The sequence below is a fragment of the Uloborus diversus genome, chromosome 8, assembly GCF_026930045.1.
Source record: "Uloborus diversus isolate 005 chromosome 8, Udiv.v.3.1, whole genome shotgun sequence".
Taxonomy (NCBI): domain Eukaryota; kingdom Metazoa; phylum Arthropoda; class Arachnida; order Araneae; family Uloboridae; genus Uloborus; species Uloborus diversus.
Genome location: NC_072738.1, coordinates 151112529 through 151184617, shown reverse-complemented (window position 1 = coordinate 151184617; position 72089 = coordinate 151112529). Strand labels below are relative to the sequence as shown.

General features: G+C 35.0%; 1 protein-coding gene across 1 annotated transcript; it reads right to left on the bottom strand.

The window, feature by feature from the left end:
• Nucleotides 1-19910: 19910 nt before the first annotated feature.
• On the bottom strand, nt 19911-40832 carry LOC129228686 (chromobox protein homolog 8-like). The gene is made up of 5 exons (XM_054863370.1): nt 40761-40832; nt 40597-40640; nt 40421-40486; nt 27145-27199; nt 19911-21058 (listed from the first exon to the last, which is right to left on the bottom strand). The coding sequence occupies exons 1-5, from the start codon at nt 40830-40832 to the stop codon at nt 20228-20230; spliced, it is 1068 nt and encodes a 355-aa protein (XP_054719345.1). The 3' UTR covers nt 19911-20227.
• Between the last annotated feature and the right edge of the window lie 31257 nt (nt 40833-72089).

The following is a 72089-nucleotide window of genomic DNA, read 5'->3' as shown; positions in this document are numbered from 1 at the left end:
CATGACGGGTTTTCCACCGCCACCCCCTTGAATAGACTGTAAATCCGCCCCTGTCATTCAGTTAATTTAACTCGTATTTAAGGGAGAGCCAAAAGGGACTAGACTCCTCCCGAAATAGATTTAAAGCTACTTTTTGTGTGACTACAGGTGCTAATATTTTCAAACTTAAATGGAATAGATAAAATACACCGTCAATGGAATCCTCACATAGGTAATAGCCGATGATCGAGTAACGCGCGTGTTTCAACAATGAAACTCGCGCCACGGCACGATAATTTGACAATATGTTTTGGTAATGTTTAACATGCAGGGGAAGGCTTTATCGTGACAAGGCTGAACTCGATCCGGTAACTTAACTGTTTTACTGGTAAGACAGTCATTTTAGGGGAATGAAGAATCAAAAAAGTGATTGAAAATTAACGCTATCCACTGGGTTTAGGGTTCATTCACTGGAGTTAAGGTTAAAATTTCAAATGTTAAAATATCACCAAACAGGCAATGGCAGCTCAAATGTAGAAGCAATTTTCACCCATCATACCCTGACGGCAAAGGCGCCCACAAGAGGAGGCTCAAGCACCCCCCCTCCCCCCCTTGAAATTAGAACTTCCTTGCTTTTAGTACTTTTTTCTTTGCAAAAATGTAAAAACATTTCTTCAACAATTAATGAATAAGTTATTAAAAATGTCAAATATTAATAACTCTAACCTGTATTGATATCAGTTTCTAAGGGGAAAATATCCTGCTAAACCATGGGGAAAATATCTGAGCCTTCCCTCCTTAAAATTTTGCATGTGGGCGCCCTTGCCTGACGGGCGACTTTTTAGTGTTCTCATATTATTCAGCTTTGGCCCCTCCAGAAATAAATCCCTAAATATGCTCCTTGTTTAGTCACTTGATGGATACTGAATCCAGGAGTACTCACAAGGGGGCATGACGCAGGCTGCACCAGACATTGAAATTTGTTGGTGGGAGAGGAGGGAAAATTTTAGAGGGGCTTTGATATCATTGTTTAAAAGGCCGCGTTCTTGATGGGGAGGCTTATTCATTCCTTGATTTCTCACTTACCCTAACGTATAAAGCGCGTACATACGGATGCATACTTCTAATAGCAAAAAAGATGGCAGAGTTTATTTAAGTTTGTAGAAAAAAGGAAGCAAATCTAACTTATTTTTTTCACTGCTATTGAAAAATAAATGCAAGTGTATGTATGCTATGATACGTAAAAAAAAAAAATAAATAAATAAAAAATAATAATAATTTGAATTTTGACATCTGGAATTCAAATTATGTTTTTCGCAATCACGAGTGTGTGTGTGGGGGGGGGGGGGGTATGTGTATGCGTTTGTAGGCATGTGTGTTTGTGTCTGTGTGCAGGCAGTGTGTGGGTAGTTGTGTGTATGCGTGTGTGTAGGTGTATGTGTGTGTGTGTGCGTGTGTGTGTGTAGGTGTATGTGTGTGTGTGCGTGTGTGTGTGTAGTTGTGTATGTATGCGCGTGTGTGTAGGACATGGAGACGGCTTTCGCTATGAGAGCAGCATCGTGAGGAGCCGGTCGACGGTGATGGTTCGGAGGGTGGCGGTGGGAAAATAAAATGATAGGACGCCAAAAACAGTCAAATGAAAGCAATAAGCAATCGTGATTGCTCAAAAAAAAAAAAAAAATACAATAACGGGGACTTGGGGATCACACAAAAAGTTACATTTCGTATTTTTTCACTTTTTCTCTCTTCTACCTTTCAACATCTTAAACTTGGCCTCTTATTTTGACTATTTTTGCAATTGGAAGTATGTATCTATCTAGGACGAGCTGTTGCGAAACATAGTTCTTGCAGGTCGAACGGAGATTCGCTGTACTACATACACTGGTGTGCAAAAATTAAGGACGAAGTCGAAAAATTAGCATATCAGCTGAACGAAGAGGTAGAGCGGACAGAAAGACCAATCAGGAGATTAAGTAAGGTGATGTACGGTAGCACATGCGCAGATATGCTGGCAGACGTAATGGGGGAGTGTCTGAGTAGTATAAAGCATGTTGTCGGTGTAAGATCAGTATTTCTGGCAAAGAGATTGCACGCCGTATAGCAGTTAAAATCACACCGAGTTGCTGCCTCAGCGAGAAATGGCGAATAATCAATCTGTCAGACGACATCTGGATGCTTTTACCCGAGGTCGAATCATTGGGAAGTTGGAGGAAGGCCGCAGTGTGACAAGTGTGGCTGCAGAGTTCAGAATTGCTCACAGCATCGTTTCACGACTTTGGAGACAATTTCAAACTACAGGAACAGCTATCCGGGGGTTCAGTAGTGGTCGTTCACGAGGAACCACACCCGCAGATGACCGGTATATTGTCTTACAGGCCAGAAGAAACAGGCGGCAGACAGCGGGAGAAATCGCTAGACACACGACACAGGCGACTGGACGACCGATATCGCGTTTTACCGTGGCCAGAAGACTGCACGGTGGTGGTTTGTTTGCACGACGTCCTGTACGGTGTGTACCTCTAACGCCTGCCCATCGGAGAAGGCGTTCTCTGTGGTGCCGGGAACACCGGAATTGGAGAGACAATGAATGGGGACGAGTACTCTTTTCAGATGAGAGCAGATTCAGTCTGAGTAGCGATTCTCATCGCATACTCATCTGGAGAGAGCGGGGATGCCGCAATCATCACTCGAACATCATTGAAAGGGACAGGTATGGAGGTCGCGGTGTTCTCGTTTGGGGAGGCATCATGCTTGGTAGTCGTACAGACCTTCACATCTTCGACGCAGGTTCAGTCAACGGGACCCGTTATTGTAACGAGATTCTTCTTCCATATGTGAGTCTTTTTAGAGGCGCTATGGGTCCGCAGTTCCTTTTCATGGACGACAATGCACCATGTCATCGCACAGTAGCTGCCGAACAGCTCTCAGAGAGTGAGGATATTGAACGTATGGATTGGCCGGCACGATCTCCGGATTTCAATCCCATCGAGCATGTATGGGATTTTCTAGGCAGACGCTTGGCAGCTCGTACCTTACCACCAGTAACGATTCGGGAGCTTCGATTGGCGCTGCAAGACGAATGGGCAGCAATGCCTCAACAACTCATTGACACCCTCATTCTCAGCATGGGCAGACGCTGTGAAACCTGCCTAGCAGTCGGGGGAGATCATATCCCCTACTAAAGACCGGATGTTTCTTGCTGGACACCCAGCACAGGGATGTTTCGGCCTTCAGTCGCATTGCGCTCCATGCTACTTTTTCAATAAAGCTTCTTTTTATCCCTCTGATTTCTCTTTTAGTAAGTGTTGCTTACATTACACATGTCCTTACGTATTGGGGATCTTACGGTATTGTAACGGATTCGGTGCGACTTCCACTTTCTTGAACTTCAAACTTTTGCTTGCTCTCCGTCAGCTTATGCAAAGGTCGTGCAATGTTGGAAAAACCCTTTACAAACTTCCTGTAGTAGGTGCAGAGCCCCAGGAAACTTCGCAGCTGATGGATGTTTTCGGGACGACTCCAACTCCTGACCGCAGATACCTTCTCTGGATCGGTTTGTACACCCTCAGAAGAGATGATGTGACCAAGGTAGTTCACTTCCCGGCGGAACAAATTACATTTGGACGGGCTTAACTTCAGATTGGCTTCCTTAAGCTTTTGCAGCACCTTCCTAAGATTTGCCAGATGTTCTTCGAAGCTGCGTCCCACGATGATGATATCGTCTAAGTAGACCAGACAGGATTCGTAGGAAAGTCCTCTTAACACTGTCTCCATAAGACGTTCGAACGTAGCTGGTGCATTGCAGAGGCCGAAGGGCATCACTTTAAACTGCCATAAGCCTTGTCCAGTTGTAAACGCTGTCTTCTCTCGGTCATCAGGGTGTATCTCAACCTGCCAGTAGCCGCTCTTCAAGTCCAGGGTCGAAAATCACTTGTGTCCGGAAAGAGTGTCTAAGGTGTCGTCTATCCGTGGAAGAGGGTAACTGTCTTTCTTGGTGATTTCATTCAGTCGTCGGTAATCGACACAAAATCTGGTGGAGCCATCTTTCTTTCGGACCAAGACGATGGGAGAGGCCCAAGGACTGGATGAGGGTTCGATTACATCATTCTCCTTCATCTCTTTCAGGAGGGTCTCAACCTCTTCCTTCTTGGCGAACGGTAGTCGTCTTGGATGCTGTTTAATAGGGGGGTGTTCTCCAGTGTAGATCCTATGCTGCGTTAAATTCGTCCGGCCCACATCCTCCGATGTAGATGAAAACAGATGCTTGAAGTCGTCCACCAATTGTTCCGCAGCAGTTCTTTGATCCTTCGATAAGGGTGCACTCCCAATTAACTTCGATGTCAAGGACTCAGAAGACACAGTCTCGGGGGAATTGATTCTTCTAATGATGCAGTTTACGGGAGTACAAGTTGCTAACACTTCGCCTTTCCGGATATTCCTTGGCCTTTCACTCATGTTGGCGACTCTCACAGGAATTACATCCTTGGAAAGGTCCACAAGCGTAGATGCCACCAGCACTCCTTTTGGGTTATTGCTTAAGTTGGGGTATTCAATGAGTCCAAATCTAAAACTATTGCTTTCTTCAATGGAGCCGGGTATTAATGATTCTGACCTTGAGGGAATTGATAAATCTGTTTGGGCAATTATTTGATGAGCGGATTTTACATCACTTTCTGCGGGAAAGACTGCTATGTCTTCTCTCGTCGAGTGCAGCTCGTTAGTCTTGAAGTCGAGGTTGAAGTCATACTTCTTTAAAAAGTCCAATCCGAGAATGAAGGGGTCTATGATAGCAGCAACGAATGCGGTATGATGGTAAATGGCATTTCCAAACACAATTTCTAAGTTCACTTTACCTTCAATCTCGATCTTGTCACCTGTCACAGTTTGGAGGGTAACGCAGGGCGGCGTCCACAGAATGTTGAGTCCAAATTGACGAGCCACATCTGTTCTAATGATCGTAACATTGGCTCCAGTGTCAATAATCAGTTCGCAGGGAAACCCGTTTACATATGCGTAAACAAACAGTCCATTACTGCCGCCACTCGTCGATGAAATCTGGAAAACTTTAAGATGGGGCTCATTCCAATTTGGCGACCTCCGCCCCGCGAGATTGCCATGGCTTAGTTTTCCTGGACCTGCGAGGGAGAGGTGCTCTTCCCTCCGGTTTCTTGACGAGCTTCACAGTTTCTTCGTAAGTGACCCTCGCCACCACATTTCCAGCACTTAAGTGATTGTCCATTATGGTCCTTGGGAGCCGAATTCCTTTTGAGGATTCCTGCAATTTCTTTTATTTGCTTTTCCAGATCAGCAAAACGTGACGAAACCGGATCAGGCTCATCAGTTTTCACGCCGCGGATCGAATGGCGATCCTTGCGGGTTGCTTGCTGGGCGGCCTCCAACTTCATTGCATACACAACAGCAGAACTCAGGTCTTTGACATCCGCCATCCGTAGAGCTTTCTGGATTTCCGGATCTCGAACCCCGTCGATGTAGTAGTTGAGTGCCAGGTTGTCTCGAACATCCGCAGGACAGTCACAAAAAGCAAGATGAGACAATCTCTCGACGTCCGCCGCTAGCTCTTGCAGGGTTTCCCCGGTTTTCTGGAAACGGGATTTCAACTGGAGTCGGCTGAAATCTTTCTGGCACTTCTCACCGAAGCGAAGCTCCAACGCAGATGTGAGGGCGGCGAAATCCAGGCGCTGGCTGTCCGGAAGGGTCTGGAGAATGTCCGCTGCGTCACCTCTCAGGGATGCTGCAAGATGACAGGCCTTGGTAGCAGAGTCCCATCCGTTCGCTTCCGCCACTATCATGAATTGAGTTTTGTAAACCTGCCACGAAGTTTTCCCATCAAATGTGGCAAGTTTAATGGACGGTCGAGCAACCGATGTGGGAGCGCCAAACTGTACAGAGCTGCTTTCCGCGGTCGCCAATCTCCTTTCCACGTCCTTAAAGATCTCTTCTTTAAATAGATGAAATCTTCTATCTTCATCTTCAAATTTATTTTCTACAGCATTGAATCGGCTTTCAACGGTATCAAATTTTTCTTCAATTGCATCAACTCGATGCTCTATGTCATTAAATTTATTTTCCATCACAGTCTTTACCGAAATAAGGTCGTTTTTAATTTTTTCTTGGTTAGACGTTAAGTCCTTTTTCAGCACCGTTAAATCGCTTTTTAACTGGTCTTGATTTGCCAACATACTTGCAGTCAGATCACTTTTTAATTGTTCTTGATTAGCCGCCATATCATTTTTTAATTGTTCTTGATTTGCAGTAAAACTTGCAGTCAAATCACTTTTTAATTGGTCTTGATTAGCCGCCAATTCTTTTTTTAATTGTTCTTGATTAGCTGCCATATCATTTTTTAATTGTTCTTGATTAGCTGTAAAACTTGCAGTCAAGTCACTTTTTAATTGTTCTTGATTAGCCGCCATATCACTCTTCACAGAGTTGATTGCATCAAGCAGTTGTTTTAATTGTTCATCCATTGCGCGAGTAATCACCATAAAAATAAAGTCCAAATTTAAAAAGTCTTTATGAAAAAATGTCCAAAGTCACACTTACTGCAAGAAAGTCCTGAAGTAGCCCCACGTTGGGCGCCAAATTGTAACGGATTCGGTGCGACTTCCACTTTCTTGAAATGAAAACACAGTTCTTGATAAAAACACAGGAAATTTATTTACACTATGTACAGGAAAGATCTTCAACAACTGCTAAATTATTCATCAGCAATAAAGCAATTATCACACAACACCGTAAACTCAACGTTTACACACGTATTTACTTCCAAATACGAAAACAACACAGCGAAATGCCTCGCTATAAACAGAGCTAATACAAACTCACAGTTCGAAATCTGAATCGAAACTCACTGTTTATCCATCGCTAACGGCTTAAATACACCGAAAAGAATTTTCTCAAGTATTCCACACGCTTCTCGAAATGCGTTGACCGTTATCAAATTTTATCAATGAACAAAAAGGGAATAGGGGTCGTATATTTTAGCCATATGAAAAAGGGGTTGTATATTCATTACGGGAAACTATTTACAGGTTACGTTACTACAATAATTACTATTTACAGGATTTGTAACAGTATTAAATGTGTTGATTTGGAAAGCTTTTGTACAAAGTTATATTGAAAAAACCGTCTCGTCCTTAATTTTTGCACACCAGTGTAGTCTGGATAAAAGTTCAAGCCACCTCTGTGGCTGTGGTCTGTGGTAGGCACGTGAGCCCCGGGATGTGATGCGAAAAAAAAAACTAAACAGGCTGTAGCAAAATCTATGTTCTGCATACTGAAAATCATAAAAAATGAAAAATAAAAAAACAATTAAAAATATATTTATTGAGTGCATATGCAAGGGCAGGATTTTAGTAGGCAATTTATGTAGTGTCATTTATTGAGTAACTAGCCTGGAAATTTCCTGCCTAAAAACGCAGTTTTTGGCTATCTTAATTCTTTCGCTATATAGCGGTTTTTAACACGCTTTTATTAGCTTCACCTGTATGTATGTATGTATGTATGTATGTATGTATGTATGTATGTATGTATCTATCTTGTAACGGAATCTTGCAGCTCAAATTTCGCCCATTTCCTGCGATCGGATTCTTTTGAAATTTGGTACGCGACCTCAGACCCGATGACAATGCAATATTCTATAATCAAATTAATTAATTAACTCTTTTAATTGTTAGTTTCCTCCAATTTTAATCAATATTTAGGCATAAATCCAACAATGTGAAAAAGGAAAAATTAAAAAAAATACATTAAAAATGCTCGCAAAAATTATTTTAAAATATCTACAAAAACCTTTAATTTTTCTGTATCAGACAAAATTTGTTTCAATGTTCCAAGGTAATTAGAACATGAAATATAATTGTTTTTGACTCATTTCATGCCAAAATTTAGGTGAGCCTTCAATGGGAAATTCATTGCTGATGATCAGACCATTTGTTGAACAAAACTTTTGTTCAAATGCATCTGAAATTTTAGAAGTAACTAGAGGACCCGACAGACGTTGTTCTGTTCAAACTTTGTAAATTGAAAAGTTAAAAAAATTTCAATAAACTATCAAGTGTTTAAACCGTTTTGTTGAAAAAAATAAGTAAAGAGAAAACGTTTTAAGCTGCTTGGTGTTAGAAAGTGTATAGTATTTATTACAACTTGATTTATCTAATGCCCACTGAGCAGTTGTTTTTTTGACTATTTTTTCTCCCGGACTTGATGGTTTTTTCCTTCAGCCATCCTCAAAGTATAAAAAGCGTCCTCAGATATTAAGTGTAAAAAACTAACGACCCATCTAGAACAAACGGGAAATCCCGCTGCAACGGCCGCCATATGCAAAAGAACAAAACAATCGAAAGGATATCTTTCAAAAAATTATAAATGGTAAAAACAGTTCTCTGAATAAGCGAAATCCCCCTTCCGATGTAAAATAAACACATTCTTCAACTAAAATGACTAAACACTCTTTAAAAACGAAAAACAATTCTTTGCAATTTGAAATATTTCGCCAAATAAGCAAAAAAATACAATAAATTACATTAACAGTTGCTTTAAAATGTAAACAAATAATCACGCAACTCTATTGTTTATAGACAAAGTCGCCAAGCCACCACGTTACTGTAATCCAGCGGATCAATGAGCGAAGCCAACTCTGACCGATTAGCAGTCCGATCTTTTAAACGAAAACGTTTAAAACTTCATATATTGCCTAATTTGTTCTTTCCACCAAAAATAAAGATCTTCCACTGCACTGATCTTTTGTGTACAGAACTAACCTGTTGTAATTTATCTGGACGAAAATAAAATTTGTTTCGGCTCTAAATTCCATCATCTTTTCCTTCAATAATGTACTGATTAGTTAGCTAATCCTTAAAGTATTCTTGACATTGGTGCCAAAACTCAGATGGATTTCAGACGAGAAACAAATGTTGCTAGGTACCGTACTTTTTGATCATTTAGTTAGGAAAACCTAAAGCACCGATCCGGTCACATGGTTCAACTACGACGACAGAAAACACGTTTTCGTTTTATCTATTCTCAATTGACATATCACAGTAGGAAATTTCATTACAAAAAGCAGAGCTGGCTTTCTTATTGTCCTTTGGCAACGGGTTAAATATTTATTTCAGTTTTCGCTCAACAATAGGTTAAAAGAAATATTAATCATTTCGAAGATATAACCAATGTTTGAATTAATTAATTAACAGAAACGCTTCCGATTCTATCCATCGCACTTCAAAACCATGCTTGCCGCAACTTAATTACACACAAAAAAATTGATCAAAATCGGTCCAGCCGTTTAAAAGCCTTATGGTGACAAACGTCCGCACAGATTTTTATATATTAAGATGTAGATATGATTTCCGCACACATACATCGATGACTGATATGGATTAGCTGGATTAGACAATTACTCCACAGGCAATTTATCAGCGAAGTTGAATGTTTTTAGAGCTCGGCTATTACACTTTAAGGGGTACAGTTGCTCTTTTTGGAGTTTGAGAGCCCACGTTTCGAATGCCACCCGAGATCTTTAGTCGCTTTTTTTTGGACAAATTTCATGAACATAAAAGATTTTGAACAATGTTGAAATGAATAATTTTTCGTAAAACAAGTTAAACTAATAAGAAAATAAAATAATAGTTTTAAAAACTAAAAAAACGCGCTTTCGTAGCAGAATGAACTAAAAAGTGAAAAATAATCTTTGGATGATAGTAGTTGACCAATCACTTAGTTTTAATGTAAGGGTCATTCCACAGTGACTAACGTAACATTCGCAACTGATTTTCAAACTCTTTTTACTTACACCGGGAGTAAAAATAAATGTGTTTTGTTTTAATATGCAGATTTAAAATGTACAAGGTGACTATTTTTTATTTCTACCGAGAATTTGAAGCAAAATAAGCGCTGGCAGGTGTTTTTTCACCAAAAAAGCCATCGTGACTAACGTAACATTTTTGCAACCCTGAGAAACAATGCTTATGTTAGGAGGAAATTTTTTCTGAAACTTACGCAGGCATTTAAAATTGGTCGATATATTTGCAAGAGGTAAACAATCTATTTTTAAAAATGTACTACAGATTTATTATAGATGAATCTTTTTTGGCCCTTAATGGTACTTTTACGAAAAACTGTGTGTGACTAACGTAACGTGACTAACGTAACCATCGAATAACAAGCGATGAATGCATATAAAAAAAATTTGTAATTAATCTCTTGCTCTTATATTACTTTTACACTTTTTAGGCACTTCTTTGTGTTGCATTATGGTTCTTTCTTTACTTTTTTTCTATATTAGTGTAAGAAATTGAATGGAAGGATTCAGTTCAATTAACTCAATTTGAATGTGCGAAAAAAAATAAATAAACAAATAAAAAAACTGCTTTTACAAACTGAATAACATCATTTTGGGCTAATTAAATCTAAATATCTCTTTTAAAAAATTAACTTTACGCAAGTTGATAGTTTCACCGAATTCTAGTTATTTTGCCGATATACTAGTTATCGTCATAAGAAACTCCGTAGTACTTTTCATGGCATATTATTTTTTAAGGTTTACTGATTCATCGAACGAATAGTGTTGTGCATCCTTTTGAATTAAAATGTAATATTGAAAAAAAAAAAAAAATCGAACGTTTTTTCAGAATGCATTTTAATTCCAGATATCACCGCAAATGTTTGAATTTCTAAATGATCATTCTTGCATTTTTTGAAATATATGGCAGCAGCGCTTATTGTCACTGTATCATGTAACATCTTCAAATGTTTTCCAACGAGCAGCCATTACTTCATTTTAATAATAGGTGGAGATGTATTTTCTAAAAAATAGAGACATTCTCCTTTGTTAAGACTGTATTTCGATTATCTTAATTCTTAAAATTGGATTCTTGTGTTGAATGCACATTCAGCAGAGTACTCATTTTGCTTTACTCCCCTTTTTTCTTTTTTAATAATTCTTTAAATTGGAAGTATTTTTTTAAAGACCTGTAAAAAAAAGTATTTTTCTAAGTTAACAGAAGGTCTACAATGTAATATTACTTGTATTTTTCACCCTTTATATTTTTAATCAATATAGAATGCCTACATATTCAAAATTGTTCATGAAAATGTACATTAAATTAAATAAGTTTTAAGTATTAGCAGTCATTTTTAGAATGTTACGTTAGTCACATGCAAACTGTTACGTTAGTCACACTAATTATTTTATATCTACTGATACTAAAATAAATATTTTGCACTTTTTAAGTAGATATGACACAGATGTAAGAAAATACCAGGTGCTGTTTGGTTCAATCATCTGGTTTAGTTTTTAAGCAGAAAATAGTACATTTTCGTGACTAACGTAACTTAAGAGCCATTGTCTGTAAGGATCAGGCAGGTTGTGATTGTTGGGATTTTTAATTTTCTTTATTTTCTCATAGGTTGTTTCTTATCATGAATGTAATGTAAATCCGAAATTTGAGCTTTGTCTGACTCACCGTTTTTGAGAAAACAATTTTTTTTGTTTAGGGGGCGTGGCACATTTTTGCCGGTTTTTCAAATTTGCGGATTTTAATGTTGTTCAATTGTTGCTTGAAGCGCCTTTATAATGACATGGATTTTTTAATTCCATATTACTATATGGTCTTGTTAGATACTGTTACAGCTGTCAAATCGGTGACACTACGAGGGCGACGCCCACAAACTCCGTTTAAAAATGACCGAAAATGAATTTTTTTCTATATTCAAGGCCAATTTTCTCAAAGCACCTTCATGATGACACCAACATTTTTAGATCATTTTCTAGCCACACTTACATACATCAAAAATATGTATCAAAATCGGTGTCACTATAAGGCGCCAGAAGATATTGGAACTTTTATTCGATAAATTTCACAAAAACACAAATATTTAAAATCTAACTACAACTGTCGCCCTCATAGCAGAGATCTGATACTAAATTTGGTTGATAACCAACATGTTTGTCTAACATTTGCACAAAAAAAAATCGGTGTCACTCCTATTATTTTTGGAAATATAATCGTTCGAAGTTAGTACGTTATGGCGTTTTTACTTTCTTCTATATCTAATATATAGAAGAAAGTATTGGATTCGTGCAAATTTTCGAATTTCGAATTTTGACGGATTCGAACGTTTTGAGGTGTGCTGAGTCCATTTCGACCATTTTTGGAAAATGTCTGTCTGTCTGTGTGTGTGTGTGTGTGTATGTGTGTGTATGTGTGTCACGTCTGTGTGTGACCAGTTTTTTGTGGCCGCTCTACAGCAAAAACTACCGCATGAAATCGAACGAAATTTGGTACACATATGTGCCCGTATGTGAACTTGTGCCCATTGGTTTTTGGCGCGAATTCCTCCAAGGGGGGTGGAGCAATGGGACGTTTTTTGAGTTACGCGTGCTTGCTACTCCTCAGGAAGTAACTGGCGGAATCAAACAAAATTTGGTCCATATGTTGCCATTAACAGGAGCAGGTGCTGATTCAATTTTGGTGTCAACAACTCAAAGGGAGGTTGAGCTATAGAACGTTTTTTGTCGTCAATTGTGACTGCTGTATCTCAAGAAATAACGAACGGAATCAAACAAAATTTTTTTGACAAGTAGCCCATAGTGGGTATAAGATCTGATTTTATTTTGGTGTCAACAGCTAAAAGGGGGGTAGCGCAATCGCCCGTTCTTTTTTTCCATTGTGAGTGCCCTATCTCAAGAAGTAATGCTACGTTCTGGTTGAAATTTGGAATATATGTGAATCCATACGTAAACAGGCTTTGGTTCAATTTTGACTCCAATCGCTCCAAGAGGTGTTGATTTTTTTTTTTTTTTTTTTTTTTTTTTTGCGAATAAAAATATTTTATTAATGCAACAATAAGAAAGATAAATCGTAATAGATTGTCGTCTGCGTATTTCTCGTGATTTTAATTGTATGGAAATGATCGGAAATATTATCTCAATGATTTAAAATTTTTAACTGTTGCCATCTTATGTTTGTTAATAAATAAAATATTTGTAATTAATTCAAGTAAGGCTTTTAAAATAACTTTCAATTTTCGCTCTTTGTTTTGTTTTTACAATAATTCAGACATTGGGATGGTCGTCAAGTTTTTGCATGTGTAATTTTGTTTCTGTTAGGAATATTGCTTCCTCGTCAAGCATGGGGAGGGATCAGAAAAAGGAAAAATATAGAAGAAAGTTTCGTGATGGCCACAACATACTAGTTATATATATATAGAAGATATTAATACAGCATGTTTGGGACATGTTGAGAAGACAACTTCCGCCGCGCCACCTCAGAATCGTACAGCGGCGTACGCAGACAAATCAGTTCGGGGGGGGGGGGGGGGGCTGAGCTCGAAAGTCTTTGAGCTGGGGAGGGATACTTATGAACTGTAGCTAAGAAAAGTTCATGTATCGCTTTTCTGATATCAATACGAATGTAAGATTTCAAAAATACATCATAAAAAAAAAACTTGTTCTTTATTATAATTTTTATAATTAATTTTGAAAATTTCGGGGGGGGGGGGGGGGCTGTAGCCCTATCAGCCCACCCCCTGGGTACGCCACTGGAATCGTACCAAACTAGTTGAAGTTTATGGTAAAACTTATAGCAGGAAAACATCAATAAATTAATAGACTGTATGTACATGGTGTTCCAAATATGACTGACACATTTGAAAAATCAATAAAAGCTAAACGAGCAGCGTAAGAAATGTACCGTTTGTTGCATTATGCTTGGGACAACAGTCAATTTTCAGACAGACAAACTTTCAAAATTAGTTACAATGTTCCTCAACAGATGGCACTGCAGGTATTTAGAGGAGGCTTCAGGTGTGTGTCTGTCTGAAATTTTACTGTTTTTTCAAGCGCATTGAACTAAACAGTGTATTTTTGTCGCTGCCCGTTTAGTCTTTATCGATTTTTCAAATATACCGGTCATTTTGGCGATCTTACAGATTGCGTTTTCTGTTATACCTTTTAAACTACCTGTAGCGCCATCTGTTGAGAAAAGTTTGTCTATAAAAGTTTACTGTTGTCCCAAGCATAACGCAAAAAAAAAACGGAATATTTCTACCGCTGCCCGTTTATTTTTTATTGATTTTTTCAAATGTGTCAGACATTTTTGGAACACCGTGCATCAACTTGTATGATTCAGGGTTGGCTCTATAACTTGCTGAAAACAAACTTTTCTCATTGCTGCTGCTCAACAGAATCGGTAAAAGTTGGTGAGTGTTTTTAATAAACAAAATGACAGCACCTATTACTGACACAAAATACTTTATTTACAATAAAGGGTAAATTTATAATTTTTACAATAGAAAATGGAATAAATAAATGTTGAATGCTACGTAAGTATAACAAAATAAGAACAGCTTCAAATGACCAACAGTAACTGTACATAGATTATCATGGTTTAATAGTTTAGATGAAAGCATCGTATTAAGCCATCCTTACAAGATGTTTCAACTCTTTTTTGAAGGCACGTATTTACTTAAGCCTCTTCACACTCGGAGCAACAACAACAACCAAATTTACATCAGTAGGAATTTTGAAGAAAATGTATGTACAAAAATAGTTCCATATATTTCGCGTCAAGTTTAAAAAACAGTATACATATAATACATCATTCAGAAAAAGTCAAAAATATTTCTTTCGAATACTCCAATAGAAAATAAAATAAGCATTCGTGAAAACTTTGAGCTTCTCTTCCGACATTTCAAATACAAAATTTTCAATCGCTTCCAATAATTGGAAAACGAATTTGATTTTTGACATTCTAAAATAATTATGTTACCAATATCGCAGAACAAGAACCTCTAGTAACAACATTTAAATTTTTCTTTTATTCAGAATTTTAACTTTTAACTAATTTGTGCATAGGATTTTTGGAGAGGGGTACGATGATTTACGAGACGGGGGATAAAATATTCATTTTTTAACAGGAGAGGGAAGTCACCGCCTCCAACTTTTATGAGTGGAGGGAATACCGAAAATATGCAAAAGAGAAAATATTGCAAATTTCACTCTTTTCTGTATTCTCACATTGTTAAAGTTTGTGCCGGATGTGTGTTTCCAACGATTAAATTCGAAATTTGAAAAATCGTTTGCTACCTCTCCCGCCCAACTCCCTTTTTAACAAATTTCAAAACACTTCCAAAATTAAAAAAACTTTGAAATTTTTTAAACATTTAATTTTTTTTTTTAGTGGAATTTAGAGATTAGTATTTGGCACTTCTTTTTACTCAAATAATACTTCAAAAAATAAAAGTAAAATAATGGAAAAACGGGGTTGGGGGAGTATTTCTATGAAAAATATGTTTTTCCAATCCATAGTTTTTCGATAACAATATTTGAATGCACTAAGCACCTTGACAAATACATAAGAAAAACATATTTTTAATTTTCACGGAGAACTTAAGAATCTTCATGGGCGCCGTTGTGATTACTTTCAAAGCAATCTGAAAAATTGTGGCTGGAATTCCAATATTCTGTTTCAAATATTAATCCGTGATTGCTCGTTCTTTTCTTTTGTGACCCCCACTCCCCCTTTCAAAAAAAGTTTTTGTTTAAACGAACCATTTTTAAAAAGTTGGATAGAATGTGGGAAAATGAACTTTAGTACTTATTGCCTAAGTGAATTCAAGCAATTCGCTTATTACGTTTCTTACACATACTACAGCGGCTATATAGATTAAGGCCCCTATATATACGAGCCGACGCATCAGCTTAAGATTAGCCTTTTTGGATCGGAGCGCGTGTTTGATTGGTTGTCTTTTCTGGCAAGTTATCGCGTTTGGTGATTGTTCACTGTGAGCAATTATTAGCGGCACGTGAATTGTTTATTAAATAAAATTTTATTTTCGGCAAATTTGGCGAAATCCGAAACTTTGCTGTGGTAACCCTAGCAGTGCAACAATGAGAAATTCGATCCAAAATGGCTTAACTTAAGCTGATGCGTCGGCCTGTCTATATAGCGGCTCTAATATAGATAGGCCAACAAATCAGCTTAAGTCATTTTGGATCGGATTTTCATTGTTGCGGAGCTAGGGTTATCACAGCAAATTTCCGTGTTTCGCCAAATTTGCCGTAAATAATATTTTATTTAATAAAGAATTCATGTGCAGCTAATAATCGCTCGCAGTGAACAATTACCAAACGCGATAACTCGCCAGAAAAGACCACTCAAACACGCGCTCCGATCCAAAATAACTGATCTTAAGCTGATGCTGCAGCTCGTATATATGGGGGCCTTAGCACATACTACCCTGGATTTTATTTTCGCTACGCCTCCAATAAAAAAATTAATTAAAAAAACCCCTATCATCTTGATAAACTGCGTTTTTGTGTCTCTTGTACTGTTCAACCACGGATTGCATGGAATTTTCAAACGTCCAGATAAGACGAATCTATGTGAATAAGGGGGAAATGTAAAAATTTGATGCGCGTATTCCGCTCATTTGAATGAGACTCTGCTTCAAAAAAGCTGGCATCGCCAAATAATAATAGATTCGTCCATTTCCGGCTGTAAAACGGATGTTAGTCTTTCCATACAATCCGTGGTCAGACAGTAATGTGTAAAATTTCAGGGGAAAAAATGCAAAGGCAATTATTTGAAAGGGGGGGGGGGATTAATTAAACTAAACCGAACGTTAGCAAAGCTTTACACTAATTATTCATTAATGCTTAAATTTTAGTACAAAAATATATTTACCACGCGCAAAACTATTTCACAAAACTCCATTTGCATATATATTTATATATTTGGCATTTAAAGCTGCGACACACCAGAGCTGTTTCAGAGAAGTTTTACTTCGTGTAAAGTTACATACAAAAAAAGTACCGAACTTTGTCTTTGTTTATTTTCAAAACAAACGAACCGAGCAAATTCAGAGTTTTTCCTGAAATTAGAAAACCGAAATATTTAAGAACGATGCGCACAGAGAAATCTGATGCCATAAAAATTATTTGCGGTTGTAAGAAATCTGCAGCCATTGCACTAAAGTTGGGGTTCGTGGAGATTTGTTAGCCGGAACAATGTTTAGTGCAAATGTGTTCTTACAGCGATAGACATAACAAAATGAACAGAGACGGGACATTAGTTTACACATTTCTATTACGTATTCTCAGCACCTCATGACTTAAAATATTTATAAAAAAAAAACTGGATGTGTTGTTTGCTGATACTGTCTTATTTGCTCAAATGCTTATGAAAATGACTTTTATTGTGCGTCAAAAACAAGTGGTACACAAAGTTAATTCATTTATAGCAACAACGATTTAAGTGTTCTAAAAATTGAAATTGAGAAACTGATATAATGTTCTCAATAAAAAAGATTCTTACATTTGATTCCATAGCCATAATCAAACAGGTCATCTTATTCACGCATCAAATTTGACGACATTTTAAATGCAGAATTGGGTTAACTGAAACCCACTTGAAGTTTATAATGAGCCCCTAATACCAACTAGATTATGAAAATAAATTTGAATATTTTCAATGGAATACTTTGTTTGCAGTTATTGAGTCACTTTTTTTTTCAATAATATAGATAGACTCCAAAGTACTCCTTTTTCCAAAGTTATGTGCAGTTAAGAAAAAGTAATCAAAATGTCCTCAAAATTCGTCAATTATTAAGCAAGTCCAAAGATAAAAATTAACACGGTCGATTAACATGAAAAAGAGGGAGGGATTAACAACAATTTACGGATCTCAAGAAGGAAAATTTGAAATAGTACAATCAACTCTCGATTTACTGTCACATTTTTTTTCTTTAAATACCAGCAAAAACATTTATAACCATAGCGTTTTTATAACGAAGAAAACGCTTGGTTGAGGATCACGTGACTGTCTATAGTTCGTTTCACGAGAAGTGATAGCGGAGGTGAACAAAGCAACGTGCCGACGCCAACTTGGCGAAGCCTGCTTGGCGTTGATTGGGCAGACTGGAAACAACGCCCCTCTGAATGACGCTTTTTGGAGGAAGCGAACTTTGACTTTTGCAAACGTTTCCTAAAATCATACTAAAAATCAATTAAGAGAGAAAGTAGTACAGTGGCCACAGCTTATATGACTCAAGTTAGTGCTAAGCAGTTTTGATTCATTAAAGCGGCTAATTCAATTAACCACTGATTCAATTAACCAGCGTCCACTGTATCACTGAAAGAAGGGTGAGATATCTCTTTTTGTGTACATTTTATATGTGATTAATCAAGTGTTTTCAAAAACAAAAAATCGGTCAATGAATATTCGTTCAATACAACAAAATCGCCTATTCGGCGAGGAAATACTAAATGTGGCAATTTTTAGCGGTAACACAACAACCCCTTACACAAAATTTAACATTCGGGGAGGGAGTCCTAACATGTAAACCTATGTGTACTATGATAGGCAATAATGTTAAAAGCAAGGAGTCTTGAGAGGGGGGATGTAGCTCCTCAGACTTTTCGCTGCGCCAAGACCCTATTTGTTATTAAACTTTCATCACTCATGGTATCAGGACCGCTGGAAGTTTTAATGTTCAAAAACTAATTGGGTGAATAAGACAACGTAAATACATATAAACAATAATAGCAAGAAGTGAATTTAACAAAAGTAACAACATCCTCCCCCCCAAAATTAAAAGTATTAGAAATCAACATTCTTACAACAAATTTCTAAACATGTTTTCAAAGTATTTAAGATAAAACTTTTTTGCCCAAAACAAGTTACTCTTAATGTGTGAAAACTTAAGACAAATTTGAAAAGCTAGGCGGAAATCTTAAATAGTACAGTAATTATTTGAATAAATAGTACACAGGATGTAAAAAAGATCCTCCGTTACATTCTAGTAACAATGACTTTGTGCGTGTGTGTGGAGGGGGGGGGGACACGATTTGAATACCAATGCCATCAAGGGAAATAGATTTTTCCGCTTCGGACTGACTGCTGTACCAACGTTTTCCTTCAGAAAAAAGCGCTTTGTGTTTTAACCCACTTTTTCTGTATCATTCTAGTAGGAGCACATAATTGAAAAAGAAAAGAAAGAGATATGAAATCGAAAAAAAAAAATCTCCAAGCATCCAAATGTCTTGCCATTTATAATATCGCAGGTGGGTAACGGTGCATCAAGAGTTGATTGTGTACATGTTGCATTTATAGTTTTGCCATGGCAATAATTAAAAAAAAACAAAAACAAAATAATTCTTAATTTTTGTCTTGAAATGTTTTGCGCACCCCCCCCCCTCACAGTACAAAGAAAATTCTTCTTTCATGTTCGTTATGAATTACAATCATTAATGTTATAAACTTGCTAGTTTATGGGTTGCAATGGAGTACGGAAAAAAAACTTCAATTTTTTTTTTTTTTTGCTTTTAAACTCTAAATGTATATTTTGCATAGTTTATTAGAATTAATGCACTGTAGGTCTAAAGAACTATTTTCCGCTATATATTTAAAAAAAAAAAAATCGAAAATCATATTTTCTTGTACTATTTTCCCGCACTACATGCACAATAGGGTCGCAATTATTTTCCTACACAAGTAGCTGAGTATTTAAATGAAAAACAAATGAAAGCTTTCAGCTCTTAATTCAGCATTGCTGTTAAAAATCCATTACTTTCTTCTCCAATTAATCTATCTTTCTTCAACCAATTAAATTCGTAATTACTGGTTTCGAATGCAGTTTAAACCCATCAGTTACAGCCCATGAAATTGAACAACATCAGCGAAATATTAGGAGAGACAGTGGCGCACACAAGGGGAGGGTCCAGGGGGCCGGACCCCTCCCATGGCCCTTGAGTTTTTTTTTTATCTTCTATAATTTTATGTATGTAGTACGTAAAATAATTCAAAGCAAAGGTAACAATAGTTTCAGGTTTATTAAATGAAAACAGAAAATTTTATTTTCTCTTTCTTCTCAGACAAAATCGAGCTTGTATGTGAACATAAATAGTTCTAGAATGATGATTTTGCTTCACTGTTTTTATTTTCAACTCCGAGGAAAGTAAATACAATCGTTCTCGTGCATTCTGATATTTTGTTTAAGTATTTGTTATTCATAAATTTATTTTATTAACTAATGCTAAGTAATTATTCAATAATTTTTTTAAACGGTTTTTTGTTCCCGACAATCGATAAAGGATCAAAAGAATAAGTTCGGATGCGTGTTGGAGTATGATATGAGAAGGGTGGACATTCGATCCCGGATCCCCCCCCCCTCCCTTGAGAAATTCCCGTGTGCGCCACTGAGAAGAGATGGTGTGAAACATTGACTAATTGACTTCCATCCCTTTGGGTTCGTTCGCCCCCACCTTATCCGGAGACTCCCGATCCCGGAAAAACCCACGGTCGGTCCAGCACTCGCGCACCGTGACCGTGACCAGGTTCGCGGTGACGTCCGTGATCAGTATCTGATCGACGACCGGGTTCAGTCTGTGCCACTTCTCGGGGGGCTCCGGCCCCCAGAGCGCGAGGGGGCGGCTGTTGCCGTTCTTCGGCTGCAGCAGATTGCCGAGGCTGGGGCTGACGACAGCTGCGACCTTCCCCGACTCGCTGCTATTGTTCTCCTGGTCGGAGTGGTTGGCGGGAGAGTCCGCCTTCCCCCCCGGGCAGCTGCCGCCCAGCTTGTTCCCGCCAGATTTCGGCGCAGGCACCCTGGCCAGCGGAGAGTTCTTTCCGGGTTGGGGCTTGCCGCCCCCCGAGCTCGACTTCCGGCCGCCCTCGGACCGGCTCTGGGGCACTTTCTTGGCATGTCCATTGCTCGGTGCCTTCGGAGTGTTCGGTTCGGGCTGCTTCGGAGTCGGCTCGGGCGCGGGGTGACCTTGGGCAGCGGGCTCGTCGCGCTCGGGCGACTCGCAAACAGGATTCGTTTTGTTTTTGGCCTCCGCGGCCGGCGGACTAGAGGGAGAAGAAGCCTCCACGCTGTCCTCCCTCAGCTTGCGCTTGAGGATGGCGGGCTCTTTCTTCTCCTCGGCATCGCTCGCTTCGGTGTCGCTGGACTCCTCTCGGGGGAGGGGAGGAGGAGGGGGCTCCCCCTCCTCGCCATCTGCCCGGTGGTTGTTCCTCGTCGTTGCAGCAGCCTCCGGCGGGGCATCACTCGAACCCTGCAAAATAAAAAGCAATGACAAATGCGGGAACATATCACATGGCATCGCCGTTGCGAGGGGCAATAACAATCATGGGGAAGGTTCGTACTGATGAATAATAATGGAACCGCACGAGTTATTTGCCGACATGGAATAAAAGGCGGAACGGCACGGCGGGGTCATTCAGATGTTGATTGCCGTCCCCGACAAAAGACCTCTGGCAGATGATGATGCGTTCCAATTTGGTTTGCCACGATTGTGAAATGGAAGAGAAAAACGGATTTTCGGCGCTGTATCAATGGCAGATGCTTGAAATGCGAGGGGGAGAGATCTAAAATATTCACGCCTTTTTAACTTATTGAGTTTCAGCCGTTGATGCACACTGACTGGAACAATTAGTCCAACCTTTCTGATCAAATTCGATTTTGAAAGCAAATATCCCCTCCCCCCCTCAATTTAATCCCGTTTAGCCTAAACACAATATACATGCGGTACATCTTTTTATTTTAAATAATTTTTATAATCTACATATACACTAAATCCTAAATACATATTTTATAAATTTTATACAAAACATATAGTTATCACTAAGCCAAAAAATTGAATCCGCAGAACTATGCTTTTAAAAATTTTAAATATTATTTTTCAAATGCTTTGAAAATTTTCAAATGCTGAGTTACTATAATAACTAAACAATAAACACAACAATGAATAGTGATACACACAAAACATTTTTTAAAATTCAATATCTTCCTACCAAGAACATAAAAAATCTCCTTAGATCTAAAATTTGAGATTTTTTTTTCTCTCTTCTGTTTCTAGCAAATCATACAAAAATTTTAACCATGTAAAAATTTAAGACTGAAGCTCCAAAAAAGCAGTTTTAAACTATCTTCAATGTTGCTATAACTGGGCAAACCTAACCTGACAGCATTGTAATGCTGCGATTAGGATCAGTGTAGCCTTCATAATGCTGCCAGGTTGGGTTTGCCTCAACTGAAGAATGCTTGAAAATGTTCATCAAGTTCCTTTTTTTTTTTTTTTTTGGAAAGCTCTTGAAACAATTCGGTGTTATGTCCAATACCGAAGCAAAAATCTTCCTTACCATATTTATTAAAAATTCCCTGAGTTTTGAATGTGTCATGAAAATCTCCCTTCATATCAATCACATCATCACTTATTTACTTGTTCAATTTGTACAAAAAGCAATGTCAAACAAGGACTGATTCAGAAATTTTTCAAGGAGGGGGCTATTGTTTTTTACCTTACCTCTTATTATGTATCTGATTTACAAATACTAGAGGAGGGGGTGAGGGAGGTGCTTCTACATCATTTTTATTTAAAACGACCAAACTATTATAGAGATTTAGCTAAGGAACCCCCAAACCTATTCTTGTTTTTTTTCTTCCGTTAAAAGAGGTATTCTTAAATTTTGATTTATCAATTCCAATTTTGTAATAATTCAGTGGGAATGTTTTCATATCCTCTCTCCCTAACATGCCCGAAGATTGTCTAAAATTGCGCTTTTTGGAACTTCAGTTTCAAAAAATTACCGGAGGAAAGTCACTGAACCCATTCTTTCTTCTAAGACTACATGAGATGTCTACAATCGCATCTTTAAGACTTAAATTTTGCAAAATGTCTTAAACCTTAAAACATGGCATACAATTTTACACCAAGCATGTGTTTAGTCCTAAAGCATAAGTTTTATAAACAAGACAGAAATGGAAATTCCATTAAAACACTAGAAATTTTTAAAATCAGTGAAAACTCTTGTTAAATTCTGTAACTGGTAATTATTTTTATGATCAATTTGTCATAATCTGGCAAAATCGGGCGTTTATTCCATTATCTTTCATCTAAAATTATTGTAGTAACGTAATATGTAAATAGTTTCTTGTAATGTACATACAACCCCCTAACATTCGACTGAAGTATACGGTCCCACTGTTTTTCATTGATAAGATTCGTGAATGAATAAAAAAAGAAAATCGAGAATCATTTCAAATTTAGTGGAAACTTCTCTTTCGAGATTAGGGAAGCCCTTTATCGAGATTAGGGAAGCCCTTTATCGCCGTGTTTTTGCGTATTTTGATGTAAACCAGTGTGGGACCGAGGTGTTAATTGATTTTTTGTGTATTTGCTACGGTTAATTTAGCAGTTGTTAACGGTATTTCTTGTACATAGTTGTAAATAAATCTCCAGTGTATTTCTCAAGAACTGTGTTGTCATTGAAAGAAAGTTTGAAGTTTTATCACGAACTCTTAACACTCTCAACAATCCTCAAAATTAAAATTCTGCTAAGTGAAAGACTTAAACAAGAAATTTCTAGCAAAACAAGCATTTATTTCATTAAAAATTGATTTTCAATGCATTAGTAGTTCATTTCCGAGTTTCTACTAGCACCAGAAGGCGCAGAGTATGAAAGTAGAGTAAAGAATTTAGTAGAAATTCATGTTTTTAATTGATTGTCAATTCTTTCAATCTACTGACTTTGCCACCAACTTCAAGATGAGAGTTGAATAAATTTCACAAAATATGAAAAATGATAATTAAAATGGGATGCAAAATACTCAAAAAATATTTACCTACCCACTGGATAATTTATTCAATTCACATCACTATACACCACTGACATGTGACTACTTATGCATAAGATTTTTAATTCCCAACTTACGATTAATTCAATTCATTGTTATGGTCCAAATTTAGAATTCAGAATATATATATATACTAGAAAGGAAAACACGACATTTAAGCATATACAAATTTGAAGAATTTCCGAAATATGAAATTAAACTTTACAAGTTTAAAAAGATTTATCTGTTAGTACTTTTTTTTTAAATCTAAAACCTTCTCTGTATGGCTATTGATGTACGAACTGTTTTAAAAATGTAGCCGCCCGTGTTCCCCTTACACTTGCTTTCGTTATTTTGGGAAATTTCAATTTTTGTGGGCACTTGGTGCGGTTTAAAATCTTACCAAATTTGCGAGAATCATTTTGGGACACTTTCGATAATACTCTCCCTCCTAACTAATTTTTATTATAGAAATATTGTTGCCAGATGCTGAGATACTTTTGGTCAAAATAAAATATCGCTAAACGGTTTCATCCGAAATGTTTCTAAAATAAGTAGTAAAATTTGGCGATTGTTTGAAATCGTGCAAAAAGGAAAATTAATGGAAGTTTTTGTGCGGTTTATGGATTTGCCTAATTTAGTTGTTGAATTATTTTACACAGTATTTTTTTTTAAGTATCTTTGATTAGCGATATTTTGTTTATATGGTGAAAGCTGAGAAACATTATTACGTAGTCTTTGGGCTCAAAAACAGCGACAGTGGAAAAAACTGCCAAATGCATCAGCTACTGAAATCTTTCTGAAAAAATTCTGGCGATATTTCTGCTGGTTGGTTGGATATAGTGAGCAAGTGTCCAATCAGCATAAATAATAACAATAAACCATTAATTAAATAAGTTCCGTTTAAAAGTAAAATGATCAGCCAAATCCATTTATTTTTAGCCAATCTTGTGGGAAAACGTTACTTTAAGATTTGACTTGAGAAAAGCCTCAAAAAGTCAGACGAAACGCAAAAATATTCAACAATACAACAATTCTTGGGAGTTGAGATGACACACTAAATAATGACTTGGGTTGATGAAAGCCTTCGAACAGGGAACAAAAAAGCTCATAACTCGTTTTTTATTCAACTGAGAAACTTCTAACAGATGCTATCTTCGGCAGAAAAATTGGCGCTTTCGGTGGACATATAATGTTAATATGTGCACGTTTTTTTCCACCCCCACATTGGGGCATTTATGCGAAAATTGGGACTAAAATTGGAATAAAAAGGGAACTATCAATTGAATTTTTTTCGAACTGGTCTATAAACCTTCCCAGTACCAAACTGAACAAACGGTGAAAGTTTCAGCCAAATCTGTCGGGTAGTTTCTGAGATCTTAGGGAACAAATTTACCAAACTCCATTTTTATATATATATAGATATATATATATTAGTGATGTTCCGGATATCCGATCTGCGGATATACGGAGGAAAATAAAGATCCGTATCTGTATCCGTTACTTTTTTTTTGGCGGATCTTAAACGGATCTTTTCTATTCTAAAAATTCTTTAATATTTGAATAAAGGACTCTAATTCCATTTAAATTATGTTTTATTCCCTATTTAAATTATAAGGGATCATTTCCGAAGCCAATTTCTACCCGTCGCAAAAAGGAAGGGGTAATAAGTTTTAAAAGTGTGTATCTGTGTGTCTATTTGTGGCATCGTAGCTCCTAAACAGATGAACCAATTTTGATAGTTGCTTTTTTCGTTCAAAAGGTGACTTGCTCGAAAGTGTTTTGTTTTGAGCTTGGCCTCGTTTTTGTAGAACTTTAATTACTGGAGTTACTAATTAAAAACCGACTTAACGTTTTTAACAATTATGGTAGTAAAAGCTACTGGTACGTAAAAATATTGGCCCTAATTGAAAGAACGAAGTTTTCTGCGTTTCATATTTATTTGGAACTTTAAAGTTATATACAGTAGGAGCTATCTTGATAAGTAAATTTTAAATGCTTTTCTAAGCCTTTATACGGATGATTGGTAGCGATTTCATAGTCGGAAGATAAGGAGAAAAAAACTCAATGATTTAAAATTTCCATCTGCTGTCAGTTCATATTTGTCAGCAATGCGTGTCAGGGTTTCCGCTACGGTCGCATTTCTCGCAAAATGCGAAAATACTATTTAAACTGCGAAAGTGGAACAAAGCATTTTCGCTTTTTTGCTCCAATATAACAAGAAAAAGAAGGGGGGAAAAAAGTGTACAATCAGAAAGAGGAAGCGATATTGAACTTAATCGTATTTATAAATCATATCTAACATGCATAAACTGTTATTAAGTTGAACAATATTTCGTCTTAATGGGCATTTTATCCCCCCAATAAATACATTGTTGGTGGTTTTCAGAAAAAAAAAGTTTGCTCTCTCAATATCAAGAACAATTTTGAATTTTTCATTTCAAATTTTTAAAAGATATCACATAATGTGCATTTATTTCTTCAAAGATGTCAAGCCTGAATTTTAGCATTTTGCTAAAGACTTTATCCCCAATTTTAGTTTTTTTGCTAAAGGATTTTTAAACTTGACTTAAACGCTGATGCGTGTTCTGACCCGCGAAATTCAGCTCAATCTGAGGTCGGCCCTCTGGGATATGTTTTTTTTTAAATTTTCAACTTAATATTGGTTTTTGTTATTGTTGTTATGTTATACCTCATTTTGGTTTTTCTCGGCATCCTTAAAAAAAAGTGAGACTAAATTCTCTATTCGCTGTTTGTAAAGGTGTTCCCGGCTCTGCTATTTCGTCGGTCGGGGTAAGTCGGGGGGGAATGAGTCAGCGCTGCATTTATGCTGAAATAAAATGCGAAAAAAAAATTTTCTAGCCTGTCCAGAAGCAGCTTTACATTCTTGCTCCTGTATCCTACATCTACCAAACTATCTAGAAATAAGCTTACTCCCCCTCAATTTTAACGGATATTTCTTCAAAGAGTAAATTATAGTCTTGATATATAATAATAATAATAATAAAAGTGAAAAATATTGAAAAGACCACACCAAGAGCCCATAGATGTGCAACGCAACAAAACTAAAAAGCCAAGTAAATATAAAATTAAGCAAACAGAATTACAAAAATTAAACAAATTATAAATAACAAATGATGATAAAAAGGAAAAATGCAAACAGCTATTAAGTAGGAATAGAAAAAGAGTGAATCCAGAGCTCATCAGCCGTGGAGGATTCATTAATTATGGTCAAAAGACCAAAATTTTAACTATAAACTAGAAGAGAATGTTTAAGCTCCAGTACATGTAATATAGAGTAACAATGGGCAAACGCACCACTTGCTAAGCTAAAAACAATAAACTAGAGCTCAAAAAAAAAAAAATATATATATATATATATATATATATATATATATATACATATATATATATATATATGATGGAGGAATTCTTTGTAGCTAAGACCTTGAAATGTGGTATTTACCTAATTATTTGACAGGGGTGGGGTAGTCAAGGTTTTAATTAACAATTGAAACTACTTACAAGGCTTCTGTCTTTTTTTGGCTTAGGTCCCCTTTTGGCAGGTTCTTTTTTCTGACTGAAAAAAAAGTTTAAAAAATTAGCATATCAGAGCTTACATGAACAAACAAACAAAAATCAGAAACTCATAAACTGCATAAGTAATTTCAGTACAATATGAGAAACAAAATAAATTAAATTTTAGTAAGGATGTGTGGTTTGTGAACAAACAAGTCTAAAAGACTGGCATCCTAAAATGAATGGTGCAGTGCAATCTTTTAAAAAATCAGCAGTTGTTCTTTTGAACAATGACCATTTATTAAATATACTGCCGTGTGCACGTAAACGGCAGTATCTACAAAAATGAGTTTTTGAGATATTTGAAGAAACGCGTTTTTGATTTCCCACAAACATTAATAAAATATGAAAATTTGATTTTAGGTGATTCTATATGTTTATATCAAAATATTTTTTTGGGTAATCTGTTTCAATTTGATGTTTTAATCAAAATTTTGATTAAAGCAGATACTGCCGTTTACCTGCTCTTCGCACTAGTATATTTCATCCACTTTTGACTGGTAATTAGCATTAACTGCACAATATGCTATTTAATGACCAATAATTACAGATTCGACATAATACGGAGTAGATATGTTATTACGAAGTACATTCATTTCAAAGTGAATAATATATTTTGTTTTTAAAACATAAATAAATACCATGTATACACTTGACATGAATTTAAAATAAATGAATTAAATGTAACTTAAAAAAAAAATCTTACATACTAAAATGAAAATAAATGCCTTTATGTATAAATGTTGATTGAAAAAGATTTATAACTTAAATATGTATCAAACAAAATGACCTACATACATTTGATAGAAATTTAATGCAATAACATATACGTACCTACCCAAATACCAGATATACTTGCTTATTTAAACAGTCCTTGCTAAACAAACTCAGATTTCTAGTTTATATTTTTTGACTTTAATAAAACGTTGAATATTAAAACATTTCAGTAGATTTTTTTTTTTTTTACGCATCTCGAGCAATGCGTTGAGCCTGAGTTCTACGTCATATTTTTGTAGGCAGTCTTGGAAAAGGGCAGCATAATGTGCTGTCTCCGCCGGAAGAACTTCAGCATTCTGCATGGAATTTCAAGTTGAGGATGGATTGAATGAGTGCTCTTGCTCCTATTTCTAGGCATATATTTAGATTGCTTACGGCATTATCGAAAACTCTTTAATGTTCCTGTGTTGTCACTTGGCAACTGCACGATTCTTTAGGCATTTTTACAAATTATGAAAAATTGCTTAATGTTCCAATAAATCTCTGGAAATTTAGGCAAAAGAAATGCTTCGTATTTTAACAATGGCACTCATCGAACAACTAAAATTGCAGCCGCTTAATATTAAAAATTGCGGAAAATATCGTCTGCGTCAAAACAAAACAAATGGAACAAAATCATTCTGTTGCTACACGTTTATTTATCGTCTGCCAAGTATTGCTTGTGTTTGCTCGTGTGTTACCTTTATAACTTTATGTTACCAAGAACTGATTTTGTTTTATTGTTTTTAGAACCCGAATATGACGAATCAAAGAAAATTTTTTTAATGTCTGAGGTCTGTGAAATTACAAAACGTTTTCTTCGACTTTATTTGAAATAAAGTATGGTTATTTTCCTCAAGTAATGGTTTTAAGTTTCTCTTGCGCTGAAGGATGCCCGAAGTTAAATTTTTGAGATGCGATAATTCCCAATTTTGCCGATTGATAAAATACGACCTGGCACGCATATCTACATCTGACGAGAAGCGACTAGGAATCATTTTTAAAAATGCAATATTGTCTCTAAATTTGCTGAAAAAAGAATTTTTTGAGAGGCCACACAATGACTTCCAATCGGGGCGCTATTGCTTAAGCTTAGTCGAGTTTTAAAAAAATCGTGAAAACGGTTTTTGCGTCTTGGTGCAAATTTTGGTAGCGATTCATTTATGTTTCTTTCTTCGGGCAATGGTTATGGACCGGTATAGATCAGTAAATATATGCTATTGATTACCTGCACAATGCAGCGATAATATCAATTACTGCTAATCAACGCGGTTCAAAAAAATGCTCTTATTTAGCCGCAAGCAAATAAACATGTTTGCACCATAAAACTAAAATAGTAATATAGATCTCAGAAATCCAAAAAAAGATGAAAGTGAAAAAATTCGCAGTCACTGCCGTTTACCTTCCCACGACAGAACGGTTGTGAGCAAAAAATTTCAAAGATGCAAATAAATGAAAATCAAAAAATTTGCAGTTACTGCCGTTTGCCTGCCAACGGGAGAAAGTTTTCGTTCTTCCGTGGGTAGGTAAAGAGCAGTAAGTACATACTGCCGACTTCCCGCAAAATGTTGCGAAAAAAGCAGTTACTGCTAATTACCACTGGTAAAAAAATGCTTTTTTTTCTGCGGTAACCAAATAAAAATGTTTGTACCATAAAACTATATCAATATAGATATCAAAAATGCAAAAAAATGAAAATCGAAAAATCTGCAGTTACTGCCGTTTACCCGCACACGGCAGTATAGCCCCCTCCCCTAGAGGTTCGAATTTACACTAGATAAAATCGAAAAAACAGAGACTTTTAATACTACAATACATTCGCAAATTTAAATATGCATTATATTTGAAGAAACTACTATACATAGTGGCATATTAATGAAAGGAGAGGGGAGGGGGGACAGGGGACTGTAACCCCTTCTTCTATTTGGTCAAAACTAAAAACAGATTTAATTGTGATCTGGAATGATAAGGTTTGGAGGAAATACAGTGAAATCTCCCTTAACGGACATTCCCGAATAACGGACACCTCTAATTAACGGACATTTTTGCAAGTCCCAGTCCCTCAATATAGGCCATTTCATGTAATTCACTCTGAATAACGGACACTCCGAATAACGGACAGTTATTTCACAAAAAATTTCCCTTGCGATCGTAGCACTTCCGTTTTTTTTTTCTTTTCACAGAATATCTTAGTAACTGCTTGCCTTACAAAGCTTTTCATCCTCCACAACTGATATTCTCCCCCCCCCCCGTCATTTCCTTATCACTGTTTCTTGGAATTAAAAGGGTGGTAATGGGCAGAGGCAGCGATATGGGCTTAAAAGTTGGGGGCAGAAAAAATAAATAAATAAATAAAAGACATGGTACTTTTTGAGAGCATCGAAAAATAAAAAAGAAAAAAACAAGTCATAATTTTGTTATGGCTAGTTTTGAGAGTGTTAAAGCAGATAAGTGAAAACTGATGTCAGTCAAAACTGATGTCAGTCTAACAATTAACGTACGTTTTTCTTAACATTTTAGTGAATTTTGTACACAATAACTATTCAAAAGTTAAGATAAAAAAGAGGAAACTGGGTGCTTTTTCTAACTGGGGCTCTCTGGAGATGCAATTGAGCAGACCGGCGCCGGTAGTAGTCGGCTTTATGGTACCGTGGTTTCATTGGTTTGTTTAATTTTTAGACATGAAAAAGATTTGCCTATATTCAAGGTCATATTGCCAACTGTGATTCATGCAATAGTGATACTCTAGATAAAACAAATAAATTAACCATAAAAAAATTGCACAAGTAGAGAATTTTCGGAAGCACTGAAATACAGTAAAGAATTGAAAAACTTTTTCCTGAGCAAAGAGGACACTGAAGGACTTGCTAAGGTAAATGATTTAAATATTTATATTGAGAAACAGGCTTGTAATGTAAAAAAGAGATGTCAAACTGTTTTAACTGATTACTTTAATTGATTAAATGCTTTTTTAAGACAAGTGTGTTCTGTCAGTATACCTTTATTAAGAAAAAACAGATTAATTACTCTTGACGTAAAATGTAGTAAACCTTTCGCAATTGTTTCGATTGTGTTCTACAAAGGGAACACAGCCCATATTGAAAAAGGTAAATTAAGTAGTTCCTCCTAATAGCGGACACCTCCCAATAACGGACAAAACTTGTGGTCCCTTGACTGTCCGCTATTCGGAGGTTTCACTGTAGTTTCGTTTTGCAATCTTTTTTTTTTTCATCTGAAAGTTAATTACTTTCATATTAAACCAGCCATAAATATTTTACCTTGTTCCCAGGATAAGGGTTCTGTAGACACCCCCCCCCCTTCCCATGAGGTCAAAAATAGCCCTAGACGAAATCGAATACTTTTACAAATTCATATATGCATTATATTTAAATAAATATACACACTATATATGGTGGCGATGAATATTAGGTTGGGGGTGGGGGGGGAACAGTAGCCCCTTCTAGCATTTGGCCAAAACTTACAACAGATCATAATGTGATTTGCAATGGCATGGAAAGGCTTAGAGGAAAAAACTTTGTCCTGCTGTCAAAGCTTTTTAAACTAAAGTTATTAGTTTCAAATTAAGTCATATATTTTACTCCGTTCCCTGGCTAAGGGGGTTGTAGCCTCCCTCCCCTCTCCAAGATCAGAATTTATGCCGGATAAAACTGAATTTTCGGAGATTTTAAATACTGCAATACTTTTACAAAGAGAGCCTAAAACTGTTTTTAGAGCATTAATTTCAGAACATTTCCACCGGTGAACCCCAGCTTCCCCCTAATGTCATCAAAGATTACCTAGAGGACATTTTCTAGCTTTTTTCCCCAATTTAATCTTCACCCCTAAATTGGACGCACAAACATGGAATGAAATTTTATTTTGGCTTTTCAATTTCACACACACACACACACACAAACTACGAAATTTTTCTTCTCTATTTTTATAGTCGGCTAAGTAAGATTTAAAATATGTTTTAAGACGGAGAATAGCTCCCGAATCTCCTTCCCCTAACAGCATTAAAAAAGCTTGATATTGCTTTTCTAGCTTTAATGTCGAAGATTTGTAGGGAAAGTCCTTAAACACTTTCTGTTCCCTTAACATACCTGAAATAACAGATTTAAAAAAAAAAAAAAATACTGAGCACTTTCCATAATGCACTCAAAATGACAAAATAACTTTTCTGGTTCAGAAAGGACAATTTAAGTGTTCTTGTAGTTTTCAATTATTCCAAGAAAAAGACTTCTCAAACGAAGAAAAGTGCAGCTCAAGTCATGTAGAGAATATTTTATCATTATCTAGCTTTCAATCATAAATTTGAGCATTGAAACATGCATTTCTTAATGGAAAAGTTCAGTTTGAAATGACTTGAGCGCACTTTTCTTCGTTTGAGAAGGTCTTTTTCTTGAAATAAATGAAAACTGCAGGAATACACTTAAATTGTCCTTTCTGACCCAGAAAAGTTATTTTGTCATTTTGAGTGCATTATGAAAAGTGCTTAGTATTTTTTAAACAATTCTGTTATTTTAAAGTTTTTCGTTTTCAAACAAAATTTTTTTTGTCCAGAGAAGCCTTGATTTAAATTTTTCATTACGATTACTATTAACATTACTATTGCAAGGCACCAAAATTTGTAACAAAGGGTTTTATATTTAAACATTTAATGGAGAAATTAAATGAAATGTGCTGTTTTTCATCCTAACCGAAACAATAATTTTGTTCTAGAATTTTAATATTTCAGCGTTAAAATGTACCTTATGATTAAGCAAATAATTTAGTGAAATCCCAAAAAGTCTCCAGTTGCTGAGATACAAGCAAAACCAGACCTCAGGTAACTCCGTGACAATCAGGCCAAGTGTAATAAAAGTGCTTAATTAAAAAGTTTCATTTTCAGGCCTTCAAGCTTGAAACATTTCCTTGGGAGACAACCCATTTCATCAAAATATAACCTAAAATTGTATTTTCAGAACATCAACATAAAAAAATTTCAGAAGACAGCCCCTGATCCCCAATGCATCATCTAGCAATGTCCAAGAGAACCGGATATGTGTTACGACCTCTCTCTAGCAATAGCTGGGGTATAATGTTTATCCCAAGCTTTTATCTTCACTTTTTCAATCGGGTGCCATACCATCATTTTAGCATATACCTCTTTCTGTTATGTGAACGTATTTTTATCTACCAATGTGATAATCTACTCAGCTTTTATATGAGGTTTTTGCTTGAGCATGGTTTTAGCTACTCCAGACTCATGAGCATAAAGCTAGACCGCAACTGCAGTCTCTGGATGCTGCAATGCTTGCAATTCCGCCATAACTCTGGCCATGGCGCGGCAATTTGTCGCTAATATCCAAACAGATGTATATAGCATTTTTATGTCTTTAAAACATTCGCGAAGTATTTATATTCTTCAGATTACATTCTATGAGTTTATTTCAAGTAAATAACCATATTTAAAGTCCTAAATTTTTCGGGAGAGAGATCGCTTATAGATAAAATTTCATATTGTTTAAACAGGGGTGTCTGTTCCTCTAAGAGCAACGGCTCCCCCCCCCCCCCCCGGTAATCGAGAGTACCCGCAAAAAACGGGGGGAAAAAAGACCCTCTGAAACAGAGACTCCCCACTTTGACGGTTAGCTTCCCCCTCCCCCCCTGTTCGAATTCTAGATCCGCCACTGCAGACAACGATATGGGCTGTACAACATTTAGTTTTTCTTACCCAAATATTGTTGAGTTTCTATTTTCAACCCCTGACACATAAAGGAATGGGTTTATAAGTTTGATGTGTCTGTGTATCTGTCCGTTAGCCCCGAAACGGAAGGACTGATTTTGAATTTTTTTTATTTTTTGTTGTTTGAAAGTGGAGTTGAATGAGTATCCTTCGCTAGATTGTGTCTTTAGGTGACATTAATTAAGAGATATTAACTCTAAACCTCCAAAAGGTTTTTTGCAATTTTTGCAGTGAAAACATATTTAAAAATTTAGTACCAATATAAAAAGTAATTTTCTCTGCATCTGATAGAATATGTTTGGCACTTTCATGCTATATAGAATTTGAATTATAACTCTTTAAAGCAGATTTTAAATACGGCTAAGCTTTTGTTCACGCAGTTGGTAACCAAATTCATTGTTGGCTGACGAGGAAAGAAAATGCAATGATTTAAAATATTTATTTGTTGCCAGTTTCTCTTTGAAAACAAATAAAATACTTTTAATTGATTTTTTAGTAGAAAAGGCTTTTAAAAGGATCTTCATATTTCCCTCTTGCAACTCAGTCAGGGGTTTTAATGAGTTACAAAAATTCATTCATTTATTTAGGCTCTCTGAAAAACTTGAGTCATGTCAGTTAATTTAGATATTTAATATTGCACCCCAATTAATAAAATAATTCTAAAATATTTTTTCTGATAATAGGGAAGTTTTCGATTTTTCAATTTTATTTTTATATGATAGAGTAACATGTATGAACATCATAGGTGAAAAAAACTTTGCGATACGATAAGTAGTTTTTTTTAAATTAATTTTTAAAGTTCAAGCACTTGTGACGTCATGCACTCTTCCAATAGGGGAGAAGCCGAAGGATGTGCATTCGACGAAACGTAAAAGGCTTATCTCCTCGCGTTTCTGGAACATTAAACCTCTCATCCTCTCGGAAATATTCGAATACCATCATTGATGTTACCTGAGGAAAATTATTTAGATTGTGATTTAACGAATCCGGCCTCCATAGTGTGTTCTAAAGGATTATTGAATTTCTAAAAAATAAAAATATCAGCGCGCTCAAAATGTCCCTAGCGAAAACAAGGGATCTTCGGCGGAAGACTGCCCATTAGCGCCCTGTGACGTAGGCTTGTGACGTTTCAGAAGAGCGCACTTTTGCGCGAGGATTTTTAAAAATTCATTAAAAATCAATTACGGTGTTTTAAAATTCGGCGATGGTGAATTTTTTAGTTTTGAGGGTCAATTAACAATATCCAATAGCCAAAATATGAACATTTAATAGGTTGCAACTTCCCTATTCTCTTTCTTTATTATTCAAATGTTTCGTATTTTTTCAAACAACCTCTGAATGCCCTTTTTGCATCACCATTCTTTACGATTTCATTAAACATTTGTTGTCTAAAAATTTTAATTCAAAAATAAATATCAGATATGAGACTTAGTTTAAAAGTTACATATACTCTGTCTGTCTCACTTAATCAAATATCATTGGATCCAAGAAATGTTACACATTTTTTGGATCCAGTGAATGAAATAGAACATCTTCTCCATATTTTTAAATTGACAACATTAGTCTTAAAACTTAATAATTTTAACCAATAGGCTATATAAAAGAAAAAATTAATGTTATTTGTTATTAGTTTTTGAAATAAAGTAAGCAACAAAATACGGAATAAATTTGATTTAACAATACTAAATTTAATGATTTCCTCAACTTAATGATACTTTTAACTGATCCCAGTTTGACTGCCTTGAATGTTTATGCTCCTCAATTTAAAGATAACTCTTTCCAGTTCTTTGACAATTGTTAAATTGGGGTACAGTAAGAGCCACTTAATGTGATCACTTTGGGACAAACACAATTTGATAATAATAACCGAAAAGAATCCAGGAGACACAGAGTTGTTTTTTTTTTTTTTCCAATTAAGAAGATTTTATTTTTGCAACCGTAAATTTAAATTACGACTCGGCTAAAAACGATTTTTAATTATAAATTACTAAATCAGTAGAATACAAATATCTTAATCATAAAAGGAAAAACTAAAATATGCAATTTTGAAACACATGGTAATAGGTGATATAAAATATGACCGTTTACTCGAACATCCTCTTCCCTTACATTTGTAGACCACAGTTTCAAAGCAGATTCAATAGGGAAGTTTTCGATTTTTCAATTTTATTTTTATATGATAGAGTAACATGTATGAACATCATAGGGGAAAAAATTTTTGCGATACGATAAGTAGTTTTTTTTAAATTAATTTTTAAAGTTCAAGCGCCTGTGACGTCAGATGGCATAGGAAATGACGTTATGCGCCTTCCGGTAGGGCAGAAGCCGAAGGTCACGCATTCGACTTCAAAGACGAACCGTAAAAGGCTATCTCCTCGCATTTAACTCCTCGTGTTTCTGGAACATTAAACCTCTCATCCTCTCGGAAATATTCGAATATCCTCATTGATGTTACATGAGGAAGATTATTTAGATTGTGCTTTAACGAATCCGGTCTCCATAGTGTGTTCAAAAGGATTATTGAATTTCTAAAAAATATAAATATCAGCGCGCTCAAAATATTCCTAGCGAAAACAAGGGATCTTCGGCGGAAGGCTGCCCATTAGTGCCCTGTGACGTAAGCTCGTGACGTTTCAGAAGAGCGCACTTTTGCGCGTGGATTTTTAAAAATTCATTAAAAATCAACCACGGTGTTTTAAAATTCGGCGATGGTGAAGTTTTTAGTTTTGAGGGTCAATTAACAATATCCAATAGCCAAAACATGAACATTTAATAGGTTGCAACTTCCCTATTACCAGCATGGTTTCCTTTGTTTAAGTTTTCATTTAGCTTATCGCTTTGTTTTCAATCTCGTCTCGATTCTTTAGGAACTCACAAAGTAATGTCTGAGAAATTTTTAGCTCTGCTGCATTTCTTTGACTCAGCATGGGTAAATTGTCGAAGCGTTTTAAAATGTTTATTTTCTCCCCGACAGTTAAATCACAGCGCTCTTCCTTCAGGAATCTACATTAATTCTAAGTGAGAAGAGCTTACCACTTGCAACCATGAAAATTTGAAAACAATTTGAACAATTTGAAAGTTTATGAAAAACGATAACAATAAACGAAGACACTGATTACAATATCCGACGTTTTTTACACGTGTTAGTATACAAGTGTCTCTGGACTTCGTGATACTGATAACATTAAGCGAATGATAACATTAACCGTGATCACATTATGTGGCACCTACTGCATATACTGTAGTTTAATCCTAATTATTTGCAGCCTTTCACTTATTTGTTTCTTACTCCTCATTTCCAATGACAATAAACCTTCAAAGGTCACCGAACATGTTGAAACCTGATTTTTAAATCTAAACTACTTACTAATTCTTTAGATCTACCGCACTTACTGAAATCTACACTATTTACGTGCATAAACAAGTGCTCAGACAAGTCTTTTTGGTGTGGACAAGTTTGATCTGTTGCACAGAAGTGTTGCAGGATCCATATTATTGGGGGGGGGGGACCATTGATATAATGCATGACCGTCACCAAGGGATGATAAAGTGACAGGGTTGTTTGGTTTCAACCACGATGGTTTAAACGAAGTGATTTTTCTTTTAAAAAATCATGTGGTTTTCTTCCAAAATGGTTTGTTTTTTTAAACTTCATCGTTCTCCTCCAAATGTTTTCATGAATTTTACATATTCTTACAAAGAGTAAAATCTAATTGATGCAAAGTAACTAGCAAAGCTTTACAGATAAATTAGATTTAATAAATTTAGAAACTTATATATTTTTTAAAGTAATGCAAGTTTGCTAAATAGTTTTTCTTCTGTTTTTTCTTTTTTTAAATCAATGCAGCTTTCCTATTAGGTACATAAATATACAAGGGAGACCAACTAAATTTTTCTAAATTACGCAGAAAAAAAAATCCAAGTAGCTCTTTTTTTATTTATTCAATTTTTTTTTTTTCAGACTTTAACATTTAAAAATAGTAAGAAAAGCATATTTCAACCAAAACTTCATAGATTATTTGAGATAGATTATGTATCATTGAAGTGATGCATAGTGTATTTAAATTTTAAAGCTAGAATATTTAAATGGCAAGAGAAAAAAAATAACTATAAAGAAGTCCAAGAATACTTAGAATAGGCATAAAATTCTGCTTATACCTGCACACTTAGATGATACAGTCGGAGCAAGAAAAGAAAATACATAAAATTATTAAAACAGAAAATATTCATGTAACTCAGTGCTCTTATTGAAAAAAAAAAAAAACAATAATGCCAAATTTTCACCTTTCAAAGAACTTTTTTTTTATCCAAATATAAAAAAAAATCTCAGTTATGAATGGTGGAAGAATCAAACACTAATTTTTATGACAGTCTTCATTATTAAAATGTGTTAAAAGAGTTTCATACTGAGGCTCCTAATTAGTACTTTTTTTTTTGATAAGAAAATGTATTCCTAAACGCATTAAACCAGAAGAAATACTCTATAACAGTTTTCTTAAAAACTACTTGTCCTGTTTCTATAACTGTTGTCACTAATACATTAGGTAAATAAATTACATGATTTTTTTTTTTTTTTTTTGAATCTTTAAACAAAATCTGCGTTGATCTTTTTGATTTTTAAAGTTCTGTAATGTACATCAGACTTGTGATTCATTTGTAGATACTGTAAAATACTTTCCATGTTTAAGACTGCATGATTTTAACTTTACTTTAACTTTTTTAATTATTGTAGATAGCTATGACTATGAGAAAATTAATTTACAAGAATTTATTCTTGGTTATTTGTAGTAGTTAATAATGTTTGAACTATCACAGTTAATTCTTGATCATTTATACCAAGGCCTATTTATGTTTTGTATTTTTTATAATAGTTTAAAGATTTTCTAACAATATTCTCCTATAGAAATCTCTACATTATGATGAAATGAAATTACAAGATTTTACTCTTAATTATTTAATTAATTATGAAGAAATTAGGTACAAATGAATATTAAACATTCCTTAACAGTTAAGTGATAAAATCTTCATGATTTTCCTAAAATAAAATTGTCTTTCTTATAAAGAGTGAAAAATCCAAATAAACCCGGTTTAAACAAAAAAAAAAAAAACGTTTTTTTAACCAACCCTGCGGAGTGATGCTTACCCCTCCTGCATGCTTTTTGAAAAAAAGAAACATTTTTTTAAATTTTTTCCCACTGGCAGAAATATGATCTTTTTAAATGACATATGGTATCTGATAACCTCAATTTAAAGATTGTCAAGGGACTGAAGAAAGTTATTGTTAAATCAAAGATATTGTCAAATCGAAGACTATACAGACCAACGGACTAAGATCATCGAACCAGCAAAATGTGTCATTAAATTGAGAAAATCGTTTAACTGAAATGATACTGGGGCATTCCACGGTATTTTTGACATTATGTAGAGTCCGTAACGTGACCTTTTTTTACCATAACTTTTCAATTTACCGTTTGATTTGCAAATTATTTTAATATTAGCTGGTGTGTTGGTAGGAAAAGATCAAAATAAAATAATATGCTAATCAAACAGTAAATTTAAAAGTTATGGCAAAAAAGGTCACGTTACGGACTCTACATAAATGTCAAAAATACCGTGGAATGCCCCTACTGTAGTTGTCTTAGATCCAAAATTATTACAAAATCATTCCAAAGATGCTGAAAAATATGAGTGGCAAAGTTGTCCTGTCGTCCCATTGAAAAAAAGACAAAACTACAGTACACTCCCGATTATAGACCAACCTAAAGAAGAATTTTTTTTTTTCAGAAGCCTCTAACACATTCAAATTTCGAAGAAACTTCAAACGGATTGAGAGAAATGTTGGCAGCAAAAACCATTTTCTGCTTTCTTGATGAATACATATTTTATTTAGAAAAAAATATTCTTTAATTCTTCTTGACAGTATCTCTTAGTAAATATTCACATAGGTGCACATCACAGTCATGCTTATTAATCATTGTCATTTTAAGTTGTACATTTAGCACTCAACCTCAAACTTTATCTATTTATTTATTTTTTTCAAAACTGGTAGACCACAAAGCTAGAAAGGTTGGGAATCACTGAAATATGCCATTCAAAATGCATTACTTCCCTTATATTCTCAACAATTATCCTTATTTGTAGGTAATTTCTCTCCATACATTAAAAATGCCTTGAACAAGGCAGGGGGCAGGATTTTCTACACATACAGATATGGTTTATGAGTCATTTCATGATAATTTAGATATTTATGTAGAGTCCATAAAGTGATCACTTTTTTTGCCATAAATTTTTAATTTACTGTTTGATTAGCATATTATTTTATTTTGAGCTTTACCCTTCGACACACCAACTCAAATTAAAAAATTTGCAAATCAAACAGTAAATTAAAAAGTTATGGCAAACAAAGGTCACGTTACGGACTCTACGTAAATGTCAAAAATACCGTGAAACGACCCTTAACTTTTTCGGCGGACATAGGTAAAATAGATTAAATTTTTTAATGTATTATTATAAACAATTTTATAAACATTAGGACAGACTTGTCAAGATTTCATGGGCACCATAAAAAATCCATGGGGTTCAGAATTTATGACATTTTTCTTATTTTCATCATTAAAGCACTGAAAACATACATACATTTTCCATAAAAGTTAAATCACAGAAAAAATTAAAAAAAATAAGTTCCACAGCGCATGCTCTAGTGGCGGCCATATTGATTGTGTACAAGAAATGTCTTACCTTTTTTCGAAGGCTTCCAGTAGGCGAGTATCCAAAATATTTTCCACCGGCTCCCATGTGTTATGCCTGAACAATAAAAATAATCCACTGTAATCCATGTATTCCAATTTTGTTAAGCCGCACAGCTAAATTTTAACACAAATCACACTTCAAAATAATCCTGCGATTTTACTTACTTACGGCTCCAATTCTTCCATTTAACAAGGTATTCCACGCGACCCTAAAACATGAAAAAAACCTTATTAGAAAACTCAGTTGATAATGACAATGCCGGCGATTGCATCATATGCAAAGAAAATTAGCTTTGCCACTCGCGTAGCGATTCGAAGCATTTGTTTACCTTCCGAATTCTTTTCTTTTCGATACATTCAGCAGTATACACGCCGTCGTCGCCTTGCGACGACAGCTCCATATCTGAAAACTCAGATGTATCCAGGATGATGATTAGGATGTTGTACTATAATAACTCCATGAGAAACAACTATATAGCATTTTATAACCCGCAGGTCACATAACTCGGCACACCAACGGCCTAATCAACATCTTTCACCATCTGCACAAATTTTGCAAGCCGACTTCGCCGGCCGACAAGTTCGGCTTAATCGCTATGGTTGCCGCTTTAATCATTTGGTCGCCAATATTATCATTTAGCGACGATGTCAATTTTTGCTGCGCATCGAAGTATGGATATGATGAATTTTTCTGGGAAAAGAGGAGAATCTTGCAAACAGAAATTCTGAAGTATTTTTGAGAATACACTTGGTAAAAGTGAGCTAATTTTCCAAACATTCAACAATGGAACTCAAACAAATTCGAATCATACATTAATTCTTTTGAAAAGTTTATTGTTGACAACAGCAGCAAAATAATATTACCCACAGCCAGGGGCGCGCACAGGGGGGGGGGGAGGAACACTTGTTAGCCCGAACTTAAAGGGAGCCCGGGTTTTTAAAATGAGGGTGAAATATAGGTGGGAACGTCAGTAGCGTAATTTCAAATTTTCGACCCACCCGCAAAATCTGGCTTTGGCCCCCCTACTAAAAATTGTATTAATCTATATTTGTAGTACAATTTTTCAAATTTGTCGTCCCTGCAATTTATTTTCAAACATAAATACACACACACTTATATATATACAGGGAGAGAGAGAAAAAGAGGGGAGGGGGCATATTGAGTTTTTAGTCGGCAGAAATCTGGAGAGTTCGCCATCACGATGAGGAGAAAAAGAATAAGCAATATGAATTTAATTGTAAATATAATACTTGTACAAAAATATGGGATCGGGGGGAGTTTCTAAAATGTTAGTTTAGCAAACGGAATTTTGGACTATATTTGGAATAGTGAAGATTCAGGGCTCTTCGTCTTAAATTTTTCGAATTTGAAGTTTTAAAGGCGTGATTATAAGTCTCTTTTTTAACATAATGGAAAGAGGTCAGTGACTCTCTTCCTGCAATTATTATAGAAGTTTGAAAAACGTAACTTTAGAAGATCTTCGATGATGGTAAAACAACGGCGCTCGGAGGTAACCCCCAGAAATTTTTCAACAGATTCAATTTTTTGAAGACATTAGTTGAAAGAATGAGATTCCGAACTATGCCTACAGGATTTTTTTGAATTTCCAAAATAGCAATTTTAAACGTTCCTCAGTAATGTTAGGAGGATGGAAGGTTTGGTGGTCTTACCTGTAAATTTTACGAAAGTTTTTACAAACGTGATTGTGTACCAACTTTAGGGAAGGACTCTTCCGAAAATCTCATCACATTAAAGTTCCAAAAACGTAATTTTGGACAAACTTTTGCTAAACGTGAAACGTAATGAAACGGTGGCGGGGGTGCCTAAGGAAATTTTACTAATGGAACTTCTAAAAATGCAGTTGTAGGCCACTTTTGAAGAAGTTAGAAGATGGAATTAAATTGGAGGGACTCTTCCCCAGAATTTTTTCTACATGGAACTCCTAAAAATGAAATTGTAGGCCACCATTGGTGACGTTTGAAGAAAGGATTAAATTGGGTCCATGAATTTTTGAAGTTGAAGTTTCAAAAACGCAATATTAAAAAGAGGGAAAGTTTTGGTCACCTTCTTTGTAATTTTTCGAAATTTAAGTATTTAAAATGGAATTGTTTGCCATCATTAAGTTACCTTTTTGGATCTTCGATTTCGGAAAATCTCGGGGCAAAGTTCCAAACGCCTTCATTTTTTGCCCTCACAGCACTGAAAGTGGTGCACAAATGCATTTTTAGGATGTTATATAAATTGAAGGGGGTGAAAGATACTTCAGGAATTTTTTGATATTGAAGCTTCCAAAGCGCAGTTTTAGATTCTCTTCGATAATTTTAAAGAAACGGGGGTTCGGAGGCTCTCCCCCGGAAATTTTTCAAAATTGAACTCATGAAATTGAATTGCCTTTGATGACCTGAAAAGAAATAAAAGGTTCCGGGGTTCTCCCGGGATTTTTTTTAAATCAAAGTTTTAAAAACCCTAATTTTATGTGATTTTCTATGATATTGGGATAACGGAGGCTTCGAGTCTTTCCCCCCAATTTTTTTTTAAAATAAAAGCCCTAGAAAAGCAAACGTGGACCATATTTAAAAATGATGAGAAGACAAGGTTTTCAGGACTCCCCCCGGAATTTTTTTACTATTGCCCTCAAAACTCAATTTTAGACGATCTTGAATGATATTATAGCCCTAAATGGCCCCAAAACCAATATAAGCTTTTCAAATCAAGTTTAATTTATAGAAAAAAAACTAATAAAACTGAATAAAAACAAAGCTCAAAAATTTTCGGGCCCATTCCGACTCTCCTCCCCCCCCTACCCTTAGGTCAGGACTTTTTCCTTCTTTTCCCTTTCTTTTTCAGGGATTTCCCTTTCTCTCTCCTTTTTGCTCCGTGCCGTGCCAAGGTTTGGTTTTCGCACATTGAAGGTGGTCCGTGGGCCCTTTTTTTCGATTTTCAGGCCGATTACTGAATAGGCCGTGGCCTAGGGCCCCTGCTCTTTAGAAGCCCCGAATTAGCTAAAACTGTTTTAGCAAATGGCAAAAATTGTAACGTTTAGCTACAAGAGGGCCCCGAAAAAATGTCTGGCCTGGGGCCCCCGATATCCTAATCGAGGATCAACGTCGATAGGTTCTGGGGTTCTAGGGGCCTCCAGAACCAATATAAGCTTTTCAAACTGAGTTTGATTTACAGAATTTTTTATAAAATTGAATGAAAACAAAGCTCAAAAATTTTCGGGCCCTTTCCGACTCCGCCCCCCCCCCCCCCGCATTGCGGGGTCGTGCGGTACGTAGTTACGCCAGTGTGGGACGTAGGGGTAAACAGTATGGAGGGGGCTCGTAAAAGTCATTTGTGACGGATCACAAAATTTTTGTGCACACCCCTGCCCACAGCCGACTTTAATTCAATTCACACGAAGAAAATCCAATATTATTATTTTAATTTCAATTTGAAAATCGTAACATTTTTGATAATTTAGACATTGATCTTCTAAGAATTTATTGTGATTTAAACAATATTTTCCCACAACTAAATCTTTTTTAGGATTTAATTAAATGTTATGCATAGAAAAAATGAGAAAAGATATAGTTGTTTATTAAAGGAAAATTAACTTTAAAGCAAACTATGTTTATAAGAACATTGGCAAAATGTTCAAATGTTCAGAAATTTCAGCAAAAATTGGTGAATTCGTTTAACCGTCGTAAGATTATTCTAACTATATATATATATATATATATATATACTAGCATTCCCGTACCTGGCATTGCTCGGATAATGGAATTAGCAGGGGTTAACAGTGCTTGGTCCACCTAGTTTCGAAAATCCCCTATAATAATTACTTATTACCTATAACTTTTTCTAATTTGGGGAGGATCCCGGGGACCCTGGACTCCTTATATATATATGCCCTTGTCCTTAACCGATCTTTAACTGTTATTAACGATCCTTTTAAAGTATTGATTATCTTTGCAAACACAGGTCATCCATTTTATTGTTGTACCTATGTTTAAGCTAGAACTTCTTTGTATACAACATTTTTAGTTTTTTTTTTTTTCTGGTGCTAAAATTATTAAACTGCCTGATGAACTGGCTTTGGAGCAAGCTACATAACATTGGTCGTGTGAAAAAAAGGCTTCTCTTAAATCGATCCCTGCTACTTTTAATGTCTGTCCTTGTGACTTATTAATGGTTATTGCAAAGCAAACTTTGACAGGAAACTGCACTCTTCTAAATTCAAAAGGATAGTCCGCCTGTGATGATGTTCTTAAAAACTTCGTTTCTAGTTTTGAAAAAATAAAAGCAAAAGACAGAAACATTATGATTTGACTTGGGAAAAGCCTCGAAGAATCACGGTGAGAAACAAAAACAATATCAAATTTATAGTTCGCTATCGACCAAAAGTTCAGATGAAGTACTGAATAATGATTTGAATGGAGGAAAGCCTTCGAAAATAAGGGATTTGAATTTCAATGACAGGTTTTTAATTTCGCAGAAATTAAGGGGTTTTAATTAATTTCTCCCGAACTAATTGAGATTTCGAAAAATCCTTTCTTAGGGGTTACTTTTGTAATCATGCGGACATGCCTGCCAAATTTCAAGTCTGAAGCTTCAGCGGTTTCGGCTGTGCGTTGATATATATATATATATATATATATATATATATATATATATATATATATATATATATATATATATATATATATATATATATATATATATATATATATGTAAAATAATAATAAAAGTGAAAAATATTGAAAAGACCACACCAAGAGCCCATAGATGCGCAACGCAGCAAAACTAAAAAGCCAAGTAAGGTTTGAGCTCTAGTTTATTGTTTTTAGTTTAGCAAGTGGTGCGTTTGCCCATTGTTACTCTTTATTACATGTACAGGAGCTTAAGCATTCTCTTCTAGTTTATAGTTAAAATTTTGGTCTTTTGACCATAATTAATGAATCCTCCACAGCTGATGAGCTCTGGATTCACTCTTTTTCTATTCCTACTTAATAGCTGTTTGCATTTTTCCTTTTTATCATCATTTGTTATTTATAATTTGTTTAATATTTGTAATTCTGTTTGCTAAATTTTATATGTATATATATATGTTATCTCAGGACATTGATTTTTATATATTAAGATATATATATATTCTGTAAAGATTTCCTATAAGCTTGCTTTGCACTAAAAAGTGTGGAATAGAATAAGGACAGATGATTTTTTGATTATAACACTCAAAAATTACAGTTTACCTTAATATCTTCATACTTTGGTTAATTCTAAAGCAGCCAATAAAATTTAAATTAAAAATTTGAGATAAGAAATAGGCAAATCTTACAGCTTTGTACGAATAGCTTTTGCTTTTACTATACCACACCGCCTATATTTATTCGCACAACTTTTAATTTTGACTTTATTCGCTGCTTTATTACCTAAATATAGATATTAAGATGAACTGTAATTGTTGTAATTAAGAAATCATACAGTAGGGGAATGTGAGGCAAAGTGAAATAGCGGGGCAAAGTGAAATGGTAAAATATTTACTCTGGTTTCAGTGCCATCTATCTAGTAATATTTTACTATTTAGTAACATATGTAGTCTATTCCAATCAAGAAAAAAATGCCTCTGAAACTCATAGAATATGATAACACTAGCAATTTTCAAAAATAGACAGGGTCTGGTGGGGGGAAAGTGGTCAATGGGGTAAAGTGGTTATACATCAACTAAAAAGTTATGTATTCGAAATAAATGAAAGAGTGAGGGTAAATTTTTTATTTTGGATTTTAACCCCTTCAGTCGGAATTATGAAATATTTGACCAAAAATGTTGATATTTGGAACACAGTGTACTATGACAAAGGGTATCTTATAGACAAAATTTTGTGTTTGTAGGAAAAAAAATTAAAAGAGTTATGGCACATCCAATATTCCGGACTTATATTTTTGAAATCATTATTTCATATACAAAAACGATAAAATATCAAACAAACTTCATTATAAAATGTTCTACAAACAATTGTAAAACATAATATAAGCGTTTGAAACGATTAATTAAACATTATATATTTTTTTAAAAAATCAGAAAAAAAAAAAACTCGCTTTTCAGATGAAAATCCATGGTTGGAAAAATGAGCCACTCTCTATCTTTCAATTCTTATATGTCAGTGTTGTCAATCCCAAAACGAAAAATTATTTCACAGATTATAATAAGCAGAATGTAAAGAGTCAACTACAAAAAAATCAACAAATTAAATTAATTATTAAATGATTAGCAGCTGTTTAAAGTGGTTGTCCGGTATACCGGACTCCAGGTCTGAAGGGGTTAACAATTTTGAAATAAGTTTTAAACAAGAAATTTTAATACTGACAATACTTTATTTCGTGAAAAAATTATTTTTGATTACTTATGAAACATTTTAAAATCTGAACACCTCTTTTAACTTATTTGTAAAATTGTGTTTATTAAAAAATTTTAGCAGATTGGTTCTGCAGGCAGCTTTCCGGATTTCTCAAAAACACGTTTATAAACAGCTAATCTGGATTCATTTTATATAATACTTTGGAGCAACTTAAGTAAGGTGGGGTAAAGAGGTCATAGATTAGGTTAAACATATATCCTTCATCTAAAATCATTCACTCTTCACTTATGAGCCAGATATTAGTTAAATATTTATTTTATTAAATATAGGCACAGTTTGTAAGGTAAAATGGATTAAATACAAGTGAGCTAAAATTCAATATAGCATATCGATTGAATTTAAGCAAGTTGTAATCCTATAATATTTGAAAAAATCATAGCATTTTTTTCTGCAACCACAGCTTTCAATTGATTCCAGCAGAATTATTTATGCCCCTCCCCCCCTTCCACCCTCCAAAAAAATCAGGTTTTAAATACAGGTAAAAAGTAGAAACTTAAAACTAGAAGTATTTTGCATACATTGTAGAAGTATGTGTAGAAGTATTTACATTATTTTTTCCTTGTCTTTTAATTGAGTAACATTTTTTCGGAACTCTGACTGTAATATTTTCTTATTATGTAATTTAGTTAATTTACACATAATTCAGAAACTATCTTTAATATATTCCTAAGGAAATAAATAATTGCAAATTATCACACTTTCCCTGATGATATTGATAAAATCCAGGCGTACAATGGGGTTGTTTCCTTCAGTTAAAAGTACTAGTTTTAGTCACTGAAATTGGTAGAATAAGCCAATACATATATATATATATATATATATATATATATATATATATATATATATATATATATATATATATATATATATATATATATATATATATATATATATATATATATATATATACAGAAAATACTTTCATTTTCCCAATAGTTATTTTTTAATTAATTTTTTAAATGTCCGATTTTTCAAACAAGGCGTGGTCTTTATGACGTCACAAATGATGCACTTCGGCGCATCTTTCTACTGCGATTCAACGTAATGATAATCAAGAAGCGAATTAAATATTGCGCTCTACGCTTGCTATCAACCAGATCGTTGCCAATCCACGTGAGTAAAGATGCGAATTAAATATTTTGCTCTGTGAATGGCAACACTGAATGGCATTTCATCATTTGTGATGTCATCGGCAGAAGCGTAAGCAATGAAAGCGCACCGATAAAAATATTTTTTTTTAAATATTAAACTTAAACAAATTATTTAAAAGATGGTCAGATCCTATGTTTTTAAGCATGCTCTTTCAGAAAAAAATACTTTTAAAATTTTGGAAACGACCGCATTCTTGGTGAACTAACTTCTGACCGTAGTTGACTATTAAAAATTTGTAATTTATTGAAATAAATTTAATTTCTTCAAAAAAAAAAAAAAAAAAAAAAAAAAACGTGGTGTTTTGAGCATTAAAAACATTATGGTTATTTATGATGGTTTTAGACCTTTTTTTTTTTTAAACTATATGACCACTTTATTCCATCCCAGTTCATTAACACATATGAAAGAAAATGCCATTAAGCTATTTAAATAAAAAAAAAATTCTTCCGAAAATTCAGTGTAGTGTGTTTATTATTAATGTAATATAAATTAACCCCCCCCCCCCCCAAATTTAAAGTTTTAAAAGAAATTCTTGTCTACCTAAGTTGAAAAACTTGGATTTTATGACCACTTTACCCCACCATACCCTACTCATACTGTAATATTTTGTAGTAAGTCGAAAATTATTTTTTGTATTAGTAAATGATAAAGTTCTTGATATTAGCATTTGAAATAGTAATTGAGACCTTCTAATATTCGGTGCAGTATTTATTTAGTTAATATTAAGTTTACTTGCACTTTAAATATTTTGCACAATTAGATAAGTACAACGTTCTAACGTACTGTAATTATTATTATCTCAATCATTATTTATTTATTTTATTTTATTTATTTATTTATTTATTTTTTTGTAGCCTAAAATTTGGAAGTTATTTGTGAGCAACTTAAAACCAAATAATAACTACCTTTAGTTAAAACTTTTTCCAGATTTCGGGTGGGGCCCTGGCCTTCTCAGCCCCTCCCTTATATACGCCCTTGCCTTGCAATGAGTTTCGTATATATTCATGGAAATGTAGATCAGAATTCACACGAGGAAAAAAAAAATATATTAATTTGAATTGTTGGCATCTTGAATTCAAATTATGTTTTTCGCAATCACGAGGGTGTGTGTGTATGAATGCGCGTGTGTGTTTGTGTAGGCGCATGTGTGTGTGTGTATGTATGCATGTGTGTGAGTGTTGTGTATGCAGTGCTGTGTGTACGCGTGTGTGTAGGCGTTTGTGTGTGTGTGTGTGTGTGTGTATGTAGGCATATGTGTTTGTGTCTGTGTGCAGGCATGAGTGTGTGTATGTGTATGTGTGTGTGTGTGTAGGAGTGTGTGTTTGTGTCTGCGCGCATGCATGAGCGTGTGTATGTGTGTGTAGGCGCGTGTGCGTATACGTGTGTGTGTAGGATATGGACGCAACCGGGGGAGTCTGTTTTCGCTATAGGAGCAGCATCATGAGGAGCCGGTCGACGGTGGTGCTGGCATAGGGTGCTGGTGGGAAAATAAAATGATAGGAATTCAAAACAGCCAAATGAGAACAATAAGCAATTGTGATTGTTCAAAAAAAAAGGTCGTTTAAAAGAGACATTTTCTGACCTATGGGGAGATCGAACCTGCAACTTTTGCGTTAATAATGCGATGCTCTGATCAACTGAGTTAATAAGGCATGGGATGCTATACATTAAAGCAATGAATAAAAAACAAAATAAATAAAAAAACCCACCATAATGATAATTGTTTGTTAATTTTTCACCGAAAGTGGTGAAAAATATCTTTCAAATGATACCTTCTTTTGATAGTTGTTGAATTATTTAAAAAATTAAGCCCCCCCCCCCTTCAAAAAAAAAAAAAAGGCATTTGAGAAATAATACATATCATTTTTTAAATTTTTACTAACCTCTTTCGTTTGAAACACGATTGGCGATTTTCTGTTGCTTTAAACAAGCGGTTGAAAGGAACTGGATAGGAAAAGAGGTTAAAATGCTACAGGTTGTGGATGCGTCTGTTTCGTTTAACAACTGTACAGAATGAATTACACTGAAATGAAATTATCTACTAACGAGCTGATGTGTGCATCACATGACTTCCTTTTACTCCAATTTAATGTCATTTCCCCATTATTCGCTATTTTAATGTGATTCAATATTTATTCTCTAAATATCACCAACAATGGCCAAATTGAAACCAAAAAAAAAAAAAAAAAAACTCCGCCAAATTTGTCGCCAAGTTGGCGACAAAACTTGGCGACCAAAAGACTGGCGATATATCGCCAAGTGTCCGACAAATTATAACGCCACTTGAGTTTACATCGAAATTAACAATGATTTCCCCCCAAAAAGGTGCAAAAGACCCCCTTAGGAACATCCGAAAGCAACCAAAAGGGGAGGTGTACAACTAGACCCCACTACGAGTCTATGTACCAAATTTCAACTTTCTAGAACATACCATTTTTGAGTTATGCGAGATACATACGCACATACGCACATACATACAGACGTCACGAGAAAAGTCGTTGTAATTACCTCGGTGATGGTCAAAATGGATATTTCGCGTGTCTATACATTCTTAGGCACTTTTCCGCATGTGGTCGAATCGAAAAAAAAACTCAACATTCATTTGGGGGTGAGCAAAATGGAAATTAAGGGCGATTTTTGAGTGAAAATTTTTTCGCGAATACAATACTTCCTTTTTTGTAAAAGGAAGTAAAAAGGATAAATTAACACGTTTCTTTCATCCTGATGGCACGTAACATGACTATTTGTGTGGATGTTAATTGTTCAAGTTTTGCAATGATGTGAGTGCGTGTGTGTGTGTGTATGGTAACTTGGTACGTTATGTACTTTTTTCTCATCCTTTGAAGGAAATGACTTGCATATATGCATACCTCTTCCGGAGAGCCGGCTTAGCACATACGGGGCCCGATTGTAGAAATCTGGCGGGGCCCTTTACAGAATAATTGTACAAATTCGAGAAGTGCCGACCGATTTTTCTGATTCGGACAAGGATTCGAAACTGCCGCAATGGGGTTGTTTCCAAAATTTTAAAAATATTTTTTTCCGAAAGAGCGTGCTTAAAAACATAGGATCTAACCATTTTTTAAATAATTTTTAGAGTTTAATATTTTTAAAAAATTACTTAAATCGGTGCGCTTTCATTATTTACGCTTTCTGCTGCCGATGACATCACAAATCATGAAATGCCATTCAGTGTTACCATTCACAGAGCAAAATATTTAATTCGCATCTTTACTCACGTGTATTGACAACGATATGGTTGATAGCAAGCGCAGAGCGCAATTTTAGATCGATTCTTGATTATCATAAAGTGGAAAAATGCGCCAAAAAGCATCATTTGTGACGTCATCAAGACCACGCCTTGTTTGAAAAATCGGACATTTAAAATAATTAATAAAGAAATAACTGTTGGGAAAATAAAAGTATTTTCTGGGTCCAAGATATTATTATTAATATTATTATTTATTTATTTATTTAATTTTATTTTATTTTATTTTTTTGCTTATTCCATCAATTTCAGTGACTAAAAGTAGTACTTTTGACTGAAGGAAAAAACACCATTAATCCGTCTTCCTTCAAATTTCTACATCACGTTTGATTTTTACTTCTTTTTAGCCTACTTTCCCAGTAAAAGTCAGAAAAAGAAGAAAAAAGCATGAAAGAAGGCTTAATGCATCTTAAAAATAACGCAAAAAAAAAAAAAAAAGTCAAAAAAAAAAAAATAAAATAAAATAAAATAAAATAAATAAATAAATAAATAAATAAAATAATTAAATAAATATCGAAAAATTAAAAATTGGAAATTAGGGTATTGAGATGGGAAAAAATGTCTGTCGGTCTGTCTGTCGATCTGTCTGTCTGTCCCCCCCCCCCCTAATAACTTTTGAATGAATAGTCTGATTCGAACAAACTTTTTTTTGTTCGAAAGATCTCGGCGAGGACACCTCATTCCCATATTTCACTTTTTGATTTGAACTATTTTTTGTTCAATTTTGAACAGTTCAAAAAAAAACCCCTTAACATTAGCGCCTACGGGGAAATTCAAGGCAATTCCGACCTGTGAAGCGAATTTGCTTCAAACAAACTTTGTAGGAAAAAGCTTTTGATGAAAAACTTGTATATAAAATATCTTTTTGATTTGAACAATTTTCTGTTCAATTTTGAACAGTTCAAATCCCTTAACATTAGCGCCTACGGGGAAACTGAAAGTCAATGTAGATTCCGTAATTGAAGGCGGATTTATTTCAAACAAATTTTGTTATAAATAGCTCTTTACGCCAAACTCCAGACTCCGACTCGGAGAATTTATTGGCACCTGACTCCGAATCCGACCCCTGTGCCCGACAATTAATCGGACTCCGACTCCCTGACTTCGACTCTGACTTCGTAGCTTTGGCAAAAATTTATACACGGAGGACAAATGACTGACTCAGATTCTTGGATATTCGTCTCCGACTCCTTTATCACAAAATGAGATTGACTCCGACTCCGACTCCGCAGCTATGGTTTTAACTGTGAAATAATTATTGTTGATATGACTTGTTTTTATTTTCACGCTAAAGTTTTAAAATAGGTATTCAGTTTTCGGCGAATAAACTCGAAGTCATTTATGTTTCTACATAAAGATATGCGCAGAGGACTTTTTTTTTTTTTTTTTTGACAATGAAAAGTATTTTTTTAAGTTGACATTTTATTGTTTTATTTATTTTGGTAAATGCATTAATTCATTTAAAAAATTATTTTTGGCAACAGGGAAAAAGAAACGATTTTTTTTGGACTAAATGTGTTTATTTTAATGAGCTTATTAATTTTAATTAATAATTTTTTCGTTTTGAAAGCAGTTAAAGAATTTGTTTTTAATGGAAAAAAGTGTATTAGCTGCTTTGTTTAAAAGGTGCTGCTATTTTTTTTCTTTTTTAGATGAATGAGGAATATTTTATTCCTAGAAATTAGCTTAAAATATTTAAAAAATATGTTTGAAACAATTTGCGATTTCAGCTATTTTTGAGAATATTGATCAGGTACTAGAAAGTAGTATGGGTATACGAGAAAGTAGGCTTGTATAGTTCTAGACGGAACTTCTTGTTTCTTAAGAAATGAATTAATAAATAGTCACAAAAATAAGTGTAAATGTTAAGAACGTAAGAAGAGTAGCTCTGAGAATCTTTATGCCCAATCACATGCGGTTGGTGCACGAGAAAAGGGAGGGGGGCAAAAGAAGTGGGGGGGGGGGTAGGGAACGGCGCCCCTGATGTTGATTTTTTCTTCCTTTATTTTTGTAAAGTTGAACGATATTACGGGATTTTAACATGACTGATTAAATAACCTCCAAGAAATGTGGAATATTGCCCCCAAAACCTGCCCACATGGCCATCGTAGACTTCCCTCTTCCAATTCAAAGTTCGATTGTCGTGAAATAACATGAGAAAAAACCATTTAGTTGGAATTTTTAGTTTTTATTTTCGTAGAATAAATCAGCCTACCCAGTAAAAAATCATTTATCTATCGATCATTATTGTGCAACTTTGAGAAGTGAGGGGGCAAGCCCCTTCACCGTTGGGAGTGAGCGCCCCCAACCCCCATACGAGGCGCCTATGTGCGCAATTTATAGCTTAGACGGAAAAGGAAAATACACCGAAATTTGTCAGTTCTAAAAAAGCAATTTTAGCTTACAAGCAAAGAACCAGACGTCTTTGGGATGTCAGAAGTGGAACGGAATCGCAGGGAACAGGGGAGCTCTTCTTGGAATTCTTTTGGAATTGAAGTTTAAAAAAGCAGTTTTGGTACGGAGATGAGGTTTGGAGGGGGGGGGGGGGGGGGTGGGACGTTAGAGATCAAATAAACCACCCACGGTCTCCGGAAGAGTCTTCAAAGCTGACGTCTGAAATCGCAAATTTGGACAATATTGTGTAAAATGAAGGGAAAGGGAGCTTCCCTACCTACAGAATTATTTTTAAAACTTAAGATAAGTTTAGATTAATTTTGGTAACGGTAGGGAATTTGGGACTCCTTTCAGAAAATATTTCCGAAATTTTGGTCCCAATTAGGTGATGTTTGATGAAAATGGAGGAGAAAGGAATTTGATGATCTCCTGCTAAAAACTTTCAAAACCGAGGGTTTTAAGGCGTTATTTTAGACTATCAGTGGTGACGTTAGGAGATTCAGTGAATCTGTTTAGTAACGATAGAGGAAAAGGGAGGAGATTCCTCCCGGAATTTTTTTCGAAACTGAAATCAATTTTATGCTATCCATGGGAAGGAAGGGTTCGAGGGTTTTCTCGTGGTAGTATTTTCTAAAAGGGAAATTATAAGCTATTGTGCTGATGCTAAAGAAAGGGGTCATTAGTTAGGAAAAAGGTTTCAGAGACCTTCCCTATGAAATATTTCGAAATTTAAATCTTAAAAACACTGTATTAGGCTACCTTTGGAGACGTTAAAGGAGAAGAAGAGAAGAAAGGTCGTGAAATTTATGAATCTTCCTTCCTTGGAAATCCTTTAAAATTGAAAACTGAATGACGTAATTTTAGTCAGTTTTTTGTAATAAAGTTGAGGTAAGGGTGGGCGTTTCAGTAGATTTCTCCCGAAGTTTTTAAAATTGTAGTCTTAAAAACGCATCTTCAGTCACGTTACGAGATATGTCAGGGTTTGGTAGCTGCACCAAGAAATCTTTTGGCCTTGAAGATTTAAAAACCAAATTCCAGGTTATATGTATAAACGTTAGAAGATGAATGGCAATTTACTTTCTTTAAAATTGTTATGGAAATGTTTTACGCGTATTAAGCACGCAGTGTATTTGAATTATTTCATTTATTTATTTATTTTTCTGAATTGTGCACCTGCATTAGTGTTAATTGTGTAGTACAGAAATTGTCATTGCTGTTAAGTTTTAAGATTTTTTATCAACACAAATGAAGAAAGTAAAAAAAGTACACTGCTCGACATTGAAAATGAAACACCAAGAAGGAGTGGTCAGAAAGTAATGAAATTTGGAAAAAAGACACAGACAGCAAGGAATAATAAATGATCTTAATTTCAAAATGATAGGCAGAATACAGAGCGAGAACGGCGTCGGCTCAGTTGGATGTAGGACCGCCGCGGACAACGATACACGAAGAAACACGTGTAGGCATAGAGTCAATAAGGGTGCGGATGGTGTCCAGAGGGATGGCTCTTTATTCCCTTTCAACCATTTGCCACAGTTCGTCTTCTGAACGAGGCAGGAACAGAGTCTGCAAACGGCGTCCAATCACATCCCACACATGTTCTATTGGTGACAGGTCAGGAGAGTATGTTGGCCAGGGAAGCATCTGTGTGCCTTGGAGAGCATGTTGTCAGATGCGAGCACTGTGTGGTCGGGCGTTATCCTGCCGAAAAATTGCATTAGGTAGCCCTTGAAGGTAAGGGAATGCCACAGGCCGCAGCACATTGTCCAAGTATCGTATGGCCGTCATAGTGCCCTGAATACGAACTAGAGGTGATATGAAATTGTACGCAATTGCGCCCCAAACCATTATACCACGTTGTCATGCGGTGGGATGTTCCAGTTACTGCCGGATTAGATCTGTCTCCACGTCGACGCCACACACGTATGCGGCGACTATCACTGGATAAACAGAAGCGGGATTCATCTGAGAACACGACATTTCGCCATTCTGTCATCCACGTCGCTCTAGTCCGGCACCATACTAAACGTTGCTGTCTATGTTGTGGGGTCAATGGCAGTCTTCTTGGCGGACGCCGTGATTGCAGACCACGTGCGACCAAACGACGGGAAATGGTTCTGGTTGACACGGGAACATTCAGGGTATCTTACACCTGCTGCAGAATCGAGAAACAAGTGACTTGTGAGTCTGCTACAGCTTGTCGGTGGATGCGTCGATCCACGCGTTCTGACGTCACTCTGGCTGCCCCTGCACCCCTCAATCTTGCCACATTTCGTTGTTCCAACAATCTTCGGCACAACCGATGCACCGTGCTCGCATCCATGTGGGTATCAGCTGCGATTTGACATACGGACCAACCTCCCCTTCTCAGTCCGATCACCATACCCCTCGTAAAATCGTCTATCTGCTGGAAGTTCCTTCGTTGACGGCGGCCTGGCATTCTCTCGTGTTACACGTATCCTCCAAGACAAAAACAAAATTTCTTCGATAATTCTCCAGTCAGAAATAACGACACGAATATTGCCCATTCTGTAAGTTCCTTCCCTTATATCTTACTTCACGTGCGTCGGAGAGCTGCGCATTTCACATCATTTACATAACTCAGTGATGTACAATTACTCTAAAATTTACATAAATTTCTGAGCACTCCTTCTTGGTGTTGCATTTTCAATGTCGAGCAGTGTGATAAAAGTAAGTATATAAGTAAAATAAATTTAAAAAGATAGCTTTGAAAATTCCTGAAATTTTGGAGTCTCGGGTAAATTTTCCGTGTGATAGTAAGATTCTGGGAAAGGGGCCCTTGACCCTTACGTTATTGCGGATCGTATTAATTGCTGATAATTATTAAAAATTTGTACTTTGGCTCCCCACTTCAAAAATCACTTGTAAACTCAGAACTACATCGCACTTTGCGATTTTAATGTCTAACATGACTGGACTACAAGTAAATCGTGTCAACATAAAAACAGAAGCTGACCAAGCTAGGTTACACGCAAAGTTTATTAGGGAGAAGAGGCGAGGAGAAATGTTTCGCACAAAACTAATCTGATCACTCGTTTACGCGCGTAAGTAGTGAAGATCGTGAAGATCTAAAAAAATCAGTTAGTAGCTCGATCTGAAAATCATTTACAAGTAGTGTTGATCAAAAACAGGGAATAGTGTAGATATAAAAATCATGTTTCAGCTAGTCAGGTTTCAGCAAATGGAAGGATGGAGTAAGAGAGAAACATATGAATGTCTAAAAATAAGTTTTGCTCTTGGAAAGTTAAAATAGATACTACATTTTTCTTTACATTCAATTTCTCATCGGCGATTTTTTTTTTCTTTTTCTTTTTGAAAGTGAAAGACCGCGGATAATCCGTACCGAAAATAAGCCGCCCGTGTATGATAAGGAGTTTTCTGTAACAAGATAGATCGGAGCTAGTTAACCGTTTTTTTTCTCTCTGTAATATGTAAAAAATTATAATTAAACATTTAGGGATAACTTTTAAATTCACGTTATCTGCTTACCTTCAGAATAAAGTTTTCACTGTAAAATTTGAAAATTGGGATTAAAAGTATTGGTTAATAGGCAAATTTTTATACCTAGTCACTTGCCTCGATTGCGGGATAAGATCAGGAGCGTGTACGGGGGGGGGGGGCGGGGGGAGAAGGGACACCTGCTGACTCAGGGGTGCCCACCCACCCCCAAGTTCAATGGCGCAAATCCCCCCTCAAAAATCTCCCCCCCCCCCTATTTTTTACTTTCAGCTGTCTTTTTTTTATTTTATTTTTTTAAATATGACTTTTATTGTTATGTTTTTAAAAATATTTTTTAAAAATATTTTTTATATTTTTAAAAAAATATTATTTATTTATTTATTTTTAATTATTGTTATTATTGATATTTTATTCGAAAAGTTCTGTGCTACGCCAATGACACACACACGCAAACTAAATAAATAAAGGAAATTAAATACAAACAGAATAAAATGAAATAAAATAAAATAAAATAAAAACAGAATGAACTGAAATAAAATAAAATAAATAATTTAAATTAAAAATAAATCAATAAATCAGTTTAAATTAAAAATAAATCAATAAATCAATTTAAATTAAAAATAAATCAATAAATCAATTTAAATTAAAAATAAATCAATAAATCAATTTAAATAAATAAATACAAATTTTAAAAAAATCCCCCCCCCCCCCAAATTTAGATGGCGCAACTTGCGCCAAAATCCCCCCCCCCCCCTGTGGGCACTCCTGCCTGTTGAATCGGGCCCGAGTCTAAAGTGGGCTCGAAATTTTTAAAATGAAGGTGAAATATATGTAGGGACGTTGGGGTAAACAGTATGGAGGGGGAGGGGCATGAAAGTCATTTGTGACGGGCCCTAAAATTTCTGTGCATGCCCCTGAATAAGATGATTCACGTCATTGTGGTCACAGCAGCCAATCGAATCAGTGAAACGTCATGACGTTGCTTAAAAGTATAGTGAAACAACGATCACTGATTCTGATTGAAGAATCATCTCCATTTTAGATTGAAATTCGTTTAAAACAATTATAACTCACGCTCTAATTGCCTTGGAAAATTCGAACAAACACCATATCATGCAGGATGCAGGGATATATGGGCTTTCTATTGATATACAATTTTAATAAGTACAGTCGAACCTGTCTTTCTCAAATTTTACGGGAGAAAAGAAAAATTCGTGAAATGGAGGTTTCAAGATACAGAGTGCTTGAAAAAAGTTCTAAAAATAAGTAATTGGAGCAATGACTTGAAAGTAAAACTTTGGAAGCAATTTTTTACTAATCAACAATGCCCCTTTCCTCTCAGTTTCCGAATGGATATAATTGCTGGAAAACTTGCTTCTTGTACATAAAGTTTTAATTCTGGAGGATTATGTGACTGCTAATATTAAGAAAATTGCTTTTGTCTCCAAATTCCAGTTAATAAAGATCGTTGGGGATTGAATTCAAGAAAGACACTTTAGTCAAAATTCGAGATATACAGGTTTTCAGAAAATTTCATTCGAGACAAACATGGGGGAAAACATTGAATTAATACTTTATGTGCAGGGAAAATGAAAAACTTCGACATAGAGAGGTTTTCGAGATAAACAGGTTCGACTGTATAAGGATTTGGTCGTCCACATATTACAATATTTACGTGAAAACTTTGCTTAACATTGGAACAAACCAATTATTAGAAGTTAGATAATTAAGCTGACAATAGAATATTGAATTTTCATGGTAGCATACCAATTTTTAAAAGAATCCGAGCACAGAAAATGAGTGAAAATTGAATTGAAAGCGGTAGAAATGTTGGGACGAATTTCTACTTCAAAATAAACGTTTAATATTTCAAGCAGGGGCTGAGTAGATCAAATGCTGCAGTTTGCAAAAGATTAAAATAGTACTAAAACTGGGGTAGTTACTATTACACGAATTTGTTGCATAATAATTTTGTATTTGTTCGATAAAATCATTTGAAGTTAAATTAGGCTCTCAGTGATGGGAGATATTTTGATAGATGAGATTTTGACACATTCGCAAATTTAGTGCAATTTGGACTATAAGATGCAGACCAGGCAAAGTTTTTCGAGGGGCAGCGCACCGGACAATAAAAAGTGCCCCTCTCCCGCTCATACAGTTTTTATGCCTCGTGTGTATGTGTGTGTGTGTTTTTTTTAATAGGTTAAAAAAATTATACAGTAGAACCTCCATTAAGGGACACCTCCGAATAAAGGACACCTCTATTTAAGGGACATTTTTTCTGGTCCCAGTCCCTTTGAATAGGGACTTCCATGTATTTACCTCTAATTAAGGGACAGTCACAAAGCCAAAAATGCAAAAAATAATTTATTAGCGCATAAGAAATAGTGAATTTACTGGAATTCAAGTCTCACTTTTCCTCCAAAAATATTATTTGAGTTAAGTTTGACTTAAACATAGGTATGTGAAGGAAATAAGTAATGTATTGTAAAAAAAAACTTGCTGAAATTAACATGCATGATTTGCCCTCTCAACAACTTATTCAAGTAGGTTCGGGAAGACGGAGAGTGCACAGCAACTCATTAACTTTGGATATAAAACTTAAAATTTGAACATTCATTTTAATTCACATAGTATTACATTGTAATTTACATAACATAAAGCAAATACATGTAATGAATTACTTCAAAATTATTTCTGTATGCTACAAAACTTTGCCATTACAAAATTTTTGATTCAATTTTAATTAATAAAATATAAACTTAGAAATTTGAATAATTATGAATTTTATTTAGCATATTAACAAACATTTTCAGTATTTAATCATAAGAATTAATTGTCTTAGTGTTAATGTTTTTTTGTGATATTATACTACTAATTGAGAGGTTCTACATGCAATGATGAAAGGAATTTAAAAATATGTAATGGGATATTTTAGATTGAGATTATCCCTGGGGAGAGGGGGGAACAACCCCTGCGCCCTTCCTCCTCCCAAAAATCCGCTACTGAGGTCAGGGGTTTCCAACATTTTTTATTCAAAGGCCACATTATACATTTTTGAGGGCGAGGCGGGCCAACAAATCCCACAATATTTTAGTTCAGGTGGTAGCCAGGGCACTCCTAACTACCCCCCTTCCCAAGACACAAAAATTGTTTTTAATTAAGCGTTTTAGTGCGAGTTTTTGAGATTTTTGGGGTTAATTTTCTGTAAAAATTGTTAAAAATGAATATAGCATGAAATAAAAACGTGATTTTTTTCCAGTTTGGCGGTGAGTTCTCCTTCCTCGAGGCATCAATATAGTCACTACAATGATGAAATATAAATTATATTTTCCCTAGTAATACACGATCCACTAAAATACATGTGGTAGTGCAAAATTAAACCTCACGGCTTAAATTTTAAGTTACCTGAAGTGACTGTAACTTTAATTATTAAAATGTAATCATATTGTGATGGAAAAATAAAAGATCTGTCAGCTTGGGGCGATGGGAGTTTCTGAATTTAAATCCACGTGATAACCAGTGTCTTAGTCTAATAATATTATTGTAGCCAAATTGTTCTTTTGAACACTTTTATTTTTCTTTAGATTAAAAAATACTCTCGAAAATAATTATAAAAATATTTATTTATTATTTGTAAATAAATCTAGCATGAATATATTTTAAAGAAACATTTTTGGCGAAAAGTAGCCAAATATTTCAACTCTACTGCGCATGGAAGGAACGCTTCGCTGTTATTGGTTATCGGGCCGATTTCGCCGGGAAGAGTAGGGGAGATTTGACCAATTGAAAAAGAGATTTAAACCGGTGACAAAGTGATGTCAGACAGATGGTTTGTTTTTACTTATTTAATGACGTCATATCAAAAGGCAAGACTGAGATCGTGATTGGCTAGAGTTGCAAGAAGTGTTTGTGTACCACTGACATCAGCACAAAGGTTAAAGAATAGCTCAACTCGCAATAAACAAGAAATGGCTTCGTGTCGATAATTATTTGGTTGCTTTATATAGAGAAATAGAGAACTGGTTTTTTTTCTCTTTTTCTCTTCAATTTCTGTTTTTATTATTTTTTTTTTTTTGTTTTAAACTCGAGATAAAAGTACAACATTTTAAAGTATCATTATTTTTCTCCCAAGTTCAATAAGTTAACAAACAAATAAAATGAACATAAAATATTTGATTTTGCAACCCCGAAGTTACTGGATACAGCAACAATTGGGGTGATTAAACAGAGGAATAAAAGACAGTCACAATACATTAATATGTCAAAGTATGTTATGTGCATGGAGCGGGGGCTATGGGGGGGGGGGGAGTTATCTCCAGTTACACCGTCACTTAAAACTTCTTCCCCCTTTAAGGGGTTACAGTACCTCAAAAATGATGAAATGATCAAAAAAAGTTTTATTGCTTATTTCAAAGCTAAAAACTATTCTGAACACAGGGGAAAAGTTTTATTGCTTATTTCAAAGCTAAAAACCATTCTGAACACAGGGGAAAAGTTTCATTGCTGTAGTTCAAATATTTAAAACGTTATGTGTGGTTTTAGGCCATGCTTGCTATGTGTTCTTATGCAAAAGAAAAACTTTGAACTGCTTTTTCTCAATGATGCTTTTTTTTGGGGGGGTTTCATGTCATTAGAATCCCTAAGGATTTTTTTCTATTAAAGATACAGCTTTAAAGTAATACTTTTTGCAATTGGGATAACATATTTGACAAAACTTTGCATTGGATAAGCATTTTATAAGCATACTCAAATGTTTAGAGCATGTTAAACCTTTAAAAACCAAATTAAAAAAAAAAAAAAAAAAACTTTGATTTTTTACATAATTAATCACAGAAAATTTTCTAATAAACTCATAAGCAAATGAATGCACAGATTTTTAGAGATGATTATAGTGATCGTTTAGCAAAAAAAAAAAAAAAAAAAAAGTGCAAAAAAAAAAAAAAAAAAGCCTTAAAGATTTCAAAAAATTGAAATTTTCTTCATTTTTTTGAATTTTTAAAAAAAGTAGGCAATATTTTTAAATTTTGAAAATGAATTATTGATCAAGAAATAAGTATGCATGTAATGGTTTCAAAAAAATATATAAAATTTACTTAAATTTTAAAAGAATGTTTGAAAGGTACTGTGACCCCTTAATGTATCATACCTTTTGATACATTATATTGATTAATTGATTATTAAATTGAAATATTAAATTGGTATGAATGAAACTGAAAAACAGGGAGATGGGGAGGAAATTTCGTATCGGCGGCAAAATTGCGGGGGGGGGGGAGAACCATCGGAGCATAGGCGGATGGAACACCAAAAAACGGGAGGTCAAAGGAGGGCGGGCAGGTTATATGGGCGGTGCCCCTTCAGCTGACTTTTTTTATGAATCGAAGTTCAACGTTGTTATTGGCTCAATAACCTCTAAAAAATTTACGGACGCAATCTCAAAAATCGGGAGAGATCTTTTCTTCCAATTTAATGCTCCATTTTGCTTTTAATGAAATAGTAACTTGAGAAAAATATAAAAAAATAAAAACAATTAAAGAAAAGAATGAAATTAATTTGAATTCTGAAATTTTGAATTCAAATTATGTTTTTTGCAATCATGACAGGACCCTACTCATTGGACTTATTGTTTTTAAAAACGACTCCTGTCCCCCCAAGCCAGCCCTTCCTCCTGGGGGTTACGTGTGTATAATTGGGTATGTGTGTGCAGGCGCAAGTGCGTGCACGTGTAGGATTGTGTGTGTGCGTAGACCTGTGTGTATGCACTTAGGCGCGTGTGTATGTGTGTAACGGCTTGTGTGGGGAGTGTGTATGTGCGTAACGATGCTTGTGTGTGAGTGTGCGTGTGTGTAGGACATGGACGCCACCGACCAGGAGAAGCGGCTACTGGGGGACAGTGTTCAGGACCGGAGGCCGGGGGGCGGTGGTGCTGCAGAGGTCCCTGGTCCAAGCTGAAAAAGGAACCACAACACCAAGGACCGTCGAATGAGAACAATAAGCAATCGTGATTGCTCAAAAATATAACATCCACACTTATTAAGTCAGTTCTTCATTCTTAAAACACGTGAATCGATCAATTTTATCACTTTTCGATCAATTGTTGATTTTGAACTTAGAAAAGTGAGGGGGTAGTTGTCCCCCCCCCCCTCGTACGAGCCGCCTATGATCGGGGGAGGGGGCAGGACGAAGTTGAAATTATTAATGGTTAATCGTAGACCCGTCCCTTCGAATTTTTCCAAGAAGGAGGGGGGGGGGGTATGTTACACGTTCTACGTAAATTATACTTTAACTTGCATATTGTGGCCTCACGAAACTTTCTACGTTTCTTTCTTATGAATTCGTGGTTCTAACGCAGGCGTCAACGAGCAATTTTAGTTGAGGTCCAAAAATTTTTGAAAATTTTTATCGAGGTCAAGAAAAATTTCTCATGTTCTACATAAACCATTAAAAATAATCACTCCCACTTTCCCAAAATGCTATAAAAAGTAATAAAAGTGGTGCCAAAGATATTGTTGCTCATACTATAAAAATATTTTTTAATTACTTATTTGTGTTATGTAATTTTCCAAAATATTTTTGGCGATCCAGTTTTTGACCTGCCGCAGTCTGGACCCGGACCGCGGTCCTCTAGTTGCCGACTGCTGCTCTAGCGTATAAGCGCTACTCGCCTAATCTACGAAAAAGAGGATATTTGGTAGAAAGAAAATTTCCTTAAGCTTGGTTATTTAATTCTTCAAAGTCAGTATTTTAATATTTCGTGGAACAAAAAACAATAGGGTCGTTTCCAAAATTTTAAAAATATTTTTTTTCTGAACGAGCATGCTTAAAAACATAGGTTATGACCATTTTTTGATAAATTTGTTTACGTTTAATATTTTCAAAAAATTACTTAAATTGGAGCGCTTTAATTGTGTACGGCTTCTGCCGATGACATCACAAATGATGAAATGCCATCCAGTGTTGCCATTCGCAGTGAAAAATATTTAATTCGCATCTTTACTCACGTGCATTGGCAACGATATGGTTGATAGCAAGCGTAGAGCGCAATTTTAATTCGCTGCTTGATTATCATTACGTGGAAACATTGTAGAAAGATGCGGCAAAGTTCATCATTTGTGACGTCATCAAGACCACGCCTTGTTTGAAAATCGAACATTTTAAAAAATTAATTTAAAAAAAAAAACTGTTGGGAAAATGAAGTATTTTCTGGGTCCATGTTTTTTTTTTTTTTTTTGCTCATTCTATCCATTTCAATGACTTAAAGTAGTACTTCTGACTGAAGGAAACCATCCCATTACAATTTTATTCTTAACATTCTTTTTTCAACCAATGAAATAATAACATGCACTTGAAAGGAATATTCATTTGAACTTTTTTATTAACACGCTTTTATTAGCTTCACCTGTATGTATGTATGTATGTATCTTGTAACGGAATCTTGCAGCTCAAATTTCGCCCACTTCCTGCGATCGGATTCTTTTGAAATTTGGCACGCGACCTCAAGACCCGATGACAATGCAATATTCTATAATCAATTTAATTAATTAACTCTTTTAATTGTTAGTTTCCTCCAATTTTAATCAATATTTTGGCATAAATCCAACAATGTGAAAAGGAAAAATTAAAAAAATACATTGAAAAATGTTCGCAAAAATTATTTAAAAATATCTACAAAAACCTTTAATTTTTCTGCATCAGACAAAATTTGTTCCAATGTTCCAAGGTAATTAGAACATGAAATATAATTGTTTTTAACTAATTTCATGCCAAAATTTAGGTGAGTCTTCAATTGGAAATTCATTGCTGGTTAGACCATTGTTGAACAAAACTTTTATTCAAATGCATCTCAAACTTTCAAAGCAATATAAATATGATTTCCGCAAACATACATCGATGACTCACAGTAGCTTCCCATCGGGGTGCCCTTGTCTTAACTTTAAGATATTACCTCGCACTCGTTTTATAAATAATTTCGTCGCCTGATAATTCTTCAACATAAGACTAACAAACAGAAAAATAAAATAATAGTTTAAAAAACTAAAAAAACACGCTTTCGTAGCAAAATGAACTAAAAAGTGAAAAATAATCTTTGGGTGATAGTAGTTGACCAATCACTTAATTTTAATGTAATACAAAAAAGCGTGGGGGGCTTCTTATCAGTTGTCTTGTATTTCTTCCATTTGTTGTCCAAGCAAAAATGTAAATAGACAGCACCCCACGCTTTTTTGTATTACGTTAAAATTAAGTGATTGGTCAACTACTATCACCCAAAGATTATTTTCCACTTTTTAGTTCATTTTGCTACGAAAGCGTGTTTTTTTAAGTTTTTTAAACTATTATTTTAGTTTTAAACTCGCTTAGTTTTTTTTTTTGCAAAATACATAGTTTTCGCAGTGGCGTATTACCTAAAGGGTTGCCGGGAATGGCTCCTGCCAGGGGTGCAAACGCAAGAAGGGCGGCAGTTCGGCATGATTATTTCGAAAAAATTAATGACTTTTAAGAAAAATTCTTCAAGGATTTTTTCATCGTCGAAAATCTAGTAAGAGTACAGCTAGAAGGGAAAAAGAAACAATCCGCAATGCTCTTAAAAAAGAATGGCTCATTCCCTGGATCAGCTTAATACTTCAACACAACAGTTGCGTATCTGGCAGGGGCGAGGGACAGTTTTCCTCTTCAGATGAACCCTTTTTTCAGAGAAAACGGCGACATTTTAACTATTGATTTTAAAAGAAAAGTTTTGAAACATCTCTTAAATGAGGAGAATATTTATAATATACTATCTACAAGCTGCGTCGCCCGGCGTAGCACGGCCTATTCGAAAATAAAAGTTACATTAAGTGACGCGTGTTCAACAATCAGTGTTAAATAAGAGAAAGAAACAGTGTACAGTTTCCCGTCGGTATAACGGGGACAGTTCCTAAAAATCCAGCTAAAATTTTAACCTGTCCCTAAAAATTCTCATTCGAATGAGAAAACTTCGTAAACAACGTTTACACTCTTCTAAAAATCAAAATACTGGAACAAATTAGAATAAATATAGATAAAAGAACCATTTGAGAATAAAGCTAACAATTCCACAACAGCGTCAACAGGCCTTTTGAATGAACAACAGCCCCCCTCTCCCTATTCCTAGCACAATCTCGACATTAGTCCTCAAAAATCCTTTTTTGAGTGAGGACAATGGTCCTGAAAGATCAAAGGACCACAGCCCCTAATAATTCCCATTAGTCCCCCAAACCATGGCTATCTTCAGGACGATCGCAGATAGCCATGCCCAAACTATCCGTTAGGAAAAGAAAAACATTCCTTAAAATTCTTTATTATGATAATAACATATGTTTCTATAAATATCCCTGAAGAATAAGAGTTACAGTTTTCAAATAACGTCAACAGTCCCTCTTAAATTATCTGTATAAGGAAATTAGTATTATATAATACTAGAGGCCCGTTCCGAACTTGTTCGGGTTGAAAAAATATTTGTCGTAAATAAATATTATGCAGTTTTTTTTTTTTTTTTTTTTGTTTAAAAATATAATAGTACAACACTTATGTTCCGTTTTTATGAGGTTTTAAAGGGTCCGCGACACAAAAATTGTCAAATTTCGATTTTTTTACAATTTTTTTTTATGATTTTAAAACTTCTTCGTTTGCTTCTGCTTAAAATGACGTTTGAATCTTGTTTCTATCTTAATTAGAACGAAAGAGATAATTATTTTTCCGGTATGCATTTAGCTAATATTGCATTTAACTTTAAAGCATTGAACGCGTTTTTCTCCATGATGCGATTTTTCCCAATTTCTTGCATTCAAATTTTTATAAGTCAAGAACCGATAAAGATAAAGTAATGAAATTTGGAGCATATCTTTTTCAAACAGTTTACTTTAATTTTTATTCGACGAATTTTAAAAAAGCGTTTACTGCCGAAAATATGATTTTAAAAAAAAAAGTATCTTTGAATTATTCGAAATTTTTCTTTAAATGTTTTATTTATTTTATTAAATTAGTATTTTTAAAATCACCGAATAAAAATGAAAGCTTAAGTATTTGTGATTAATTTTTTGAAAAAAAAAATTGAAAATTGACCTAGAATATTTTGAGTTACAGCAATTTAAAACAAACCCATTTTGTTTTTTAAAAAAATTAAATTTAAATAATTTTTTTTTCATATTTATGTTATGATTTTGCTTATTAAATAGAAGGCGAATCAGTGCAAAGCATTTCAAAACTCTAAAGTATTTAAAAAAAAATTCAAAATGTTTCCTGGGACCCCCTTAAAAGAAATTGATTTACTTCATTTCCTAATCAAGACAGACCAACCTTTTCTTCACCGAGAACAATATAATCTTCCTAAATATAGTATGCGCATAATTGTACCTTTAACCTTCAGTTTTGAAGATGGTGATGGCAAAAGAAATTTTCATTGGAAATGGCAATTACTTATATTGGAAATGGAAATGTGCAAGGACCATGGGGTGGGAGATTTCTAGGAATATGAGCTGACTGACCTGTTGCTTGTCCAGTAAGAATAATACTTTAAGTTATATTAGTCCATATGGATTTTACTCGGGGGTCAACTTCCACTGTATACATAAAACCAATGCTGTGGAGTAGGAGTCGGAGTCAGAGTCGAAGAGTAGTCGGAGTCAGAGTCGAAGAGTCGGGGTCGGACTGATTTTGGCGCAATGGAGTCAGAGTCATTCGAAAATATGGCGACTCCGATTCCGGTTTTTTTTATTGCTTTAAATTATACTGACTCTCGTTTCATTTTTTGAAAAACTGGCTACCATAATTTGATTACATGCTAAGCACTAATAAGAAAATGCTTGTCATTGTGGTAACCAGTTGGCTTGATTGTTTATCGAACTTTCTGTAACAGCTATCTACTAGTCAGCTTATTTTTTAACTTCATTTAAGTGATAGCAACTGTCAGCAAACAGTTTTGTTGCCCAGCATTTCCTAAGTAATCACTTTCAAATAAAAATAAAATGTATTTTTTACCTCGATCTCAGTTATAGAATAATAAAAGAAATGTATGAATCGCTTGAGCAAGTCGAGAAGCTTCTGAGGGTGCTTGGTAAATTCAAATAAGTGTGGGTTTGGCCCGAAGCGCAAATCCAAAAAATCCGATAAAATATAAATGTTTTTTTTTTTTAATCTGAAGTTTTTATCTAAGAAAGTTTGGTTATCACTAAAAAGTTCAAAATAAAATCAGTGTATGATTTCTTGGTTAGAACACTCAATAATTGTAGTTAATCCTAAAATCTTCTTATTAAGGTTATTTCTAAAGCTGCCAATAAAACTAAAATTAAAAATTGAGCCAAGAAATGTAGCTATAGTAAAAGCTATTTGTACAAAGCTGTATACCGCCGCAATTTGGGTAAAATTTGCTCCAGACGTACGATACACCCGACCTCTCCCCGCAATATAGTGCAATATTTTTGTTGCAATTTTTAAGATGAAATTTGAGATTTTGTTGGATATTATTGGGGAATTTTTTCAGAATTTAAGTATTTCAATTTTTATAAACTCTGAGATTAAGTTGAGGTGGTACCCACACCAGATGGGTGTCACCCGGGAGGGGGGAGGATCGCCCCTGTCAAGAAAAGTTTTTTGACTAAGCAAAAAAAAAAAAAAAAACCTCAAGTTACAGCTTTCAAAAATTGAAAGCACGGGATTTGATCAACATCTGTTAGTTAAACATTAAAGGGGAGCAAATTAATCCTATTCAATTTTTTTTTAATTTTTATATTGGATTTTTAAGTAATCTCACTTTTAAAATCGCAACTATTGGATAATTTGATTTTCAAATTGAATTTCTAACGTTGTATACATCTTAGGTTTGCAATAAAATACAACGCGAAAATTCCATAGAAAGGAATTCATATTTCAAGTTTAGGGGTTTCCCCCTCCCCCCCTCTCATGAGGAAGGAGGATTTGGGAAAAAATAATAATAAAAAAGCCGGAGTCGGAGTTGGAGTCGGACATTTCAAAATCCAAGAGTTGGAGTCGGAGTCGGCAATTTTTCTTCCGACTCCGCTCTCCGCAGGCCTGCATAGAACAAATTAAAGTTTCCCAATGAAATAATTGAAATACCGCCTCTAATTTTAATAGAACAAGTATGTGCTTTTCAAAGTGTCCTTAAGATACAGAGACCGTACAGAGTTCCTAAAAGGAGATGATTTTACACAGGTTTGAAGTATATCTGCTAGCGTTTATCTAGAGAACCACTGGAATAGTTTGATTGGCAAATGCGACGATGACACCTCTCATGATGTCTTAACCTTTTAGTTCTTTTGGAGTTCTATCCACGGCTTCTTTATTCAAACAGTGGCTCATTGAACATATATCCTGAATTATGGGGCTGACCTCTTGAAGACGCTTTGCAAGTGGACCTTTTTTTTTCTTATGGAACGTACGGAATCTTTCTGAAGGGAGATATTCAAAATAGTTTAAATCTAGCGTATTCAATAAGTAAGTAAAGTTGCTGCAATTTAGTGTGCTTGTTGATCTTGGCCAGTGGTAAATTTATTAAATTTTTTTCAGTCCCACCGGGTTTACCGATAAACATAATTTAGTGTTCTGGTATCATAGGCGAGTCGCTGATAGATTACTAATTTGGTTGCGTTATTAGAAACGTATTTATTCAGTAAGTTGCAATCACGTATCAATCTTGTTACAGAATCGTTTTCGTTGATTCTCTGCGGCGCTGACAAACAAAACTCCCCCATTGACTCTTCGCGTCATACAATCATCGAATTTTCTTTTCTTTTCTGTCTGTTTTACTTTCGTTGCAATATGTCGTCACACAGATATTTTTTAAATGTTTTCCATAAAGCAAAAAGATCAAAAAATTGATTTTATTGTAAAATTGTTACAAAAAACTCTTTGAGTTTAGGATCTTAGTTTGAAAGTTGTATGCATCGAATAAGGTTATAGCTTCAAAGGGTGTATTCCCCAAAAAGTCCGACGAACAGCGAAAATTAAAAAAAAATAATTCTTAAATGAGAAAAATCCGATTAGCAAGTAGGATGAACTTGAAATATTCCATTAAGAGGTGAGTTTTTATCAATCCCGGGATGTCGTTCAATCTCTTGCACTCGTTTTTGTCGGAAAAACTTGCTTTTTTTCACTTTTTTATTTTCGAAATTTCTTTCGGATGGTATATTTGTAACTAATTATTTCGTTTTATACGCTTAGATACGGTTATCTTGAAAAATAATTCTCCAAATCATTTTTTGAGCAATCGCGATTGCTTATTGTTCTCACTTGACTGTTTTGATGTGCTATCATTTTATTTTCCCGTCAGCTTCCCAGCATCACCGTCGACCGGCTCCTCACGATGCTGCCCCTATAGCGAAAACCGTCTCCAGGTTGCATCCATGTCCTACACACACACACATACATTCACAACTACATACACACACGCACACACATACACACATACACACACGCATACATACAGACACCTACACATACACACACAAACACATACACCTACACACACATACACACACATGCACACAAATACCCACACATTCATGCCTGCACACAGACGCAAACACATACACACACGCGCATACATACAGACACCTACACATACACACGCACAAACACATACACACACATGCACACAACTACCCACACAGTCATGCCTGCACACAGACACAAACACATATGCCTACACACACATACACATACCCCGCCCCACGCACACAAACACTCATACACACAACTACCAACACTCATACCTGCACACAGGCACAAACACACACGCCTACATACACACACACACACACACACACACACACACACTCGTGATTGCTTAAAACATAATTCGAATTCATAAAGCCAAAATAATTAATTTTTTATTTCTTTTTCCCTCTTCTTTCGTATTGAATATTCTCTGTTCGTAAATGTTTTAACTCTTAACTGTAAATGAACGGAAACTATTAGCAATTACTCTTTGATTTGATAACTTTCTAGACTAAATACGACTAATGTAAATTCATTAGCAGATGTTTATTATTTTGGTTTTCGTATGCACATAATACCTGAAGTAGTGTATGCAAAACTGCAACTTTTAGATGCACGACTTCACATTCAGATAAAGGCTTTTTTGGTTATTAGGTTATTAAGCTCATACAGTCCCCCCCCCCCAGAATATCGCTCGAAGAGGACTTTTTTCCAGACATATATATTCAATCAGAATTTTTTTTTTTAAATAAAAGAACATAACAGTACGAACGTACTGGTAGCAAAGATAATTTATCAGCTTTAAAAATTCGTATAAAGACATATATGCATAATTTATAGCTTATGTCACTCAGTAAATATGCACCTTTCATGTACTGAAGGAATTTTTCAAAAATGTTCAGAGGTTCCGAAGAACATATAAACATACAGAATCTACTCTCTCTCTCTCTCTCTCACTCTCTTTATAATATTAGTATAGATGTCACTCTTCAAGAATGTGCCTTTCATACAAAGAAGGAATTTTTTGAATAGTTGCAGTGGTTCCGAAGCATATAAACATACATATAAACATAAAAAATAATCCCTCTCTCTTTATAAGCACAGATTAAAAAAGACCCTCAAAGGATAGGCTGAAATGCATGCAAAATTGCAACTTTCAGAAACACGGGTTAATATTGTCTATCTGCACTACTTAAATTCAAATACTAATTTACTGGAAGCGAATCTCAGTTATAATTCGTTCGTTTAAATAAATTCTGATGCATAAATATTCTGCGACTCTCAATGGTTTACATTTTTCAAAGCTTATGGCATGCTATATACTTTATCCTCTGCGGCTTCAAATACATGTGAATGTTTTGGCGGTTCTTATGCCGACATCGTAATTTTATTTTCCTTCACGTGTTTCCATCCCTCAGCTCTCAGTTCAGAAAGAACCTTCGACTTTTCTGACACTGCACTAGACGAGCACAGGGGGCCGTGCATCTAAAAA

Coding starts and splice junctions, on each gene's coding strand:
- LOC129228686 (XM_054863370.1), bottom strand. CDS start 40,832: ATGGAGCTGTCGTCGCAAGGCGACGACGGCGTGTATACTGCTGAATGT. Junction 40,487..40,596: donor TGGAAGAATTGGAGCCGTAA/GTAAGTAAAATC, acceptor TTTATTGTTCAG/GCATAACACATGGGAGCCGG. Junction 21,059..27,144: donor CAAAAAAAGACAGAAGCCTT/GTAAGTAGTTTC, acceptor TTTATTTTGCAG/GGTTCGAGTGATGCCCCGCC.